The following is a 72089-nucleotide window of genomic DNA, read 5'->3' as shown; positions in this document are numbered from 1 at the left end:
GGCTTCTGTTAACTAAATAAATTGCTGTATTGACAGCTTCTGCCCAAAAACTCCTTAGAAGCTTTGAATTTATCAGCATACATCTGGTTTTATCCACCAAGGTCCTGTTCATCCTCTCAGCCAAGCCATTCTGCTGGGGGGTGAACCTCACTGTTTTGTGCCTCTTTATGCCATGTTTTTGGCAATATTCTTCAAATACTTTGCTACAAAATTCCAAGCCATTATCAGTCCTCAAGCATTTCAGCTTGAAGCCAGACTGATTTTCTACCAATGATTTCCAGACCTTGAATTTTTCCAAAGCTTGATCTTTGGTCTTGAGTATGTAGATCCATACCTTCCTTGAGTAATCATCAATAAGTGACATGAAATATCTGCCACCACTCAAGGAAGGGACCTGAGCAGGCCCCCAAAGGTCAGTATGTGCATAGTCCAAAACTTGTTTAGACATATGCTCCCCTTTGTTAAACTTGGACCTGTGTGATTTGCCAAAAATACATTTTTCACAAAACTCCAGTTGCTGGATTCTATCCCCACCAAGTAGCCCTTGTTTACTAAGCTCTTGCAGCCCCTTGATACTCATATGACCAAGCCTAAGGTGCCATAACTTGGTTCTATCTTCCTCAGAAAAAGCAGAAACTCCCTCTTGAACAGGCACTGATGAGCCTTGCAATACATATAGGCCATTCTCTTTAACCCCCTTCATTACTATCTCAGTCCCCTTTCTTATCTCTAAACCACCAGTTCTTGATTTAAAGAAGTACCCTAAGCTGTCTAGCATGCCTAAAGAGATTAAATTTCTCTTTAGCCTAGGAGCATGCCTCACCTCATGTAGAGATCTTATAGTTCCATCAAACATCTTGATCTTTACAGAACCAATACCAACAATATTACACACATTATTGTTTCCCATTAAGACTCTACCACCATCAACAGCTTCATATTTGTAAAATATGGTTTTTTCAGGACATAAATGAAAAGAGCACCCAGAGTCTATGACCCACTGACCTTTTGTATTGCTGTTTGAGGCCACAAGTAAATCAGCACTTTGATATCCATCAGAACCATCATCAGAGGCTACTGCTGCATCTCCTGACTTTTCTTGACTTTCTTTCTTCTTCTTCTCAAAGCAATCCCTTATGTAATGCCCCTCCTTTCTGCAGTAGAAGCACTTTCTTTTCTTTTTCTTCTTGTCTGCAGTTTCTTGGTTCTTTCCATGCCCTTTTCCTTGATTTTTGTTCTTCTGATCTTTCTTCTTTTCTGTTCTTGCCATCAGCCCCTCACCATTACTTGTTTCAAGCTCACAGTTCTTCTGAATCTCCTTTGAGCTGAGGGATGCTTTGACATCTTCAAGAGTCAAAGTGGTCCTCCCATAGAGCATTGTATCTACAAAGCCTTCATAAGACTTTGGTAGAGAGCTCAGCAGGAAGAATGCCTTGTCTTCATCACAGATTTTTACATTTTCCACCCCTTCAAGATCAAGAATGATCTTGTTAAAAGTGTCAATGTGATCTTGTATTGTAACCCCTTCTCTCATTGAGAATGTGTACAACCTTTTCTTCAAGAACAATCTATGAGCCAGGGATTTCTTCATACACAGGGTTTCAACCTTGTTCCAAATTCCTAAGGCTGTCTTCTCTTCAGAGATCTCTCTCAAGATTGAGTCACCAAGACTCAAAATCAGAGTGCTATGAGCTCGATTCTGTATTTGTCTCCTTTTGTCATCAATCCCAGAACCTGTAGAGGCCTCTGGATCTTCTTCGTCCAGGGCAGATTCAAGCCCTTGATGCACAAGGAGAGCTTTCATTTTCAGCTTCCAAAGCGAGAAATCACCACCAATGGTGAATTTTTCGATTTCATGCCTTGGAAGAGACATGGCTGAAATTCACCAGGCTCTGATACCACTTGTTAAGATTTTAAGTCTAAACCACAGCAAGACTCACGAATCTTGGTGAGTAGAAACACCAAGAACACAATCGAATCAAGAAAAACCAGAACAAAGAAGCTAAACCAGAGACAAAACAAAAGACACAGACCAGCAAACTTAGAAGGAAAATTTACTCATTATTATTGATCAAGAACTAACCCAATCACAGGTGATTTACAGAAGATTATGCACAAATCACAATGAAACAGATTCTATGCAAAATGATGAACAAATGAAGACGATATTAGCACAGTATGAGGCACCATTCGTCAGCCTCTGTTTTATATCAGTGTGCTGGGCTTCGTTATAACAGATTATAACGAATTCATGCCACGTCAGCGGAAGATATCAAATAGACCCCATCAACTGAAGTCAATCTGCACAACAGCTCTCTACTTTTTTAGTTTCTTCATTTAAGTCCATATACACATATCTTCACATACTCAAAGCCAAAGTGACAAATAACTAATTTTATTTGTATTATACAAAAATTGAGTGGGTTTAAAAAATGAATTTAAGAAAAAATAGATGCAACGAGGTAGCTGTCCACGTTGGGCCTTCGGTGGCTCCGCCACTGGAAACAACAATGATTAAGGAAGAGAGGTGGTTAAGGTCAAAAGAACTTTCGGAAGCAAGTTGGGTAATATGGTTGTGATAAATGTTTCTCAATTAATCAGTCCAAACATTACAATTTACAAATGCAATTTGACTTGAGAATAGTATGAACAGTACAGGATGCTAATTGCTGCCGTCGAAACAGGGGAATGAAAAAAATTGAAAAGCATATAGAAGTTAAAAGAAAACAAGAGCAAGATGTAAGAGATGACTTATCTTAGAGATTTGCATTTGATTAGTTGTTAAAAATATTAAAGAAAAATATGTTGTACCAACTACAAACACGTATAATTTCCAACTTTTCAATTTGAGATGAATATTGTTAAGAAGTTTAATTAATTTAGAGATTACTCTCCACAATTACGTATTTGAAGGACACTTAAACATCTACTAAAACTCATACGATAACTTCCATTGAGAAAGATCAATCCCCTTAAAAAATTCCTCGAACCATGGAACTGGTATCATTGACTAATTTCCGGGGATAAAACAGTTAAATAAACAGTATAATTTAATGTGCCTCTTCTAATTGCGTACCCGACATTTAACAAAAATCACCATGTATGCTATTCATAATATACGAGCTAATATTACGTGCAATGATGCACAAATTAATTTGTAAAAATAATAATAATAATTCTTTTATATCGCTAATTGATGTGGGAAAATTTAAACAAAATTACAGAAAAAAAGCAGTAAATCCTAATCTACTACGTATACTACTCTAAAACTTCATGCTACTGCTGTGATATTGCTTGCAGGATTCTCAATCCTTCTCCTCCGCCTTATGACAATGACCCAAGTTACTACTTCCAAAATAACGGCAATGGCTCCCAAGACAATAAGAACACAAGCATACACCAAGCGCCAAATCTTCAAAGGGTTCAAAATATTAAAACCCTCAAAGATGTTGAAGATGCTTAATATTATGATGGCGTATCCAACAGAATGGTGGTAAAAATTCCACCAAATTCTGTACTTGTGCTCCTTCTTTGGTCTCAGTTTCAACGCAAGAACCTGAATGAAGCCAAGAACGAGAAGTAGTATCCCAATAGTCCTGTGAGTGGAATGTTGAATGCCATGAGATTTGTTGCCAAGGTAAATTCCTGTCCCCGCTCCGGCAATACCAAGTAAGTAAGCCGAGGATTGGCATATGATGTGAGCAGAAAACCAAGCGGGATCAGCTGATTGGAAGACCTTCATGTACCTGGCAGTAATAGCACCCACTGGCATCAAGAAGCCCCAACTAGCCGCGTTTATGATTCCATGAACCTGCTTGAAATGAAGAGTACCCGAGGTTCCTCCTTTGGTAGTCGTAACTTTCCCGGAAAGAAGATCCAAAGTACCCATTGATTTGACATTGTCGCCTCCTAGAGAATGCATGCCGAGGTGATTGTCACTACGTACAGGACCTTCTTGCCACACGTGGCTCACTGTGGTCATGTTCTTTGGAAGCACTATCGTTGCGTATATTATCATCTCGTTATTGGAAAAGTCTGCTGAAATCTTGGGAACCTGAAAGCTCAAGTTTCCCTCTTGTAATTTGGTGCCATAACTCATCACCGGCGATGTGTATGCCTTCAAGATTCCGTTAGGGTTACGGTAGGCTACAAGAGATTGAGAGCCGACCATGCCTTTACCGGTAGGGTTTATTGCCCACGCAATCCATCTGGTTGGTTGCATGCCTACATGACGATAGGCCAAGTCGACAGAGCCGGTTGCTTCGTCATAGCTCCAGTGGACAAAAGAATTTAAAGCTTGCAAATCAACGCATGCACCGTATTTGTTGTTGTGGGTGGTGAAACGGTAATTGGTACATGTTTGAGTTGTTTGAGCGAATGAAGAAGATGAAGAAAGCAACAAAGTAAAAAGCGCAATCAGAAAGATTCTCTTCATGGATTTGTTTGGGGAGTTTAAAGACAGAAACTAATTTTTATTTTTATATAAGCAATCTGTCTCTTGCTACTGCTATGTATTTATAGAAGTAAACTAAATAGGAAATCTCAGTTCCTTGTGAACTCGAGTTTCCTGTTCGTAATAGGAATAACACCCATATAGCTTACGAAACCTCACTAGGAATCCTTCTGTGTACAGGGAACTAGAGTAGGAAATTTCATCAATATATATATGATTTTGCATGGGTTGTGGAGTAGGCGTGTTTCACGCGTCTATATTTCGCAGTGACGCAAACATGAAAAAAAAAAATTCGATAAATATATTCATCATAATCTTGAACGAAATTTGTGAGATTGTTGAATTTGTATTACAATTTTTTAATACGTGGCTGAATTGCATCGAGACGATTAAGACTAATGCAGTTTCTTTTTAATTTATTTATGTTTTTTCAGGACTGTCATACTATTTTTGGTTGTTGAGCCAATCCAGGTCTGCAATCCTTGGAGCGTACTTCTCATCCTTTTCATGGCATGCAGCAGACTTAAAATATCTTGACTATAAGCTGCATTAATATCATCATCAAACTAGATGAGCCTCCCCACCTTCTTGGCCGATTTGCAGGCCACTAGAGCATGAAATACATTTTCCATCCCCATTTTACACACTTGGCAATTAGGTTCCTGGATTATCTTTTTCTTCCACAAATTCTCAGCTGAGGGGAGGAGGTTTTTGGCTGCCCTCCAGGCAAAAATCCTGATCTTTTGAGGCAAAGCAAGAGACCAAATAATATTACATTCATTCTTTGAAGCCACTGAGCTTGAAGGCATGGCTGGAAACTTTATTTGGAGAGCTGTCTGGTACCCACTTTTAACCGAGAACTGGCCATTCTTTCCATAATGCCAAATAAGCTCATCCTCCCTTAGTCTTCTAGGTAGAGGAATCTTAGTAATTAAATCAGCATCCATCTTGTCGAAATGCTCGTGAATCATCTTCTCATCCCAGCAGTTTGCCTCATTGATTAATTCAAAAACCATAGTATCAGATGGCAAAGTTGGCTTAACCACTAGCTTGAAAGTTAAAGGCTTTGGAATCCAATTGGTCTTGTGAATCTGAATTTTCTTACCATTACCAACTCTCCACCTAGAGCCCGAGCAAATAATTTGTCTTCCCCACAGAATGCTTCTCCAAATATATGAAGGATTTGAGCCGAGCTTCACATCCAAAAATTTTTTGGACTGGAAATACTTGGCTTGCAGGACCCTTGCCACCAACGAGTTTGGACATTGCTGAATCCTCCAGCCTTGCTTCGCTAGAAGGACTTGGTTGAAGCTTGAAAAATCATGAAATCGCATTCCTCCATTACACTTGGCCTGACTCATCTTCTCCCACTTTGCCCAATGAATATTCCTCCTCTCCCTCTTGGAACCCCACCAGAACTTTGCCACCATTCTTTGAATATAGTCACAAACTCCCATTGGAATTTTAAATACGCTCATTGCATAGGCTGGGATGGCTTGCACAGCAGCTTTGATTAAGACTTATTTCCCTCCACAATAAAAGAATTTATGCTGCCAGCTTGAAATCTTGTTGAAAATCTTCAACTTGATGTCATTGAAGAAGCTACTTCTCTTTCTCCCGATCATAGACGGCAAGCCTAAATATTTTTCATGTCTCGACACAATATTGAACTGAAAGATATTCCCAATTGTAGCAGCTTGATCTTGCTGGACATTGCCACTAAGAAAAAGAGAAGATTGCTTGAAATTAAAGATTTTTCCGGAAGCTGTGGAGTGGCACTCAAGGATCATCTTCAGATTTCGACAGTCGGCCATGGAAGCTCTGCTGAAGACAAGGCTGTCATCAGCAAATAAAAGGTGTGAAATCTTCAAATCTTTTCCAAATGATAGCCTGTGGATAAGCCGTTGTTGCTCATCCTGCTGCAGCAAGGAAGAAAAAGCCTCTGCACATGTAATAAACAAATACGGAGATAGGGGGCAACCTTGTCTTAAGCTCCTTTGGGGTTTAATTAAGCCTTTCACTAAGCCATTTATTAAAACAGAGAAGGAGACTGAACTAATGCACCTCATGATCAAGCTAGTCCATTGATGCGAGAAGCCTATGTGTTTCAAAGTTTGCTCAAGGAAATTCCATTCCAATCTATCATAGGCTTTACTAACATCAAGCTTTAATGCAATTAAACCATTTCGCTTTCCTTTACAATGTCTTATCTTGTGCAAACATTCGTAGCCAACTATGATGTTTCCAGTGATCAACTTATTGAGGATGAAGGCACTTTGCGACGGAGAGATGATTTTGTGCAAAATTTGTTTAAATCTATTGGCTACTGACTTAGCTACAATTCTATAGATAACATTGCACAAACTAATAGGCCTGAAGTTTGTTACTTTCCTAGGCTTCCCGATTTTTGGTATCAAAGCAATGTAAGTGTGATTTAGAGGGGCTATGGTACCTTGTGAATTGAGGATATGCAGACAAGTGGTGAGCACTCCCTCCTTAACCGTATGCCAATGCTTTTGGTAAAACACTGCTGGCAAACCATCCAGTCCCGGAGCCTTCGTTGGACACATTTGACTCAAATCTTCCAAGACTTCCTCGGCTGTAAACGGTTCCTCCAAACTCTCATTCATGCTGGCAGAAACTCTCGGAGTTACTTCTTTCAAGGCTGCTGCAATTTGTTCTTGTCTCGGCTGGGTTGATGTAAAAAGGTTGGTGAAATAATTACAAAATTCATGCTCCACTTCTTTTGGCTTCTCAATCCATCTCCTGAATTTATCTTCAATCCCCCAAATTCTATTTTTTTTCCTTTTAGCCGAAGCCTTGCCATGAAAGAATTTTGTGTTTTTGTCCCATTCCTTGAGCCAATATGCTCTTGAACGCTGCTTCCAGTAGATTTCTTCATCCATGAGGATATTTTGGATTTGCTTCTCCACCTTCTAAATTTCCTCACCATTTTCATATTGCACTCTTCTTTGTTTTAACCCCCGCAGCTGATTCTTTAACTTCTCCAATTTTTTGTCCCACTTTTTAAACTCCATTTTGCTCCACACCATCAGTCTAACCATCGAATCTTTTGTTGCTTTCCGAAAGGATTGAACTAGATTTTCACTGTTCTAATTGCTATACAAGCTCTATTCCTCCTTGATTATCTCTTTGCACAAGCCATACGGGTTCCACATATCCTCGTAATGGATTATAGAAGGAATGTTTACCACTAAGGTTCATGCCCCCACTTCTCTCTTGAACAGCCATCAGCACGGGACAATGATCCGAAGTCCAGGTGTCAAGGTTGCTTGCTTCACAGTCCACAAATCTATCACTCCAAGCTTTATTGCAAACAAATCTATCCAACCTTTTTTCCACAAATCCCTGCCCATATCTTCCATTATTCCAAGTAAAAGCGTACCCCTGATACCCTAAATCCTTTAAGCCACAATCTCTCAAAACTTCTCTAAAATCATTGATTAAATTCACGTTCCTGTCGTTGCCACCACTTTTCTCATCCGGATGTAAAATTTTATTAAAATCTCCACAACACAACCAAGGGCTAGAAGATAAACCCGCCAGCCGCCTGAGGAGCATCAAAGTGTGTTTTTTCTGTCTTGTTTCTAGATGTCCGTACACTCCTGTAACTCACATTCGCTTTCCATTTGGCATTTGAGTTTCGGCATCAATATGGTGCTGGTTGTATGAATTGATTTGCACCCCAGTATCTGACTTCCAGAGCATTGCTATTCCTCCTCCTCTTCAATTACAGTTCACCGCAAAGCAATTCTTAAAACTCATTTTATTTGCAATCACATTCATTTGCATGGTTGATACCTTTGTTTCAGAAAAAAACACCAGCTGAGCACCATGCAATTGGAGGATTTTCCTTAAGGCTTGAAATGCTCGAGGATTCCCTAAACCCCGAACATTCCAGCTGAGAATATTCATAGCTTTCGACAGGGCTGACCACCAGCCTCCGCCGATATCTCCATATTGTTTGCTTCCATGACTACCGCTTCTTCCAGTACCAACGGTTCCCAACCCAGCTAGAGTCTTGCTGTTGGAGAGACATGCACCAGATTTTTAGTCTCGAGCTTATTGGGGCTAGACAACTTTGTTTTTTTCCTTGGGCTTTGCCCAAAGCTTTTCACCCTTGGCCTTTTTCGAGCTCGTAACTCAATTTTTCCCCCCCTTCACTTAGATCTCTAGTTAATTTCTTCCATTTCCTCTTGTTGGGCTGTAGTTGAGATACTTCCGGCCCATCGTCTATTTCAGCTTCCTCTTCATGACTTATTTGCATTTTTTCCCTCTCTTTTGTAATTCCATTTCCCGTTTGTGTGCCCATTTTCCTAGGGACTGTTACATTGCCAGTTTCCCCAGCTTGCTTGTTGCCGTCAGTTTGCTTTTTTTTTCTCTGACTGTATCACTTCTCGCATTAATTGTTGCTCAGCTACTCCTCATATCACATCCTTCTTGGCATGCTCCTTGGTTTGCCCCTATCAGATTATCTTGGTTTTGCCTTTGCTGTTGCGGGGAGCTGTGATTTTCTGAGCTTACTGATTTTTCATCCGATTTAACAACCCCATAGTTCCACCTTTCCTTGTTCCGATTCCTCTTTGTAAACCCCCCTACCGTAATTGCTTTCATCCAACTCCCATATGGTAGATCTTCTCTTTGTTGGTCTTTATACTTGCCACACTCCTTGTATTGATGTTCAATAATTCCCCAGCAATAACAAAAGTCTGGCAGGCGTTCATATACCACCAGCATTGGGATATCAGTTTCACTGGTAGTGTCGTTAAGGTGCACCAAATTTAAAACCTTACCAATAATATAAATAATTAGTACAGAGCGAGTAAGGATCGATCCCACAGAGACTATGCTAGTTATATTTATTATTAATTCTAAAGCAATATTTGAAATAAAATAATAGTAGTAATAATAAGAGTAATAATAATATAAATTAATCTAACTAAAGAAAATGCCAATTATAAATAAAAAGGGGGTTTATGAATTTTTAACTAAATAGTAAGAAGTAAAGAAATTAAAACTACGAACAAGAATTTAATAAAAAAACTCTAATTAAAGGAGAAAGAAATAATAATGATGAAAACTTTGGTTAAAGGATCATTTGCCACCACCAAACATGCACATAATATATCAATTCTATTATCAATTTATATTGAAACTATCAACCGTAGACAACAATAAGCTCTGTTAGTCTCAATCTTTCCTTAGTGTGTTGTTAGGCAAAACAAGCTCTTCACCTAATCTCTAACCATTAAATAATTTAAAACAAGCTCTTTAAATTTAAGATAATGGAAGCATTAAACAAAGAAAGATATTAGGTTGATTTAGGCAATAAACACACAAGCTCGGATTATTTAACCTAAGTTATGTTCTTCAATCAAAATCACTGATTCCAACCTGCTACTAATGATTAAAATATCAAGACAATTACGGATCAAGAATTTTAATCTAGTAATAAAATTTATTCAAGTCCTATCTAATTGGCCACTCAAATAAAACAAGAATAAACCATGAACATTAATTATAGAAGAACATAAACAATCTCAATTAAATAAATTGAATGATAGAATTTAAATTTAATTGCATAGCATGTTTAGGGTTTTGAATTCACCCTCAACTAAATAAAAATCTAGCATAACATAATTGATTTGGGAATAAGAGAATTGACAAAACCAATCATGGAGATTAATTCAAGTGGCTGCCTTTTTCTTCAATTGAATTCTAGCTGCTGATTTTTTCTTCTTCTTGCGGCTATTGATTTTCCTCTTGCTGCCGAATTGCATCTGCCCTCCTCCGTTTCCATCCAGCAGCTCCCCTTTTATAATGCTAGTTGACCGAATTCTTCTCCAACAAGAATAAAGAAATCCTTTTTCAATTCTAATTGAAATCCTTTTCCAATTTAATGCCACCAAAAGCCATTAATTCTAACTTTTGAAAGTCAATTGCGGGCCCGATTAAATTGCTTTCCACTTTTGCAATGCCATGCACGTGCACTCCAATTGCCAATTGGAAAAATTAAATCTTTTAATTATTCAACATTTCTCAATTGGATTAATTGCTTTGATTTCTTCCACTCGGTTCTATCAATTCTTGACTGTATTTTTGTCTTCCAATTTAATCTTTATTCCCTCTGAATTTGAATTTCTTCATGCCTTTTTTATCCACAATCTCCAATTAATTCTCTATTCAATAAAATAATACAATTAATTAAAAATAAGAAATAAAAATAACTAGTAAATATATAATAAAAGGGTAAAATATGTATATTAATTAATTCCCTATTCAATTAAAATTTAACTAAAATAACTAGAATATTTAAGATCAAAACAAGAAAAAGACAGAGAAATTAATCAAAAATATATGAAAAATATACACTTATCAAATTCCCCCACACTTACTCTTTGCTCGTCCTCGAGCAAACCTAGAACAAAAATAAAAAGAAAACCTAAACTGGTCCACTTTCGTAGGAAATCACGATTGCATTTAGCGTATGCAACAAGCTTTTAAACCCCTAGGCGGCCCTAGTGGACGAGTTATAGTCTCGTGAGGGCTTCAGCGATGATACCCACAAACATCATTACAATTTTTTTTTTAGAACAAAGAACAAAAGAATTTAGAATAAAAATAGCCTCAAAGATTGTATAAGTCATATAGTTCAAAGAAAATTTCAAATATTATCAAAGTTCTAACTTTAATTCAATAGTCAATCCTATCTCTCTTTTGATTCTCATAGTGTGTGTGTGAATCAATTAAATTAAAATTCATTCCCAAAATCTTCAATGTCAACAGCCTTTGCCTCGAACAAAGAAAAGAGTAGGTCAAACTAATCTTATCATCTTGATCTCCAATTTTTTTTTTCTTCTTTTACAGGCATTTGTGTGCATTTTCTTTGAAGTTCTTTTTTTATTTTTAATTTTTTTTAATTTTTTTTTTAGTTAGGAGCTTTCACTCTACCCCTTAAGGTAGCCTTCTTCTCATGGTAGATTATCCTCTACATATTGGTGGTACATAGGCCCAAATTACTCAAGGATAGCTTCACTCTTAAGGGTTATAGGTAGCTATTTTTGACTATGGTGCCTGTGTATACTACATTGTATTGTGGAGATAAGAATCAAGACAAATAATCATTTACTCAATCTAAAATTCTCAACTCAGACTGCGTCAATCTCAAATTCTAAGTCAAAATTATGAAAGAATTGATATTAGTGCTCATGGTTTAAAGAATCTCAATTAAGAGGAAATCAACACAAGAATCAAGTATAAACTAAGGTAATATTCAACCCTTTCTAAGAACCATATTCATTGTCAATCAAATTCTTATCACTGGCTAATATTCAAAACAATGTTTTTTTTTAAAAGAAAAAGACGAAGCAACAAAAACTAAGTTCGAAATCCACCCCCCACACTTAATTCTTACATTGTCCTCAATGTAAGCCTAAGCTAACAAAAGACAGAATCAAACATGGGGAAATGAGATGAGACACACAAACAAAAACAAACAAAATTCAACACAACGTAGGTAAAGTAAATGAGAATGAGAGGGAGAAAGATCAAATCTGTTATGGCGTGCTCTCAAAATCTTTTCTCCAGCCATTGGGTTTCCTCCCAATAAGCGCTTGGTTTATTGTCCTCAGCCTGACATGGTTCTCAAGTTTCACTTATCAACGTAGGCAGGTTCATAAAGTGGAGCCTCCTCTACATAGAGTGTTTGAAAATTTTCATAGTAAGGCTTCAACCTATGACCATTAACTTTGAACTCTTTACCTGTCTTTAAGCTCCTGATCTCAACTGCACCATGATGAAAAACATTAATAACAACAAAAGGCCCAACCCATCGAGAACCTAACTTACCTGGAAACAACTTAAGGTGAGAATGGAATAGCAAAACTTTCTGTCCAACTTTAAAATTCTTTCTCAAGATTTGCTTATCATGAAAAACCTTAGTCTTTTCCTTATAGATTCATGAACTCTCATAGGCATCATTTCGAATTTCCTCTAATTCTTGCGATTGGAGCTTTCTGTGTTGGCCGGTGGTGTCCAGTTCCATGTTACATTGTTTCACAGCCCACCATGCTTTATGTTCAAGTTCCACTGGAAGAAGATGACAAGGCTTACCATATACCAACCTGTAGGGTGACATACCGATAGGAGTTTTGTATGCGGTCCTATATGCCCAAAGTGCATCATCAAGTGAAACAACTTAAAAGTAATATTTAACTCCCAAGTATAAGAGTGTCTTGTTGTATTATAATTCGGTGAGTCCGAGGTCGATCCACAGAGAAAAGATTTAATCTGTTTATTTTATTTTATCTAAAAATTGAAATTAAAACTTGAATATAAACAACTTAATTTAAATAAAACTATGGAATTGAACTAGTTAGGGTTATGGATCCACTCTTAGAAGTAAATAAAACTTAATAAATTCTTTTTGCCAATTTTTTTTAGATTTATTACCCAAAAGATTAATTATACAAATTATTATTATTTTCCCTTTAATTTTATGATGGATTAAGTATTTATTGTGCCAAAATTTAATTTGTCTACAATAAGTCAAAATACCATTTCACCATGCCTTATAATAAGATCTTAAGAATTTATTGTGCCAAATTCATTTGTTTGTCTACAATAAATCAAAATTTCAAAATATAAAACATGTATAAAATTAAATAGAAAATAATTTAATTTATAAAATTAAAAATAGAATTTGATTAAATCATATTTATTTCCTAAGAGTTTCACCTTCCCCTAACTAATATTATTTAGTTAAGCATAATTAAAATAAAAAGAAGTAGTAAAATTGAATTACTTATAATTAAAAGTAATAAAAACAACTAAAATTGGAAATAAAACTAATTTTATTTATAAAAATAATTATACAAAATATTAAAAACACACCTGGAAATCAAGATTACAAGGAGATGGAGAGAATTTGAGAAGAAGAGAGTTGTAGAGAGATGATTAAAACATAAAAATGAGGCTCTATTTATAGAAAAATAAATTCATAATCCAGTGCTTTGCGGTCCATCATAGGCTTCATGCATATGCTCCTCACAACCTTTAGATCAAGATCCAATGGCTGGTCAAACTTTGAAAGTCAACATCACACGTGGCATCGTTTGACTCGTCCGATTTGCCCAAAGAACGGTTGAGATTTGGCGGGTTAATGGGTGGATCGGGTCGACCCAAATACAAAGATTCGGATCCTCCAACTTGCTTTACCAACCATTGCCACGTGGCACAATAATGGCCATTGAATCATGAACAGTTGAGATTTAGTCAAGATTGCCAGCTATCCCATGCACTCATATCTATTGTAAGCTCATTTCATCATCCAATCAGTGCTCAGTCAACAGGAAAAGTCAATTTTTTTTTACACAAGCCCAATTTTAAGCCGATCTTGATTGATCTTAAGCTTTTCGGACCTCCGGAATTCAAATTTGACCTCCGTTTATTTGTTTGGAGCCTCGAAGTACGTGAAATTAATATTTTTCCTAATAAACACATAAAAATACACAAAATTAAATATATTGAAAACATAATTAATAATTCATAATATATTACATAAACACAAATATAAATTATAACATAAGCATAAAATAACATATTATCGCTTGATAATTAAATAATTTTTAATACTAATCACACCCCCCAACCAGCTTATTGCTAGCCCTCTAGCAATTAAAGTGTTATATTAAATTAAGATTTATAAAATTCACATGCAAGTTAATAGTTGTTCATCTATCCTCTAAATTACCAAATAAATGAACTCTCCCAAATTCCTTTATCACATTGATGTTCACTCATTATCCAGAATATCATCAAACCTTCTTTTGTGCTCAAGTAATTAACACAATACTTATGGGGCTTCATTAAAAGAAAAACCAACATTTTCGTTCCAAAATTCATTAGAAATTATATCTTTAGGCAATAGATTATTCACACATATATATATTTTTAAATATTACATTTCTAACCCGTGTAGTGAACTTTAGGTCAGTGACTCCCAGACCAGTTGGTCTTAGGGCACTAGGTGTTGAAGCACCCCTACAGACTTAATTACTCGGGTTTCTAATAAACAAACAATATATCTATTACCCTTGTAGCGAGCTTTAGGCTAGTGACTCCCAGACCAGTTGACCTTAGGGCACTAGGTGTTGAAACACCCCTACGGACTTAATTACTCAGGTTTCTAGATATAACAAAATTAAAAACATTTTTTTCTTCTTTTTTTGTTTTTTGTTTTTGGAAATATACACTTTCTACTACCTTAGATACTATTCCTAATAAATAAAAAGAACTAAATGCTATAAAATTTTAACTTACAACCCACTAGTATGTGTCATAATGTGTGTGTGAAGAATGATTCAATAATACCTGTTAAATGAGTAAACAATTAAATAACTTAATAACCAAGTGGAGAGTTCACAAATTTGTGTAATTCAAAGAAAAGGGAACAAAAACAACTTACTATGAATCTCAAAATCAAAATATAATACAACAAGACTATTAGGATGCGTCTCAAAAGTCGTGACTCTTTACACGGCCATCCTAGACAAAAAAACAAAAATATTTTTTTTTAACAAAGAAAAGAAAAGAGAAAAGAGAAAAGAGAAAAACAACACACATATTTAAAAATATACGTCAATTATCCCCACCCCACAACCTAATCTAAACATTATCTTAACATTTTATAATTTTACAAATATGCAAAAAAATAATAATAATAATAATAAAAGAGAATAATAAAAGAAGAAGAAGAAGAGATCTCACCTGAACTTGATGCAGAAGCTCAAAAGCAGATAACAAAGATGAAGAAAAAGTCAAAATTTTTTTTAACAACACCCTTAAGATTAAGAAGATGTATTTCTAGAGGTACTACATTCTCTATATCCTGCCATCTTCAACTCAAATTTGTCCTAAGTTAGTCTTTACAGAAAAAAAAAATTTTGTTTGTTTGTTTGTTTTTTTTTTTTGTAAACACATCACCAGGACTAAGACATTCCACAATTATCAACTATTCCCTCCCCCCAACCTGAAAAAGACATTGTCCTCAATGTTTTAAAAGGAAAGAGAAAGAGTTTAGAAGACAGCACATGAACACTACAACAGAAAATATTTACAGACGGAGAGTTAAATCTAAATCGCACTTCTTATTACTGCTACTGTTACCACTACCATAATTAGTCGACCAATTCAGTACAAAAGTCTTTGGATCTGGCTCTGGTGTATAAGTTTGTAAAAGATCAAGTAACTCATTAGCAGTAGAAGCAGAGATAAAGAGTTTTTTTACAGAATGTGGAACAAAATGATTCTTTATTGCATGCTTAATAAAAGTTAGCAAGCCGTCATAAAAATTATTAACATTTAACAAACCGATGGGTTTTTGATGAATGTTTAAGTGGGCCCAAGATGCAAATGTAATTAGTGCCTCAAAAGTTGCAAGATCTCCTGGCAAGAAAATAAAAGCATCAGCATGATTCATCATTTCAGATATTCTCTCTTGCATACTTGATACCACTAATTCTTCTCCAATTGGTGGGCCAGACATGCACACTAGCGGTTTCATGGCTTTTGGAATAATGCCTAGTACTTGGCTTCCTCTAGTAAAAACGGCTTCTGAGACAAGTCTTGATAACCCTCGTTCACCTCCTCCATATACAAGATGCAGTTTTCTCTCTGCTATGACATGACCAAGATCTACAGCTGCCTGAACGAACTCTTTGTACTTTCCATAGTGAAACCCAGAAAGCATACAAATATTTATGAATTGTTTACTCGAAGATGCTGCCATTGGACTAATTTTTCAAAAACAAGTTGTGAGTGTTTGAAAAATGACCTCATATTTAAAGATATTGGTAACATAAATAATGAGAAACAGCTGTAAATGGGTTGGCATATTTGTCAAATGACGAGTAAAGCTCGTGGCTCAATAATTCAAAAACAAACAGTAAAAAGAAAATAATGATAGAAAAAGCAAACAGCAAAAGAAACCAAATATTTATTAAATACAAATCACATCGCTAAATGCAATAATGCAAATGATAAAATAACAGTAAAGTAAAATAACAGTGAAGTGAAAGGATATTTACTGGTAGTTGTGATTGTGGCTCACATCTTCCTCTGGTTTTACGTCCAGTAACAGCTTGAACGCCCTCTATGGGTCGAGGATCGGTTTCCCATCCAGTTTTCTTATAAACTGGCAAACAGGGTCTTTTTGAGTCAGATTCCCAAGACTAAACTGTGCACTTTGTTTTTAGAATAGTATCCACAAATTATAAATCTCACGTTGCACAAATCCGCTTCGATGCGTCTCAAGAGATCGTAAGATATCATCCAACGATTCTTTACTCATGCCATCTTTAACAAATTTAATTTTATCTTCACGAGTATCAGAAACCATTCCTAAAGATTTACAATCTGGTCGTTTGCAACCAAGTCTTACACAATTATGACATTTTGAGCCAAGTCGTTTAGCTCTCCTTTTTTTAGCAAACGTACTTTTACCAAAACCAGGCATGTAAGAAACAAATGGACCAGAAAACTCACCAACTAATCGGACCTTTGCTTCAATTAACCAACGAATGTCAGAAGGAATGCCATTGATCATTAACAAACGCAGTCGTTCACAACGAGCTTTGTAAATTTTCCTAAGGGCATTCTGAGGGAGGCAGGGAAAATGCTTATGGAGTTTATGTTGTATTTCTTCCATGTTTGATTTTGGGGTTTCAGTTATTGTGGGAAACTGAAGATACCGACTTAAGAAGTCATGGAGTACCATTATCCGCCATTTATACGGGAAAATAAATCAAAACACACCAAAATCAAATCTGCAAAATCAAATCAAGTGTGAAAGCGAGCAAAAAGAAGCACACAATATAAAAGGAAAATGAACTTACATTCGTCCTCTCATTGAGTTAACCTCAAGCTCCATTTGAAATTCATATATGCCACTCTCTACTGTTCTGAGTTGTCCCTCTAGATCCTCAACATAGGACACGAATTTTGGTGGTTGCAGATCCCAAAGTGGATGTGATTTACAGCTTGTATCAAGCCTCTTAAGTGAAATTTTACACGCATAAATCTTTTAAGATGTGCAAACAAGAATTTTCTCATTGAGGTGCTCATGATTTAAAATGAAAATTGATGAAAGAATGTACAACTGTCAAACAAACACGCTTACACAAGAAAAAAAATGTTAAAAAAAACTATGTACAGTGCATCAATCTAGAGAAAAAGAAAAAAAATCAAACAATGAAACGGTAAAATAATAGTAAAACAAAAAAATAAAAATAAAATAAAATAAATCATTAAAGACTTAATCAAGAACAGGTGGGTCACCCAAATTAATTTCGGTGTCCTCGTCACATAGGTGATGTTCCTCGTCACATATGTGATGTTCCAGGTATGATTTTAATCTTTGACCATTAACTTTAAATGTGACACCATTCTTTGGATTCTCAATTTCTATGACCCCATGTGAATATACATTTTTTACAACAAATGGGCCACTCCATTTTGACTTTAACTTCCCTGGAAATAAATGAAGACGATAATTATAAAGCAACACTTTTTGACCAATCTCAAATGTTTTTCGAAAAAATCTTTTATCATGAAATGCTTTTGTTCTTGCCTTAATAATTCTTGAATTTTCATATGCATCATTCCTTAATTCCTCAAGTTCATTCAATTGCAATTTTCGCACATTACCAGCATCATCCAAATTTGAATTAAAAGCTTTAATAGCCCAAAGTGATTTATGTTCAAGTTCAACAGGTAAATGACAAGGTTTACCAAAAACTAACCGATAGGGTGACATTCCTAATGATGTTTTAAATGCAGTACGGTAAGCCCAAAGTGCATCATTAAGTCTAAGAGACCAATCTTTTCGGTTTGGGTTAACCGTTTTTTCCAAAATTTGTTTTATCTCCCTATTTGCTAATTCAACTTGACCATTTGTTTGAGGATGATAAGGGGTAGCAATTTTATATGTAATTCCATATTTCTTCATTAAAGACTCAAATGACTTATTACAAAAATGCTTACCTCCATCACTGATAATAGCTCGAGGGATTCCAAATCGACTTAAAATGTTTTCTCTTAAAAATTTAATCACAGTTTTACTATCATTATTTCGACAAGAAATTACTTCAATCCATTTTGAGACATAATCAACTGCAACTAATACATACACAAATCCAAAAGATGATGGAAATGGACCCATGAAATTAATTCCCCAACAGTCAAATATTTCAATTTCAAGTATGGGATTTAAGGGCATCATGTTTCTTTTTGTAATTGATCCCAATTTTTGACATTTTTCGCAACTTTTGCAGAATTCATATGTGTCTTTAAACATTGTAGGCCAATAAAATCCACACTGTAAAATTTTAGCAGTAGTTTTTCTTGAAGAAAAGTGACCACCACATGCTTCAGAATGACAAAAATTAATGACACTACTTACCTCATTATCAGGAATACATCGCCGAAAAATTTGATCTGGACAATATTTGAACAAATAAGGGTCATCCCAATAAAATTTCTTTACTTCAACAAAAAATTTCTTCTTCTCTTGAGCATTCCATTGCAAAGGCATTTTACCTGTAACAAGAAAATTAACAATATTAGCATACCATGGCATTGAAGTAACAGAAAATAAAAATTCATCAGGGAAAGAATCATTTATGGGTGTTATATCATTGCAGAATTCGGATGTGAGTCTTGATAGATGATCAGCAACAACATTTTCAGCACCCTTTTTATCTTTGATGGTAAGGTTAAATTCTTGTAGTAACAAAATCCAACGAATTAGTCTCGGTTTGGCATCATGTTTACTCATCAAATATCTCATAGCAGTGTGGTCAGTAAACACAACAGATTTAGAGCCAAGCAAATATGAACGAAATTTGTTTAATGCAAATACCACAGCAAGTAATTCTTTTTCAGTTGTAGAATAATTCATTTGAGCACTATCCAAAGTCTTACTCGCATAATAAATCACAAAAGGCTTACCATCCATTCTTTGTCCTAAAACAGCACCAACAGCAAAATCACTTGCATCACACATTAATTCAAATGGCAAAGACCAATCGGGAGATTGCATAATAGGTGCAGATGTTAAAAGATAAATTATTTTTTCAAAAGATTTTTGGCAATCATCATTCCATTCAAATGGTGCATCTTTTAATAAGAGGTTACAAAGTGGTTTAGATATGGCACTAAAGTTTTTTTATAAACCTCCTACAAAATCCTGCATGTCCTAAAAAGAATCGCACATCTCTAACTGTTTCTGGTTTTGGCAATTTAGATATGACTTCGATTTTTGCTTTCTTAACTTCAATTTCTTTAATAGAAACAACATGACCCAAAACAATTCCAGAAGTAACCATGTAGTGACATTTTTCCCAATTCAACACGAGTTCTTTTTCAACACATCTTTTTAAAACTTTCTCCAAATTATCAAGGCAATCATCAAAAGAATTCCCAAACACAGTCAAATCATCCATAAAGACCTTTAAACAATGTTCAACCATATCACAAAAAATGCTTAACATACATTTTTGAAATGTTGCAGGAGCATTACAAAGCCTGAATGACATTCTTTTAAATACAAATATTCCAAATGGACATGTAAATGTGGTCTTTTCTTAGTCCTCAAGTGCTATAAGAATTTGATAATAGCCCGAATATCCATATAAAAAACAGTAGTAGGGATGTCCTGCTACTCTTTCTAAGATTTGGTCAAGGAATGGTAATGGAAAATGATATTTTCTAGTGGCTTCATTTAATTTTCTATAATCAATGCACATGCGCCAACTAGATGTAATTCGTGTTGGAATTAATTCACCTTTTTCATTTTTAACAACAGTGATTCCAGACTTTTTAGGCACTACTTGTGTAGGACTTACCCACTTACTATCAGAAATAGGGTAGATAATTCCCACATCAAGCAATTAAAGGACGTCTGTTTTGACTATCTCTTTCATGTGTGGGTTTAATCTTCTTTGAGGTTGTTGACATGTTTTAGCATTTTCTTCCAAATTAATTCTATGTGTGCATATTAAGGGATTAATGCCTTTAATATCATTTAAAGTTTATCCAATTGAATTTTTATACTTTTTAAGAATAGTTAGTAATTTACCTTCTTGGTCGCTTGTTAAAGTAGACGAAATCACAACATGATAAGTTTGTTCTTCTCCAAGAAAAGCATATTTCAATCCTTCAGGCAAAGGTTTTTGTTGTTCTGTCTTTTCAATACTTCCAAGCTCCTCAAATTTTGGCTCGTCATCATAATTTTGTGAAGTCTGCACAAAATCAAGCAACGAATTTATAATAAAAATATCAAGTTTAAGTTGCTTATTTGACTCAATTGAATTAACTAAACAAACATTAGAAAGTTCAGAAAAATCCCCTTTTTGAATATTTTCTTTGATACAAGATTCAAACAATTCCTTTTGTTCATCAGTATCATCTTCATTCTCATTTTCTTCATTAGGTTGCCTGCACATGTTGAAAACATTCAATTCCAAAGTCATATTCCCAAAGGATAAATTCATTAAACCATTTCTACAATTAATCAAAGTATTAGCAGTTGCTAAAAATGGTCGACCTAAAATTACAGGAATTGGTTTGTAATTATTCACAACAGGTTCAGTTTTCAAGACAATAAAATCCACAAGGTAAATAAATTTATCAACTTGTACTAAAACATCTTCCACTATTCCTTTTGGTACTTTAACTGATCTATCGGCAAGCAAAAGTTTAGTTGAAGTTGATTTTAACTCACCAAGATTAAGTTGAAGATAAACTGAATATGGAAGCAAAATAACACTAGCACCAAGATCTAGTAAAGCATGCTCAATTATGTGGTTACCAATAATACAAGAAATGGTAAGACAACCAGGATCTTTATATTTCAACTTATTATTAGTAGACAGAATTGTACTTACCTGTTCGGCCATGAAAGCACTCTTTCTTACCTTCAATTTCCTCTTAACAGTGCACAAGTCCTTTAAAAATTTGGCATATGAAGGAACCTGCTTGATTGCATCTAATAGAGGAATGTTAACTTTCACTTGCTTAAAGATTTCATAAATTTCAGAAGAGTGGTTTGATTTCCTTGGTTTATTCAATGCATGCGGAAATGGTGGTTCAGGTGGAACACCAATTATTTCTTCACTAGGTGTAAGTTCATTTAGTCCTTCCTTACCCTTTGAATTTTCATCATTTTCATAAGGTCCAGGCATAGGTCTATCAACAACCTTACCACTACGAAGAGTTATAACTGACTTGACTTGGTCTGTGGGTGGATTTTGTTGAATTTTAAGATTTAGTTGTGGTTGGGCTGAAAATTTTCCTTTTTCTTGAATGGTGAGTGCAGAAGCAATTTTAGCAAGAGTATCTTTCAAATCAGAAAAAGTTTGTGCATTTTGATTGTTAATAACATCTTGCTTTCTGATGAATGAATGCATTGTGTCTTCCAGATTTTTCTTAAAAATTTTGTGGAGGTGGTGCTTGTGAAGTTTTTGCATTATTATTATTCCTCCAACTGAAATTCGGATGATTTCTCCAACCAGGATTATAAGTCTGTGAATATGGGTTTGGTTTATTGAAAGTGTTACTGACATTAGCTTGATCATTTGGACATTTTTTAAGTGCAGGCAAAGTGGGACACTCTTGAGTGAAATGATCATTCGAATTACATATGTTACATGCAATTTCTTGAACATATTTTACTTGATCACTCTTTTTATGCTCCAAAGCTTCAACTTTCCTAACTAGGGATGCAAATTTTGCTTGTAAATCATGATCTTCCCTAAGGTTATGGATTCCTCCACTAGATGGAGATGATTGTTGCTTATTTGTCAATTCAAAAGTTCTAATAGTATCCCAATGTTGTGCATTTTCAGCTAATTGGTCAAGGTAATCTAGTGCATCTTCAGGATTTTTATCCTTAAATTCATTATTACACATCATTTCAACAACCTGTCTACTTTGGGGTATTAAGCCCTCGTAGAAGTAAGTGACCAATCGCCAAGTTTTAAAACCATGATGTGGGCATATATTAAGCAACTCTTTAAACCTATCCCAACATTGGTATAATGTTTCTCCATTTTTTTGAGTGAAAGAAGTGATTTGCCTTTTAAAAGAATTTGTTCTATGAGGTGGAAAGAATTTTTTCAAAAACTGTTCTTGCATGTTATTCCAAGTTTTTACTGATCCTGATCTAAGGTTTTGTAGCCAAGTTTTAGCTTTATCTTTTAATGAAAAAGGAAAAAGCTTTAATCTAATTATGTTCATGCTACAATTTTGGTCCGTGTATGTATTACAAACTTCCTCAAAATCTCTTAGATGCAAGTACGGATTCTCATATTCTAAACCATGAAATGTTGGTAAAAGTTGGATAATACCTAGTTTAAAGTTGAATCGAGATGATTCTGGAGGAAATACTATACACGACGGTGCTCCGGTTCTGGTTGGATTCATGTAGTCTCTCAGAGTCCTTGGTTGATTTTGATCATGCTCATGTTGAGATTGGTTGTCTCCCTGATCAATTTGAGGATTAAGTTCGCCCAAAACGTTTTCGCCTTGATTCTCATCCATGATTGGTGGTGGAGACTGAGATCTACGAATTAACCTGCCACTTGAAGATCGAGACCAACGTCTCATGCAATGGTTATGTTATAAAGATAATATTTACACAAATTGATAACAAAATAAAATAAAATAAAATAAATAAGCAAATAATATAAGTGTACAAAAGAAAATTAAATAACAATTTTGGTGGTTGAACCCACCAATTAACAATAAATTAAGTATAAAATAAATGCAAAAGAAAGAAAAAGAAACAGAACAAAATAGTGGTTGAACCCACCAACAAAGTAAAATAAATGCAAAATAAAAAAATGGTGGTTGAACCCACCAATTAAAAAAAATAAAGCAAAAAAAATAAAAATTAAATAACTGAAAATAAAAATTAAGAGTCAGTAGTTAGTTTAATGGTTAAACCCACCAATAAAGCAAAAATAAATAAATAAATAAATACGAAATAAAATAAATGCAGAAAATTAAATAACTGAAATTAAAAAAAGTTAGGAGTTAGCAGTTAGTAAGTTAAGAGTTAGTAATTAGAGTTAGTAGTTAAAGTTAGTTTGGTCCAAATTAAGTCCAAAATAAGTCCAAATATATCCAAAGTATGTTCAAGTCTTGATTATTTCGAGGAATTTCATTTGGGGATTCTATTGCAAATTATTTTTAATTTTATGGTCAAACTATAATTTTTAAAAGTTTAGAATTGAGCAATTTGGGTTGAAAGTGAAATAACTGAAAGATGTTGGGGTTAGAATGTAATTACCAGAAGATTGGGCTAGAAACGGGAATTGTTGGGGTGAAACGAGAATTATGATAGATATGGGGACAAAAACGAATTTAAGAAAAGAAAAAGGGGGCAAACGAAATTTTACATATAAGAGAAAAAATAAAAAACAGGAAAACAAACCAAATAAAAAAAAAAACTTTTCTCCGGCAACGGCGCTAAAAACTTGACATAACTTAAAAGTAATATTTAACTTCCAAGTATAAGAGTGTCTTGTTATATTATAATTCGGTGAGTCCGAGGTCGATCCACAGAGAAAAAATTTAATTTGTTTATTTTATTTTATCTAAAAATTGAAATTAAAACTTGAATATAAACAACTTAATTTAAATAAAACTATGGAATTGAACTAGTTAGGGTTATGGATCCACTCTTAAAAGTAAATAAAACTTAATAAATTCTTTTTGCCAATTTTTTTTAGATTTATTACCCAAAAGATTAATTATACAAATTATTATTATTTTCCCTTTAATTTTATGATGGATTAAGTATTTATTGTGCCAAAATTTAATTTGTCTACAATAAGTCAAAATACCATTTCACCATGCCTTATAATAAGATCTTAAAAATTTATTGTGCCAAATTTATTTGTTTGTCTACAATAAATCAAAATTTCAAAATATAAAACATGTATAAAATTAAATAGAAAATAATTTAATTTATAAAATTAAAAATAGAATTTGATTAAATCATATTTATTTCCTAAGAGTTTCACCTTCCCCTAACTAATATTATTTAGTTAAGCATAATTAAAATAAAAAGAAGTAGTAAAATTGAATTACTTATAATTAAAAGTAATAAAAACAACTAAAATTAGAAATAAAACTAATTTTATTTATAAAAATAATTATACAAAATATTAAAAACACACCTAGAAATCAAGATTACAAGGAGATGGAGAGAATTTGAGAAGAAGAGAGTTGTAGAGAGATGATTAAAACATAAAAATGAGGCTCTATTTATAGAAAAATAAATTCATAATCCAGTGCTTTGCGGTCCATCATAGGCTTTATGCATGTACTCCTCACAACCTTTAGATCAAGATTCAATGGCTGGTCAAACTTCAAAAGTCAACATCACACGTGGCATCGTTTGACTCGTTCGATTTGCCCAAAGAATGGTTGAGATTTGGCGGGTTAATGGGTGGATCGGGTCGACCCGAATACAAAGATTCGGATCCTCCAACTTGCTTTACCAACCATTGCCACGTGGCACAATAATGGCCATTAAATCATGAACGGTTGAGATTTAGTCTAGATTGCCAGCTATCCCATGCACTCATATCTATTGTAAGCTCATTTCATCATCCAATTAGTGCTCGGTCAACAGGAAAAGTCAACTTTTTTTTACAGCCCAATTTTAAGCCGATCTTGACTGATCTTAAGATTTTCGGACCTCCAGAATCCAAATTTGACCTCCGTTTATTTGTTTGGAATTAATATTTTTCCTAATAAACACAAAAATACACAAAATTAAATATATTGAAAACATAATTAATAATTCATAATATATTACATAAACACAAATATAAATTATAACATAAGCATAAAATAACATATTATCGCTTGATAATTAAATAATTTTTAATACTAATCATCAAGCCGTAAGCTCCAGTCCTTTCTATTCGGATTAACTGTCTTTTCAAGGATTGATTTCACTTCCCTATTAGACACCTCAACTTGCCCACTAGTTTGGGGATGGTAAGATGTAGATACCTTGTAAGTGATGTTGTATTTTCGAAAGAGGGCTTCTATTGACCTGTTACAAAATTGAGTGCCTCTGTCGCTGATAATTGCCTTTGGTGTTCCAAACCTTGTAAAGATGTTACTCTTTATAAAATCTACCACAACCTTAGAATCGTTAGTTCGGGTGGCTTTTGCTTCCACCCATTTTGAAACATAATCAACCGTAAGAACAATATAGAGATTACCAAACGATAAAGGAAATGGTCCCATGAAGTCGATGCCCTAAACATCAAAAATCTCAACTATAAGAATGGGAGATTGTGGCATCTGATTTCTAGGTCCCAAATTACCTGTTCTCTGACAACGATCACAAGATTTGCAAAACAAATATGCGTCCTTAAATAGTGATGGCCAATAAAAACTGCTCGCAAGTACCTTAAGGGTTGTTCTTTTTGTCCAAAATGTCCTCCACAAGCCAAAGTATGACAAAAGATGAGAATAGAAGTAAATTCAGTTTCGGGTACGCACTTTCTAATAACTTGATCATAACAATGCTTCCACAAGTATGGCTCATCCCACACATAGTACTTGGCATCACTCTTGATCTTGGCCTTTTGTGCATGGGTTATCTCTTTCGGTACTGTCCTGGTAACCAAGTAATTGACAATATCTGCATACCAAGGAGTAACTATACCTACATGTAATAACTGTTCATCTGGAAAGTTCTCATGCAATGGAAGTGCATCTTCGTTATAGGTAAGTCGACTCAAATGATCTGCCACCAAATTCTCAGAACCTCTCTTATCTAGAATCTCTATGTCAAATTTTTGCAATAGAAGTATCCATCGTATAAGGCGCGGTTTGGCATCCTTTTTGGTGAGTAAGTACCTAATAACTGCATGGTCAGAGTAAACGATTACCATAGATCCAATTAAATAAGAACGAAATTTCTCTAAAGCAAAGATAACTGCTAAAAGTTCTTTCTCTGTGGTGGAGTAGTTAAGTTGTGCATCATTTAATGTACGAGAGGCATAATAGATGACATGAGGAAGCTTGCCCACACACTGGCCCAACACGGCTCCAACAGCATAGTCACTAGCATCGCACATAATCTCAAATGGTAAATCCCAGTTTGGTGGTTGAATCACAGGGGCCGATGTCAAAACCTCTTTTAACTTCTTAAAAGCTCTTTGGCACTCTTCATTGAAGTCAAACATTGCATTCTTTTGAAGTAAGTTACAGAGAGGTAAAGCTATCTTGGAGAAGTCCTTGATAAACCTGCGATAGAAACCTGCATGACCAAGAAAAGAACGAACCTCCCTCACACTAGTGGGAGGTGGTAAGGAGCGAATAAGATCTATCTTAGATTTATCAACTTCAATCCCCTTTTCAGAAATAACATGGCCTAGTACAATACCTTGATTAACCATAAAATGACATTTTCCCAATTAAGCACAAGGTTAGTGTCAATGCATCGTTTAAGAACAAGTGTAAGGTTATCCAAACATCTATCGAAAGAATCACCATAAACTGTAAAATCATCCATAAATAACTCAATGATGTTCTCCACATAATCAGAAAAAATACTCATCATACACCTTTGGAAAGTGGCAGGAGCGTTACAAAGACCAAACGGCATGCGTCGGTAAGCAAATGTTGCAAAGGGGCATGTGAATGTCGTTTTCTCTTGGTCTTCCGGAGCGATAACGATCTGATTATAACCTGAGCAACCATCAAGAAAACAATAATGAGAGTAACCACTTAACCTTTCAAGCATTTGATCAATGAATGGCAGAGGAAAATGATCCTTGCGAGTGACTGCATTCAGTTTACGATAGTCAATGCAAACTCTCCACCCAGTTTGAACTCTTGTTGGCACAAGCTCGCTTTCTTCATTCTTGACCACTGTGATGCCTGATTTTTTTGGAACTACCTGCACAAGACTCACCCATTTACTATCAGAAATTGGATAAATAATCCCCATATTAAGGAGTTTCAGTATCTTCTTTTTTACGACTTCCATCATTGGTGGATTAAGGCGGCGTTGTGCATCTCTCATTGGTTTAGACCCTTCCTCTAGCAAAATGCGATGCATGCACATGGAAGGACTAATTCCCTTAATGTCGGCAATGATCCAGCCAATCACCGTCTTGTGATCTCGATGCACCCTAATTAACTTTTCTTGTTGAACTAGGGTGAGGGTTTTAGCAATTATGACTGGAAGTGTTTCCTTCTCACCCAAGTAAATATATTGCAGGTGTTCTGGGAGTGGTTTAAGTTCTAAGGTAGATGCCTGCACAATTGAAGGTAAACGTTTTTCGTTTAATAAAGGCAATTCAAGGTAAGAAACATTATACCCATTGGTGCGTAATGTGACTGCTCCATCTAAGATCGCCATAGCTTCCTCTACCTCATCATCCAACTTTATCAAATTTGCATGTTCCTTAGAATCATCTTTCGTAAGATTTTCGCTTATGACAATTTTAAAACTGTCATTACCGAATAATTCAAAGAAATCCTGCACCAAAGTATTAATATCATCTATGACAAAGACAGAATGTACATCACTAGGATACCTTATTGCCTAAAAGATATTGAAGCGGATCACTTCACCATCGAATTCCATTGTGAGGGTTCCATCGTGAACATCAATCTTGGTTCGGGCTGTCTTAAGAAATGGCCGCCCCAACAGAATAAGAGTGGAATTGGGCAACAACTCATCCTCCATTTCAAGGATATAAAAATCAGCTGGAAAGACCAATTCATTTACCTGCACAAGAACATCTTCCATAACCTCCTTCAGGTAAGTATTAGATCTGTCAGCCAATTGAATAATTATACCAGTTTCTTCCATTGGACCTAAATTCAAGGAGTTATAAATCGAATATGGCATAACATTAATTGAGGCCCCTAAATCTAGCATACATATTTCGAATATGGTATTACCAATAGTGCAGGGGATGGTGAAAGTACCTGGATCCTTGCACTTAGGCGAAAGTTTTCTTTGAAGTACAGCAGAAACATTCTCTCTAACACTTACCTTTTCGTTACCGCTCAACTTTCGCTTGTTGCTGCATAATTCCTTCAAAAACTTTGCATAACGCGACACTTGTTTAATAGCATCAAGTAGAGGAATATTTACCTCTACTTTACAAAAGGTCTCAAGGATCTCTTTTTCTTGCTCCTCTTTCTTGGATTGTTTAAATCTGCTAGGAAATGGTGGAGGAATAGAGAGAGTCTTAATTCGAGGTGAGAGGATACTTACCTGGCCAGATGGATCGACTGGCAATGCCGAGTGGGAATCATCTTTCCTTGTTAAAGGAAGAGCCTCAGGGGAGGAATTGGTCACAGAGGGCGATGATGTTGTGGATACTTTTGATGGCTTAGCTAAAAATGGTTCCAATTGTTTTCCGCTCCTAAGAGACATAGCATTAGCATTCTCCTTTGGATTAATTTCTGGTTGAGAAGGTAACTTTTCTGAAGTTCTACCCTCTATCCTACTCATAGATATGGCCAGTTGGCCAATTTAATTCTCTAAATGTTGGAGCTGTGTCTGGGTAGTCTATTGGAATTGCATAGAGTTAGTAGCGAGAGCTTTTACAAGATCTTCTAAAGACGTACCTTGATTTTAAGGAGGTGGAGGTGGCCGAACTTGGTAAGGTTGTTGCACCCGGTGTTGGGGGTAGCCCGGTGGTCGAGACGGTGCCACATTAGAAATGCCATGTTGTTGGTTCCCATACCTAAAATTAGGGTAATCCTTCCACCCTTCATTGTAAAATTAGAATAGGGATCATACCTTTATCTTGGTTGGCCTAGAAACCCCTCAACTGTGTTGGCCTGCTCATGTGAACCCTCTTGGATGGCAGGGCACATGTCAGTCGCATGCCCGACCATAGAACATACGCCACATTGTCTCATTTGTTGCCCTAGAGCTAATTGTTGCACCAAAGTAAGATTTGCAACTTGTTGTTCTAGGGAAGTAGTACTTACCTCATTGACTCGCTTAGGTGGCGGTAGTAGATCATTCTTAGTGTTGAACTGTTGGGAATTAGCAGCCATGTTAGCAATGAGATTTCGGGCTGCTTCTGGTGTCTTATCCACGAGTGCTCCTCCACTAGCGGCATCAATCATACTCCTATCCATAGGTAGTAGACCCTCATAAAAGTATTGAATAAGAAGTTGATCACTTATCTGATGGTGAGGGCAACTAGCACATAGCTTTTTGAATCATTCCCAATAATCGTAGAGTGACTCTCCATTATACTGTCGGATTCCACAAATTTCTTTCTGAATCCTGTCAGCTTTTGATGCTGGGAAATATTTCTCCAAAAATAGCTGACGCATCTCATTCCATGTAGTGACAATACCAGAGGGGAGATAGTACAACCATTCCTTGGCTGAATCCGCCAAAGAGAATGGGAAGGCCATTAGCTTAACTTGCTCTTCAGAAACTCCGGTTGGTTTCATTGTGGAGCAGATCACATGGAACTCCTTCAAGTGCTTATTTGGATCCTCTCCTGCAAGACCATGAAAAGTAGGAAGAAGATTAATCATCCCAGATTTGAGTTCAAACTTTACCTAAGGGTTTGGATTCTCAATGCATAAGGGTTGCTGGTCCAAGTTAGGAGCTACCAACTCTTTAAGTCTTCGGTTGTTATTTTGAGCCATTGGTTCGGGTTCTAGGCTGCTTGGCTCTGTCTTCGGGAGTGGAATGTGGATGGCAAAATCGAGTTCTAAATATGATGAGGTTCCTCTAAGTTGTTCGAGTTTCAATCGAATGTCCTCTATGCTCATGAAAATCTAAATATAGAACAAAAAATAACTAATTAAAATAAAATAAATAAATAAAATGAGAAAAGAAATAAAAATAATAAAATAAAAAGAGTGATAATAAACAAACTAGACGCTAATCCCCGGCAACGGAGCCAAAAATTTGGTAGTGTCGTTAAGGTTTATCAAATTTAAAACATTACCACTAATATAAATAATTAGTACAGAGCGAGTAAGGATCGATCCCACAACTACTATGGTAGTTATATTTATTATTAACTCTAAAGCAAGATTTGAAATAAAATAATAGTAGTAATAATAAGAGTAATAATAATATAAATTAATCTAACTAAAGAAAATGCCAATTATAAATAAAAAGGGGGTTTATGAATTTTTAACTAAATAGTAAGAAGTAAAGAAATTAAAACTACGAGCAAGAATTTAATAAAAAAACTCTAATTAAAGGAGAAAGAAATAATAATGATGAAAACTTTGGTTAAAGGATCATTCGCCACCACCAAACATGCACATAATATATCAATTCTATTATCAATTTATATTGAAACTATCAACCGTAGACAACAATAAGCTCTGTTAGTCTCAATCTTTCCTTAGTGTGTTGTTAGGCAAAACAAGCTCTTCACCTAATCTCTAATCATTAAATAATTTAAAACAAGCTCTTTAAATTTAAGATAATGGAAGTATTAAACAAAGAAAGATATTAGGTTGATCTAGGCAATAAACACACAAGCTCGGATTATTTAACCTAAGTTATGTTCTTCAATCAAAATCATTGATTCCAACCTGCTACTAATGATTAAAATATCAAGACAATTATGGATCAAGAATTTTAATTTAGCAATAAAATTTATTCAAGTCCTATCTAATTGGCCACTCAAATAAAACAAGAATAAACCATGAACATTAATTATAGAAGAACATAAACAATCTCAATTAAATAAATTGAATTATAGAATTTAAATTTAATTGCATAGCATGTTTAGGGTTTTGAATTCACCCTCAACCAAATAAAAATCTAGCCTAACATAATTGAATTGGGAATAAGAGAATTGACAAAACCAATCATGGAGATTAATTCAAGCGGCTGCCTTTTTCTTCAATTTAATTCCAGCTGCTGATTTTTTTCTTCTTCTTGCGGTTGTTGATTTTCCTCTTGCTGCCGAATTGCATCTGCCCTCCTCCGTTTCCATCCAGCAGCTCCCCTTTTATAATGCTAGTTGACCGAATTCTTCTCCAACAAGAGTAAAGAAATCCTTTTTCAATTCTAATTGAAATCCTTTTCCAATTTAATGCCACCAAAAGCCATTAATTCCAACTTTTGAAAGTCAATTGTGGACCCGTTTAAATTGCTTTCCACTTTTGCAATGACATGCAAGTGCACTCCAATTGCCAATTGGAAAAATTAAATCTTTTAATTATTCAACATTTCTCAATTGGATTAATTGCTTTGATTTCTTCCACTCGGTTCTATCAATTCTTGACTGTATTTTTGTCTTCCAATTTAATATTTATTCCTTCTCAATTTGAATTTCTTCATGCCTTTTTTATCCACAATCTCCAATTAATTCTCTATTCAATAAAATAATACAATTAATTAAAAATAAGAAATAAAAATAACTAGTAAATATATAATAAAAGGGTAAAATATGTATATTAATTAATTCCCTATTCAATTAAAATTTAACTAAAATAACTAGAATATTTAAGATCAAAACAAGAAAAAGACAGAGAAATTAATAACAAAATATATGAGAAATATGAACTTATCATTCACCTTCCTGCTTTAGAAATAAAATCTTCTCTAGCGGCGGTGTTATGTTAATTGAGACTCTTATTCTGGCAAATTCCCCAATGCAATCTCCATTATCATCTATTTGAACCTCCTCTACTTACCCAATCTTCCCGCCCAAGTCCTGGAGAAATTCTTTATCCATACACGCCAGTGGGACATTATGAATCTGCACCCAAAAGAATGTATGGGTAAAGGCTTGTTTTGCGACTTCCGCAATCCCCCTTGGCTCAGCGAGAACAATCAAAGCCCTGTCGAAGTGCCACGGTCCCCCTTTTAGCACTCTTTTTTTGTCTGATTCTTCAGCAAATTTGAACATGAAGATGTTGTTCTCCACGCTTTCGATCTTGACTTCTTTGAAAGTCCTCCACACCTGCTGTAACGCAGCCTTAAGTCCATCTTTGTTTACTCCCTTTGTGAGAAGTACTTTGCCCACTAAGCATCATGCCATCATTTGTTCTTTCTTATTTTTCAAATTCATCTCCAGCGTTATTTTGGCTTTATCTTCCTCTCTGATAGTTATTGCTTTACACTTGGGGATTAGTTCTTCAGTATCCATGGTAGTTAATGCTTGGACAGGGAGTAAGTTATTTAGGCTCACTAACTTTAATTCGTGCCTCAACGCCCTACACTAACGTTGCTTTCGGGCTTTCTCAACTAGCTCACCAACCCCAAAAGCTGACTTTTTGGATTACATTCCACTCACAGGGAGTGACCACATGAATCCTTACGACCCCTCAATACTTTCATTCAAGCCTCTCTAGAAGAGAGAGAGCTTTTTGAAAGAAGAATTTTTTTTCATGAATTTCTAAGTGATGTGTTGAGTGTATTTCCTGAAACACCTTCTTACGTTGGTGTTTATCTACCTCAGTCTTGAACTTAGCATTGGCAGCCTCAAAGTGAGCTCGAACCTTCGACATAAATCTGACGAGCCTTTTCTACCACATTATCAGTTGCTTTTCCTCATCCTGCTCTCGTTTTGAAGCAACAAGTAATATAATTTTATTTGTTTGTCTCCTGCCGTCATTTTGAAGCAACGACTAATACATTATCCACTAAATTGTTTGTCTAATTGTAGGAATGTGATGGTTTCATGTAGGGGTGTTTACGGATCGGATTTTACGGATTAGACATCAATCCATATCCGATCCATAATTTTGCGGATTATAATTTTTCAATCCAATCAAATCCACGGATTGATTAAACTTAATCCAAATCCAATCCATACATCTGCAGATCGGATGTGGATTTGACTAAATCCATATCCAATCCATACGTCTGCGGATTGGATGCGGATTTAACTTAATCCATATCCAATCAACCATTTTGCGCATTAGTTTCCGAATTAAAAATTTTTAGTTCTCCCCAATCCATGAACTAATGAAATTTTTAAAAAAATCTAATATAAAAATAATTTTACTATCAATTAAATTTAAAATTGAATAAAATTTAAACAAATTAATTGTTTAAATAAAACTAAAATAATACATTCAATGTTTCAAAATATAGCACATCGAGATTAGTTGTTCAAATAAAGCTACAATAATACGTTTAAAGTTTCAAAATATAACACACTAAGATTAATTGTTCAAATAAAGTTACATAATACATTAATATAACACTGAAATTAATTGTTCAAATAAAGCCACAATTAATTGAAATGACGAAGTTTTTGAAACCAAACACAGTCTGATCCTTCACCAGGACTATTGCACTTGTCAAAAAGTGGTGATTACGGAGCCGTCAACGATGGGAACCAGGAGAAGTACGGGTGGCGATCTTGAAGGTTGTGATAGTGCAATTATTTGGCTAGAACCAGTGATTGTGAAGTGGCTCGATGGACTCGGGGAAGAAGATGGATTTCTCTTGTTGGAATCACGCGGCCGATGTCCTTCAAATCGGTGTCAAGAGTGTATTAAACCAATATTGGGTGTTGCTAGTGCGTGTGATGGCGGGGAAGCTTAGGGTTTTTTGTTTGCAAATTGTTGGTAACTTGGCGTTACATTACTTTGCTTTTAGGTGACTTTGCAAATTGTTGGTAACTTAGCATTATGTTACTTTGCTTTTGCTAGTGCGTGTGACTTTGCTTTTATTTTGTTTTACAATTTTTTTACAAGTTCTATTTGTATATTTGATTATTTTTTATTTAATATTATTATTAGGTAATGGTTAAGATATGTTATAGTGCTTATGTAACTATATAATGTCACATTTATAATATTCTTTAATTAAATTTATAATAATGTTTTAACTAAATAAATAAATATATATATTTTTTTTTTAAATTTTTTTTTGCGGATTCACGGATTTTTACGGATTTGCAGAAGTAAATCCATATCCAATCCATTGACTGCGGATTTTTAAATTTTCAATCCATATCCAATCCACAGATCGGATTTTCACTAATCAAACGGATTGAGCGGATCGGATTGGATTCTGAACACCCATAGTTTCATGCTATCCAATTTTGCTTTGAAGCAACAACTTCTACAGTAAGGTAACACAATTTAAAAGTGATTTCTAACTCTCAAGTATAAGAGTGTCTTATTATATTATAGTTCGGTGAGTCCGAGGTCGATCCACAGAGAAAATATTTAATTTGTCTATTTTATTTTATCTAAAAATTGAAAATAAAACTTGAATATAAACAACTTAATTTAAATGAAACTATGAAATTGAATTAGTTAGGGTTATGGATTCACTCATAGTAGTAAATAAAATTTAATAAATTCTTTTTACCTTTTTTTTAGATTTATTGCCCAAAAGATTAATTATATAAATTATTATTATTATTTTCTTATTAATTTTATTACGGTACAATCTCATTTAGTCACTATATTTTGATATTAGTCCCTTTTTAGTCTTTATATTTTGAAAAATACTTCAAAATACCTACGATGTAACCTCTGCTACCATTAAGTCTAGATTCTTAAAGGCAAAATTATAGTTTGCACTAATAAAATCTAAAATAAAAAATTATTACTATTACCTAGATTCCCTGAGAGTATAAATTTATGTGAACTCTGATATAATTCAAAAAACAAAATCTCTAATAATTTACTTTTAGTTTTTCTTTTTGGTGGCAAACCATAATTTTTCTGTTACCATCAAGTGTGTTATTAAATAAAGAAATCTTTAAGAGGATAATTTACAATTGCTGCTGGCTTTATTGAACCTTTCGGTTACAGAATTCAATAACAGCTTTGTAACCAAGAAAGATTAAATCTGAAATTTAGATTTTGCAAACATCTAATGCAGATTTAAGTATGTTTCTATGAGTATTCTGGTAAATTTTAGAGATGATCAAGGAGGTTGCTGCCGCTTTGCCCACTCTCCAACTTCAAAAAAAAAAAAAAAAAAAAAAAAGCTCCTGCAGCTTTCCTGATTTATTTGTTCACTAATGATTAGGATCCTATTTATATGTCATTCATCTATTAGATAGTTTAATTTTATCATCTATTAAATGAATACCACATTGATTGAGATTCATCTGTAGTATTACTACTTATTTGCTTCTCTTTAGCCTTGTAACTTTATTTTTTTTTTCTCCAATAAAATTTTCCTACTTCTTTGGGGTTTCACAGAAAATGAATAAATGAATCATTAACATACAACTTATTTTTTATGTAATATTAAGGAATATCAAATCACATAAATGTAATTAGAAAATCTCTTGTACATCACAAGAGATCCTATTATTAGTTGAACAAAAATTGTACTCACACAATGGACCAATAGTACATGTCCTTTTATTTATTTAAATAAAACACATGTGAATAACATTTTTCTTATAAAGTTTGTATTTCCTTTTGACAAAATGACAGCGTCATTTTATATAGAAAAAAAAAAATACAAACTTTTTGAAGGATAACATTTCTCAATTATAATCAAGTGAAATTTAGCCACTTAACCAGTCTTGTTAGGATTTCTTCCATATTGAGGAACTATAAGAAGATTAAGATTCTCTTCATCCATATCAACAACAAGAATACTTGTAAATGCACGTGGATAGCCCTCCTTGATAACAAATGTCTCCAACCATTCTGTCTTTCCTGAAAATTTGATAATGGAAAACTTATTCATAAATGACATATTATTAATGTAAGAATAGAAATGGAACTCACATGGACTTATTCTAAATTAAAGTACCTGCAAAAGCAGCTTCCATGTTCTTCACTATTTCAGAAAAGAACTCTCCCTGTGTGTGTAGTTAGAAGCAAGTAGCTAGTAGTTGAGTGAGCTTTTGCTTCTGGCACGACATGGTATATGTACATTCAAGTAGGCCGCACTGTCGCGCGAATGTTAACATTGAAGTTACTACATCGATTCGGGCAAGATCACGTTCCCATTAATTGATAATAAAAGTACACAAAATAATTGAGACAAACTGATAGTCAATTTGATAGTTATGAATTATTAGCTAAATTATTATCTTTTTAACTTGCTTAGCTTTTAGGTGATGGGAAGTGATCAACATGGGAAGATGGTCGGCCACAAATTTCTAGATCAAATCATAATTAATTTCTAGATAAATCATTTGTTTGGATTGAATCTAATGTTCAGCTGACATGTGCTCAACCTTTCAATATTTTCTACCAAATGGGCATATATAGTAACATACAATTTAAGATTAGGAGTGGGAATCTAGATTAGAATTCATTTCTTCAATTCAATTTTATGTGAATTAAATGGGTTTGCTTTTGAAAAAATTGATTCGTTTAATAAATGATTGAATTCGATGCAATTCGTTAATTCAACTAATCGAGTCTGGGTTTAAGGATATTAATTTATTTATTCATTAGTATTCATTTAATAAATGGGTCAAAAATGAATTAAATACGATCCATTTATTTAAAATTTATTTATTATTCGTTTAATTAAATTACTTAGTTATCCTTAAATATATATGAAAAAAATTTAAAGTTTGAAGGCTAATATAGTAATTATAAATGGTAATAAGACAAAGTATATGAATTAAAATTAATTTATTATTCTTTATAGGATAAACAAATATTGATGAATCAGATTTGATTCGATCAATTTATTAATTCTATTAAACAAATTAAATGAATTGAACTGAATATTCGTTTAATAAGCGAACGAATCAGCAGAGTTTTAACCCAATTCTTTTACGATTTGATTTGAATTTGAATCATTTATTCATTTTTTCGCCCTTAGCTAAGATTTAATTAGTTTTATATTCTTATTCAGTAACTACTAATTGTATTTTTAAAAAAAAATTTAGTAAAAAATCAACTCAATGCTAAATCTAAATTATTTTTGGATTAATTATATAGAATGAAGATGGGTGGTTGGGGCGTAGTTAGTGCATGCACCGTAAATAATGATCAACGGCTGAAGTTTCCTCAGACTTGATCAATGGCTGAAATATCATTAAAAGATTATGGATTTCGATCGCTATCACAAATATTGTGAGTCCGATTAGGGCTTAGATATCGTTCCTACTAATTAGCAATAAAAATACACAATAACTGTAAATAAACTAATAGTTAATTTCATAGTTATATATTTTTAGCAGTATTTCAATTGTACGATTTACGTGGGAGCATACAAGATCCGATTCAATGACGTGGGACAAATGTATTCAACAATAGCAAAGATAAAATGTGCCAATTGTTATGATATCGGTGGCTCTCCACCGCTTGCATGCATGATCTCATCTTAATCGATTCATCAGCCCACTAGCTCATATTTAGCTGAGATATTTGGAGGATCAATACTGTAAGGGGCGAGCCCCATTCACGTTAGCTGAGATGTTTTAAAATTTAACTTAAGGGCCAAGGGTCAAATCAGGGCTTTTTAGTGATGTCATAATCTTAACTTGAATGTAATTAGGCCCTAATGTTGGAGAATTTAAAGAATAAAACACAAATTTATTGGAGAAAGCTCAAGAGCACTACAAGAACAATTCACACACTCCTCACAAATCACTCTTAGAAGCTATGTTCTGCTTCTTATTCTTTTTTCTTCTTACACTTGATGAATACAACACAAATGACATAGGTATTTGTAGTGAATGAAACACAAACATAATCGTAACAATACACATCACCTAACATGTTCCGCCAAACTTTCATCATAGCACCACTTCACCTAACATGCTCTAAAGGAATCCTTCAATGGCATCCAAATTGTAAAGCTTATCTCCATTCAATTAGATGCTTCATGAACATAACATGGTAGGACCATGTTGATGGAGAATGAAGAAGGGCCATGTGCAACTTAACACTTCATTCCACTTAAATGAATTACTTGTCTAAAACAAGTTTATTATTTTCAACACCTAACTCCTTGAGTCTTAGTCCACCCTTAACTTTTAAATTTAGGTTAAAACCCTAAAATTTAGAGTCGGATCAATCGGACCACGGCTGCCTTGGGACTTTTTTTTTTTTTTTATCCCTACTTAGATTCAAATATAAACGAGAATTATGTGTGTATCTTTTGGTTAATTTAGTAGTTGCCGCTAAGCTTTTCGCCAATAATGGATGCAAAGACTCCTTTGCTTGGATAGTAACAGGTGGATCAGCGCTATTCCTAATTAATTGGGCTGATAAGTTGAGGATTGCTTGGTGAAGGTCATTGAAGGCAGCCTCCAAGAATTTGTGAATGTCGATGGCTAATTAGCAATGGAACTTTGAAGTATCTTTTATATGTGATTTTGTGTTGTTGCTTTCCTATTTTATTTATTATTGTGGATTTGTCATTTGTAGTAGATTTCAAGTCTATATAAATTTGTTTTATGTTGGACTTTATTATATTAACTTATTCGACTTTATAATGTTCTTTATTATTTGTAAATTTATGGACTTAAGACTCTTGTTGTGGCAATAGTATTTTATTATTATGTTATGTAAAATTACTTGTCATACAAAATCAAATTAAACTATAGACCTGAATCAAACACAACTGAATTAAATTAATTTGATTCAGTTTAGTTCAATTCTGTTCTAGTAGTTAGTATTTGATTTACAAAATTTCAGTTTGAGTTCGATTCCGACTTCCGTAAGGGCCATTAAAAAAAATAAAGAAACATCCACATCTACTGTACTTATATTATCTCTCAAAGTGAGCCAAATACCAACAATAAAACAAATTAAATAAATTGCCTACTATCACATTAGTAATCACTTATATTTACTAACATAAAATCTATTTTTACTTTTTGATTTTTAATTTTTCTCCTCCAAAATAAAAACCAATTGATTAAGAGATTTATGAATCATATAGTTTTAATTGCCTAAACTGAACTGTCATAACACAATTCATGTCTGTTTAATTCAGTAAGGATATAGTAAGTCTCATCCCTAAGCAAGAAGATAGCATCAAACGAAAAGAAAGAAAAGAAAAAGATTAACTCCCTAAACGAAAGCAAGAAGCACAAATCAACTAAACCAATAATTGGGATAAAGTAATTTTTGCGCAGAAATAGGTGCGCTTTGCCATCACGTTAAATTAAAACCCTAGAAACCGGGATTTACAGTATAATCAATCAGCCACCTTGTTATTTTCTCTTCAAGTGTGAGTGCAACATATTAAAATTCATCGTAAGAGCTTAACCTTTCAGTCCACAAATGATTTCTGAGACATCCAAAAACCCTTAAGTAGGAAACTAACAACCGCTGTTGAATCACACTTTAAGCCAAAGATTATGCCATCCTCAATCAAAAGCCGATTCTATAGCAATAAAAGCAGATAAATTAAAAGCTCGGCTAAATATGATTCATTTTGTCTTCAGGGTTAAAGGAGATTCGTTACTTTATTTTTTTTAAAAAAAAACATGTTCTTGCGGGCAAATAAAGTTTGATCTTGATGTTTTATCACGTTCCTATTCCTATTATTTTAAAGAAAAAAAGTACACAAAATAATTGAAGATAAACTAATAATTAAATGAATACTTACAAATTATTAGCTAAAGTATTGGGCCCAAGTCTCACTGATTTGACTAATAATTAATTGAATACTTATAAATTATAAGCTGAAGTGTTAGGCCCATGGCTCATTGATTTAACTAAATATTGTAGGTAAGGATCGTCAAATAATATTAATAAGGAGTCTGTTATAGTACAGGTGCTGTATAGTGCAATTCTCTCATAAACGGGATCATGAATCTCATTTAGGCTCACGGTAGATATTGTTCATGTGAGAGGGCTGCATCTTACCACAACTGAAAGGTAGCCCTCGCCTATTAATAATTCCTCGGATAGTATTCAACCATTTAATGACGATGTGACAGTCACATATATGTTTCATGTGAAAAACGTGGCTTGAATTGTCGAAATATGGTTCGTCTTTTGCAACATTTGTTCTCCAGCATCTCTTGCTACTAGCTGCTACTGTGGCTAGTGGCTTACATCTCATGGCTAAAATTATTTGTAAAAGATTTCAAACATTTAAAAGGAAAAGAAAATGCTTAAATTCACATTGATGAAATTTTGATTGAAAAGCCATTTGCATTAATTGTCACGAGGGATAAACAATTGTTCTTTGTTTATAATTTTAATTATTATATTTGGGGGTAAACTATTGTACATATAATGAGGGTGTGTTTGCCACATTGTATTATATTATGTTATATTACATTATTTTAATATTAGTGTATTGTATTATATTGTATTGTATTAGCACTGTATTATAATAATGTTGTACAATATTTGGTGCTACACTGTACTATATTAATGTTTTGTGATTAATTTAAATTATATATTATATTTTATTAATATATTTAAATTGTATCAATATCTTATATTTTTATTTATATTATTATTAATTTTTAAATTAATATTATTCAAATTTATTCATATTTAAATATTTATTATTAGTTATAATAAATTATAAATTCATTAAGAAATTATAATGTAAAATAAAAAATAAAAAAATTATAATTTTATATTAAATTAAAAAAGTTTTATTTATTTATTATTATTATTATAAAGCAAAAGCAAAAGAAAAAAACAAAAAAAGCAAGCTAATGCAGCAACAGCCCCTTTAACCCGTTCCCATGCTCTTCCAAACATAGCACTAGCATTAATTTAATGTGAACAATATTTTAATACCTCATAATGCAATGTACCAAACATACCCGTAATACATAGTAAATCATGCATTCTCGTTTATAACTATTCAATTGTTTCACATACTATAATTTTTAAGTTTTGGATGACAATGCAAGAGTTATTTTATTTTATATATGATGTAATATAATATGACCCTCATTTCCAATGTGTAATTTTTGTTCGATCATAAACTTGTTTTTTCTCTAAGTCCCAAAAACACAAAGCGTAGCTCATCTCATAGAATTTTCTAAGTTAAGTGACCTTAGGTGGTAGGTATGATTGGTGTGGTTGGTGAAATAGGTGAAATGGAATGAATTAGGTTGATAATTAGTGTGATGATTGAGAATAAAGGAGTGGTTGTGATTAAATTTGTTTAGTTTATGTGTGTAGTTATAATTAAGTCATGGATACTATAAATACCCTTGTCATTTGTGTTGTATGCATCAAGTCTATAAAAAAGAAAGCACAAGAAGCAAAACAAAGCTTCTAAGAGTGATTTGTAAGAGTGTGAATTGTTCTTGTAATGTCCTTGAGCTTTCTTTAATAAACATTTATGTTTTATTCTTTAAATTCTTCAATAAAGTGGTATCAGAGAGATAGTAATTGGTGCTTTACATAGTAGTGTAGCATATCAAATCAAAGAGCTTGACAAGAGGAATGCAATGTTGCAATTACCATCAGAAGCTTGTTGTCCTAAAACTCAGTTGACTCATCAACTTGAACCAATCCAAACCAAACCATTGACCGAGATGAACTGAACCTAGTTGGATCCAAGTCAATTCAACTAGACCAAATTGAGCCGTTGATCGTTGACCATCACTTGTTGACTGACATTAACCATTGATAAAAAATTGACCATTGACCGAAAGTTGATCCAAGTTCCTCCCAAGGTTTTTCGATGTTCCGGATTCATCAATGCATTTACAATCTCCAAATTCTCACTGAATTTGTAAATTAAGGCAAATAGTGATATGATGTCGTTCCAAGTTCCACAATTAAAGGGAAACAAATTTGACAAATGAAGTATCAAAATGAAGGCTCTATCAAGTGCACAGATGTGTGGGAAGTCGTGGAAAATGGCTTTTTTGTGCTAGAAAATAAAGCAACTTTATGTGCAACACAAAAGGAGAGTTTAAAAGATTTAAAAAAAAAAGAATAAAGTGAAATGTCTCATCTTTCAATCATTAAATAAAGATGCTTTTGAAAATATTGTTGGAGCAACCTTCTCAAAGGAAGCACGGGAGAAGCTAGAAACCACTTGCAAAGGAGCTGGACAAGTTAAGAAGGTTCGTCTTCAAACGTTACGGGAAGAATTTGAGTCCTTACACATGACGGTATCCGAGTTAATTTTTGACTAGTTTACTCGGGTTGTGATTGTTTCCAATGAATTAGAAGAAAATGGTAAGGAGATAAAGAGGTAAGGATCATTGAAAAGATACTTTGTTTGATGGATTTGAAGTTTCATCATATTGTTGTGACAATTGTAGAAACAAAAGATTTGGAGGCTATGACGATCAAGTAACTTCAAGGTAGGTTGCAAGCCTACAAAGAAAAACAAAAAAAGCATGGGATCGAAGAACAACTCCTCAAGATGGATGCCGATCCAAAGAAAAAGGGAAAAAGCTCCAAGAATAACAGAATAAGGATGGCAAAAATATCTGGATCTGTAAAGATCCAGAAGATCTTAATCCAAAAAAATCATGATCCGCATATTAAAAAATGCGGATATGGATCCTTAAAATTAGGATCCATACGGATCTGGATCCGGATTCAGATGTAAATACATCCAGAAAACTAGATATTCGAATCGCATTATTTTTTAATTAAATTATTTACTAAATTAAAATTAAATTAAAAAATATATAAGTTAAATGAAAAAACATAATAGGTCTAATTAAAAAAATAGAAGTTAAATTAAATTAAGAAATAAGCATATTGACAATTGCTATCATTTCATATGGGAGTGCATTGGAAAAAAAAAATTACAAGTATGACAAATCACATGATCAATTGTTGGCATCCTTACCAAGCCACTAAAATAAGAAGACTTCTTCAGATTGAGCTTTTCTAGGTGTTATAAAACAAGTTTAAAGGGTGTCCAATTCCAAAAAACACAAAGCTTAGCCCATTTCATAGAACTTTCTAAGTTAGGTGAGCTTAGGTAGTTAGTATGGCTGGTGTGGTTGGTGAAGTAGGTAAAGTGGAATGAGTTAAGTTGATGGCATACTACTTGGGCATTGAAGTCAAGCAACAAGAAGATGGCATTTTCATTTCACAAGAAAGCTATGCAAAGGAGATACTTAAGAAGTTCAAGGTGAATGATTGCAATTCAATAAGTACATGAGTGGAGTACAAAGTCAAGTTTTCCAAGTATGACAAATGAGAAAAAGTAAATCCAACTCTTTTCAAAAGTATTGTTGGAAGTCTATATTACTTAACATGTACGAGACCTGACATCCTTTATATTGTTGGATTTGTGAGTCGATACATAGAGAATCCAAAGACCACTCTTTTTAAGGCTGCAAAAAAAAAGCATTTGCTATATCAAAAGTCAATTGATTTTGGATTGTTATACCCATTCTTTAATGACTACAAGCTTGTTGTAGATAACTACAGTGATTGGGGTGGAGATATAGATGATCGAAAGAGCACCATAGGATTTATGTCCTTTTTGGATGACACTACTTTTGCATAGATGTCGAAAAAGAAACCCACTGTTACACTGTCTACCTCTGAAGCTAAGTATGTGGCTACTGCATCAAGCATTTGTCATGTAATCTGGCTAAGGAATTTATTGAAGGAGTTGGGTTTGTCACAAGAACCTATAGAGATTTTATTGACAAAAATCAGCAATTGCCTTAGTTAAAAATCATATCTTCCATGATCAAAATAAGCATATTGACATTTGCTACCATTTCATATGGAAGTGTATTAACAAAAAAGAAATACAAGCAAAGTATGACAAATCACATGATCAAATTGCTGGCATCCTTACCAAGCCACTAAAGCAAGAAAAGTTCTTCACGTTGAGAACTTTACTAGGTTTTATAAATTAAGTTTAAGGAGGGTGTTAGATCATAAACGTTTTTTTATCCAAGTCCAAAAAACACAAAGCTTAGCATATCTCATAGAACTTTCTAAGTTATGTGAGCTTAAGTAGCTGGTCTAGTTGGTGTGGTTGCTGAAGTAGGTGAAGTACAATGAGTTAGGTTGATAATTAGTGTGACGGTTGAGAATAAAAGAGTGGCTCTGATTAAATTTATTTAGTTTATGTGTGTGGTTATAATTAAATTTTGGGTACTATAAATACCATTGTCATTTGTGTTGTATGCATCAAGCATAAAATAAGAGAGCATAAGAAGCAAAACAAAGCTTTTGAAAGTGATTTGTGAGGGTATGAATTGTTCTTATAATGTTCCAGAGCTTCTTTAATAAAAATGTGTGTTTTATCCTTCAAATTCTCCAACAATTTTGACAATCTTCACTCTATGCATGTGTGAGACTGCTTAGTCTAACCATGACAAGAAAAATGGTCTTTACTGATACTTATCTTGTGACACTTAATTAAAAAGTATCAGTAATTACATGCATTTGGGGCATTTTCTGTGTTTAACAGATAAGTATCACAAATTTTCAATACTATAGTTTCTGTAAATTAAGTATCACAAATATGTGACATTAAGGTATCAGTAATTAAAAAAATAAAATTTTAATTTTGTATCCACTAGGAGTCGAACCACAGACTTCTGAACTTTAGTTTTTTAATTTTAAACGTTAAGTCACCAAACCACAAGTTTCATTTTAACTTAACAAACAATAATTATTAAAAATTAAATTAAATTATCTAGAAACTATGTCGTTTTAATGAGGTGTACATGGAAACCTAAAATCTAAAAATTTTGACGAGCAAAAAATCTATCCCCACCGCCACTTTCTTCTTTGAACCGAAGCTCTCTTCTCTCTCCCCCCCCCCCTCTCTCTCTACCTCTCTCTCTAACAACGGTCTACCTCACAAGCTGCTGCTGTAAACCTTCAAAAGCCGCCATCCTTGAGCTAAAATACCCCTGGAAAAAAGCCCAGAAAGTGTTGTGAAGAACTTGGCCAAAGTTAGGGTTCAAAAGTCAGATTCAAAAAATTAGGGCTTTTTTGTTAGGGGTATTTTATTGTTTTTAATGTTGAGTTCAGAGAGGCCATCGACATTATGGGGGTTTAAGACAAGGGGATTGGGCCCTGCAGAGCCAAGAAGGCAAGTTAGAGGCGATTCCTTGATGAGAATGCTGATGCTTCTGAAAGGGATTTTCTTGGAGGAGACCTTGCTGTTTCAGCCTTTGCAGATCTTTCTTTTGATCTTCCATTGAGGTGGTTTAGAGAAAAAGCAATTCATGGACATCTTTTTGCATGTGCTGGGAATGTTGCCAAGTTGACAAAGAATGAATACCGAAATTTCTCTTTGCCAAAGTTTTTGGAGTCAACCCGAAGTTCTATTGGAGCTGGGATTGTTTTTCCCACAAACCTATTCCGCCTGGAGGTGAGTTATCTGTTTTGTTAAGTTTATGAAATTTAAGCAACATATGATGCTTTGATCTGGGTGGTTGTATGATTGAGGAAAGATATGTGATGCATTATCAATCAAGGATCTGAAGGTATCTTGGCCTTAGTAAATGGTCATTTAGAGTTCTCAAGGACCAGTTTTTTCTTTGAAAAATAATTATGATTGAACACTATCTTAGAATGATTAAAAGTTAATTCATTTCAGAATAAAAAGGATGTCCTATACTTCCGTAATCAAGAACTGTTAAGGGAAATATTTGATTTTTACTTTGTGGGTCATTATCCATAAGTGATATTTGCAAACATGTAACTCTATAATTGGGAAAGTTCCAATTCGATTAATAGATCATTCTATTTGCATGAGTGCAACCACAAGGAATTTCCCTTTCCCTTTTTCTATAAGAGTAGTTATTTTACTATTTATTTTAACAAGATTAAGATCTTATATCCTTAAGTTGACAAGCTTTATTGTGTTTTTAGGTGAACTATTGCCGTATACTGAAAAAGTTCAGTCATGACCATGGGAAAAACGGCATCCAGATTAGCTTATCTGCCCCGTTATAGGATTTAAGCTCTTTTGGATTGATATCTAATGTCTGGCAACCTCTTGAGTTTGGCACAAAGCCTATCAATTTTAGGTATTTTGAGTTTTTCTGTTGTTTTGGTTGTTTGATAATTTCACCTTTTTGTGGCTGGGCTTGGATACACAGCAATTGGTTTCTTCTTTAAAATGTACTTTTATATTTAGACAGGAAGTCCAGAAAGCATGATAGTTTATGATGCATGAAGGTAGAAGCAATAATGTGGTATCTCATATATTGGATAAATGTATTGGCCCCTTTTTTCAGGGTGTTTGACAAAGCTTTTAAATGGTCTAATTTCCAAAAGGAAATCATACTTCATTGTGAGTTGGTATTATGACTGAATGCTCAAAATAACATGTTTTATTTATTTATATTTTCTTCAAATGTTCACTACAGTTTCTTAGTAAGTGTTCAGTTAATAGTTTATCCCTATTCCCTTTAAATGTGAGAGTTAATGGAAAATAATTAAATGCCCAAAAGATCCACCTTTTTGCTCTTGATGCACCCACAAGACCTACATTTTTTTTTCCTAAGACACCCACAAGACCTACCTTACAAAAGCTGATAGATCATAAGGCCATGGAGTATGAAAATTGGCTTAATATGCTCATTTTTTTTTCAGGTACGGGGTTGGGCAAAATTGGCTTAATATACTTCATCATGCACAAAGTTCGTATATCTGGTTGGTGTTTTGTGAAGTTGGTGCAGATTTTACAATGCTAATAAAAGGGAAAGATATAATTAAAAATGCAGCATTCAGCCCCCCAACATTAATCAATGTTTTAATACTCACTATTTCCACTGTCCAACTGTATTGCAATTGTGAAATGATACTTCTTTCTATGCCATTGAATTATAAATGACAGTTAACATGTCTTATTTGTGGGGCACACAACGTGCTTGAAAAGGATGCTGAAACTACCTCTGAAATTAAAATGCTTTTTTTTTAACTCTTTATTCCATTCACTTCATGCATACAGTTTTATGTGATTGTTACATATCAATTAATTAAGTTGTAAATTAATGAATAGCTATCACCTCCACAATTCGATCTGAATATTTATACTTTTTTCACTTTTCAGATAAATCCTATAAAATCGTTACCTAAAGAAATAACTCTGGTAATGTGCAGTATTTTGTTGTTAGAATTGTTCCACCTGTGGTAGTCCCGGATTAGTTTTATCTGTGAAGGAGAATCTTTTGACCATAGTGACGCTGGTATTAAAAGCTCTTGGTTCATGTGAAATTGTCCGCATAGCTAGTGCGTTATACCTTTCTTTATCCTCATCATGTAGTTATAGAGTAACACTACACATATAAATTATCTATAGTCGTTGTCGCCAGCTAATTAAATGAAACCAATATCAATTATAGAATCCATAGAGGCTTATATACAAAGAACTTGTGACTTGGAAAAGGTTTTGTTTTATCTTTATTTATAATTTTTTTTATATGACACCCTGATTTCGATTTCCTTTAGGGTTGACATTTTTGGTTGAAGTTGGGCTTTATGAAAGCAAAGAAGAAGCAGCGAAGAGAGAAGAGGTTCTTGGTCAGTTTGAATTTGTGGTTTGCATTGCATTAAGTGAATAGACTTAAAAGTATATATGTATTTGAATTATGCGATGCAGTGTACTGCATGAGCTATTTTTATTATCCTGGTAAAACTCAGTTGAATGATTTATGTATATTTAGTAAAGATACAAATATCCACAAGCTTACTAGGTTCGGTTTCCCTATTCTAAAAAACTTGAAATCCAACTGCCACTGTTTCCAGTTGAAGATATGTGGGACATGATGATTTTAAACATAGAAATTAGCCAAAAACACAAATATGACAAAAGTTTATTTCTATTAACCATTGTTTCTCTAATGGTTGGAAATTGACATGCAATTTTTAATTTTTCCTTTTTCCATGTATTTATATGCAGATTTGATTAATATGTTTGAAGTGTTTCTTCATCAACTTCACTTGTATCCTAACCCACCCATTATTGAAGGGAGAATGAAGGAGCTGTTGGTGTGATAACTCAATTGCACTACTTATGTTGAAAGAGTGAAGACAATCATCCTTCTCATTTTAGTTGTTATAAATGTTAAATTTAGTTACAACTAGTAGGAATGTGATTGGATGGTAGAAAATTTTATGTATTTAATTTAGATTATTCAGCTATAAGGGTGGATTATCTCATATCTTGTTTCTTGAAGTACTTGGAATTTGTAATATGTAATAATAATATTTAAATATGAAATGAAAGATTTTATAATATAAATCGAGTTTCTTTTTGGTTATTTTGTGATGCCTTTTAATTTTATTAATAACTCAATAGGCAATAAGCCAATTCAAATTTTAATTTTTCTAAATAAATTAAACAGTGATACTATGGTAACAATAATCTTACACACTAATATGATATCAATAATTACTAACACTATAGTGTCATAAAATTGCTAATACTATAGTAATAATAATCACTGACACCACATACAAGTGTCACTATTTTTTTTACTGTCAGATTACTGACACAATTAACAAGTATTACTGAAAGTAATTACTGACACTATTCTAATGTCAGTAAAAACAATTTTTCTAGTAGTATTTGTTCAAATATAAATCTATTTCTGTTGCCTAAATCATCCAATAAAGTAACATTATTTTTAAGTTTGTTGAATTTGAAATATTAAATCAAACATTGATATCATCGTAACAATAATCATAGATTTTGACTACCAAATCAATGACACAATTAGCAAGTATCATTATTATAAGTACTTGTAACACTATTTTTCATGTCGCTGAAGACTATTTTTCTTTAAGTGTATAATTTGTTATTATTTCCTTGTCAAAATCGCAAAAGAAAAAATATATATAAGCATTAACGACAAGTTGCACCACTTGGAGGGGATAATTAGCAAAATGGCCAACTCAATTGGCACATCCAAAGGAGCAGTGAGTCAATATGCACTCCATGGAGAAACGAGACGCAAGCCTCCTTCTTAATTAAGATACAGTGCGTATTGGTAATGAAAATGTAATTTTGTACATCTGTTTTTGTGTTTTACTCAAAGCCAAAGTGACAAATCACTAATTTTATTTGTATTATACAAAAAATGAGTAGGTTTAAAAAATGAATTTAAAAAAAAAAAATAGATGCAGAGACGTAGCTGTCCACGTTGGGCCTTCGGTGGCTCCGCCACTGGAAACAACAATGATCAAGGAAGAGCGGTGGTTAAGGTCAAAAGAAATTTCGGAAGCAAGTTGGGCAATATGGTTGTGATAAATGTTTCTCAATTAATCAGTCCAAACATTACAATTTACAAATGCAATTTGACTTGAGAATAGTATGAACAGTACAGGATGCTAATTGCTGCCGTCGAAACAGGGGAATGAAAAAAATTGAAAAGCATATAGAAGTTAAAAGAAAACAAGAGCAAGATGTAAGAGATGACTTATCTTAGAGATTTGCATTTGATTAGTTGTTAAAAATATTAAAGAAAAATATGTTGTACCAACTACAAACACGTATAATTTCCAACTTTTCAATTTGAGATGAATATTGTTAAGAAGTTTAATTAATTTAGAGATTACTCTCCACAATTACGTATTTTAAGGACACTTAAACATCTACTAAAACTCATACGAGAGGTTCTATTGAGAAAGATCTATCCCCTTAAAAAATTCCTCGTACCATGGAACTGGTATCAGTAATTAACTTTCGGGGATAAAACAATTAAACAAACAGTATAATCTAATGTGCCTCTTCTAATTGATTACCCGACATTTAAAAAAAATCAACATGTATGCTAGTCGTAATATACGAGCTAATGTTACATGCAATTATGTACAAATTAATTTGTACCAAAAAAAATTAATAATGCTTTTATTTCGCTAATTGATGTGGGAAAATTTAAACAAAATTGCAGAAAAAATCAGTAAATCTTAATCTATATACTACAACGCTAAAACTTCATGCTGCTGCTCTGACATTGGTTTCAGGATTCTCCATCTTTCTCCGCTGCCTTATAACAATGACACAAGTTACTACTTCCAAAATAGCGGCAATGGCTCCCAATGCAACAAGAGTACAAGCATAAACCAAGCGCCAAATCTTCAAAGGGTTCAAAATATTAAAACCCTCAAAGATGTTGAAGATGCTTAATATTATGATGGCGTATCCGACAGAATGGTGGTAAAAATTCCACCAAATTCTGTACTTGTGCTCCTTCTTTGGTCTCAGTTTCAACGCAAAAACCTGAATGAAGCCAAGAACGAGAAGTAGTATCCCAATAGTCCTGTGAGTGGAATGTTGACTGCCATGAGATTTGTTGCCAAGATAAATTCCTGTCCCCGCTCCAGCAATACCAAGTAAGTAAGCCGAGGATTGGCATATGATGTGAGCATAAAACCAAGCGGGATCAGCTGATTGGAAGACCTTCATGTACCTGGCAGTAATAGCACCCACTGGCATCAAGAAGCCCCAACTAACCGCGTTTATGATTCCATGAACCTGCTTGAAGTGAAGAGTACCCGAGGTTCCTCCTTTGGTAGTCATAACTTTCCCGGAAAGAAGGTCCAAAGTACCCATTGATTTGATATTGTCGCCTCCTAGAGGATGCATGCCGAGGTGATTGTCACCACGTACAGGACCTTCTTGCCACGCGTGGCTCACTGTGGTCATGTTCTTTGGAAGCACTATCGTTGCATATATTATCATCTCGTTATTGGAAAAGTCTGCTGAAATCTTGGGAACCTTAAAGCTCAAGTTTCCCTCTTGTAAATTGGTGCCATAACTCATCACCGGCGATGTGTATGCCTTCAAGATTCCGTTAGGGTTACGGTAAGCTACAAGAGATTGAGAGCCGACCATGCCTTTACCGGTAGGGTTTATAGCCCACGCAACCCATCTGGTTGGTTTCATGCCTACATGACGATAGGCTAAGTCGACAGAGCCGGTTGCTTCGTCATAGCTCCAGTGGAGAAAAGAATTTAAAGCTTGCAAATCAACGCATGCACCGTATTTGTTGTTGTGGGTGGTGAACCGGTAATTGGTACATGTTTGAGTTGTTTGAGCGAATGAAGAAGATGGAGAAAGCAACAAAGTAAAAAGCGCAATCAGAAAGATTCTCTTCATGGATTTGTTTTGGCAGGATTAAAGGCAGAAACAAATTTTTAATTTTATATAAGCAAATAATCTCTTGGTACTGTTATGTATTTATATTAGTAAATTAAATACGAAATCACAGTTCGTTACGAACTTGAGTTTCCTGTTCCTAATAGGAATAACATCAATAAATATTAGGAAACCTCACTACAAATCCTTGTGTGTATAGGGATCTAGAATAGGAAATTAGTTTGTTTGGACCGGCGGAATTACTTTCTATAATCACTGATAGGAAATTGAATTCCCTTCCCGCGTAGGTAATTCATTTCCTCACTACGAAAGAATAGAAAATTATCAATGTCTATTATTCAAACATTTCTTTTGTCCGCTCTTTTCTACTTTATTACTAGTTTATTTTTAACAATATTATCAGTATGGATATTCGCATTTTTTAAGATGTAGATTCAGTATTTACAGTGCCATAAAATCCTTTCTGACATTGGAAATGTACTTTACAATGTTGTAAAGTAGTTTATGTCATTGTACAATGTTGTAAACTTTGCATCCACATGAAATAGGGTTATTTATCGTCAGCCCCCACAAGTTTTGACTATGTGCACTGTGCACCCACATCTTTCGACCATGTGCATCCCGCCCCCATTTTCGTCCATCTACCGTTAACTTAACATAAAAGAAGGGTAAAATGATAATTTTGTATTAAATTAAAATAATATATAAAAAAATTTGGGAAAGAAGACTTTTATCCTTCGTTTTTTTTTTCTATCTTCTATTTCCCTTTTCTTTTTTTATTCTCTTCCTTTGCTTCTTCCCGTCTTTATTCCTTCGTTCTTCTTCTTCTTCTTTTTTCTTCTTATTCTCCTTTTCCTTCTTCTTGTCTTTCACTAGTGCTGCCTATCGAAGTGATCAGCCACCAACTTGAATCGACAACAAAAAAATGGCATGCGCTGCGTGATCTGCCATCACTTCCACTGCTGCACGAAACCGCTGACGCCACCACTTGAAGCTGTCGCCGTCTCCGTCGCCTCTATAATTTGATTTAGGGTTTGAAATCTTTAGTTTTATGATTTTTTATTTTGGATTCTTTTTTGTTAAATTTTCTTAGTTTGGGTCTTTTGTAATAGAATTTTACAGTGAAATTTGCAGCAGCTGTTTGGTATAATTTGATTTGGTTTCTTTATAATTGGAATTTTTTGTAATCTGATGATGATTCTGTGTTTGATTTTCTTCTTTCCCTTTGGAATCCTGCTTTGTCTCTCATTTTGAAGTTTACCGATTTACAATTTCGTTATGATAATGAAAAAAAATTGATTCAATTTAATTTAAAAAATATATAAAAATAGATATTGTTATAAGAAATCTTTATTTCTTGATGTAAATTTCATAAGTTATAAGGGATATTTTAGTACTTATACATCAATTCAATTCAAAACAGAGGTAGTATGGTCTTTTAGGTTAACAACAGTCTGAACAGTTAGAATTAACCGATTTTTTAACAGAAATGGGGGTGTGGTACACATGGTCGAAAGATGTGGGTGCACAGTGCACATAGTCGAAACTTGTGGGGGCTGACGATAAATAACCCCATGAAATATCATCTATGCATGAATCAATTTTATATATTTTATTTTCCAACGATATTTTATAATGGTATGCTGACGTCCGCATTCTAAAGTTTTTCCGACGAAGTTAGAAAACAAAAATTGTGAAAAAATTGTTTATAGCATTTAAAATCTACCAATTGACTTTTATTAGTATTTATTATATGAATTTATGATATTTAATGAGGTGTATATTAGAAGACTCTCTGTGTGTGAGTGAAGTTGGAACCTAAGGAGTTTTAACAATTAAACTAAATTAGCTGATAAATACGAATATGTATTAGAGGATGATAAATACGAATATGTTAAATTAGCTGTTTATACTCAATGAAAAGGTAATGAACAAAAGAAAAGTTAAAAAAAGCAAAAACATGGTTGGGAATAAAAGAAAGACTCTTCTACTATGATTCGATAAGTAAAAATAAATATTCATATTCTTTTTTATTCTTAGACAATATTATTACATTCTTTTTCTTGTTAAAACCTAGCTTTAAATCAAAGATAATGTCGTTGTAATATAATTTTTAGTTTATAAAAAAATGAAATGCTTAAATTTTATCATATACATGATTTTAATAATCACATAAATCTCAGCTCAAAATTAAGATTAATAGATTTATAAAATTTGTGTTCATGTTTAGAAAATAATTTTACTAAAGGTTTCTAAATGAAATTTGTAATTTTATGTTATTGATAAATTTATATTTTACAATTTCCTAAATGAAACCTAACAAAGTTTCCTATTTTGATGAAATTTCCTGGCTCTGTATGTGGAATCGGTTTCTGTGTACTTATTCCTATTAATAAATAGCAATCGCAAAGAATTGCTCGTATCAAATGAAAAATTAGTTTCTGTTTTTAATCCCCAAAACAAATCTATGAGGTGAATTTGAAACCAGCTATCCAACTCTAAGGGTGAATCTAGTTAGTTCCATCTAACATGAATAAATAAAATTATCATTAAGGATTTTGTTGAAATTCGTTAGAGTCTCCCATATTTTAAGTTTCCAACCTACAAAAGTAAGCACTTCTCGAATAATTAGATATTCGACCAACTTCATTAGTAAATATCTCTTCAAACATTTATAATAAAGTTAGTACTCCCAAAACAGCCGGATATTTAACCAACTTCATTAATCAATATCTCCTCAAACATCTATAATATCACACATCACTGTGATTAATATACTTAAATAATCTCATCCACATAGCTCCCAAAATTTCTAATAGAATTAAAAAGTATATTGTAGTTAATGCCAACATATATTAACCATTTGTAATAATATTATCATAATTATACAACAAAAGAATAAGGTAGTCGAAATACTCTAATAGTATGATCTATGACTGCTAGCACTATCATGTAGCCAAAAATCATATTACAAGAACATATAGACATGATTCTAAAAACTATCATTGAACAAGTACCTTGGGCAATTACCTTGTCATACTTGGACCTCATACTAACATTCTGTACTAAACGAAAGTGTACTATTGTGCCCCAAGCAATAATAAATAGATCAACGAAGTGCCATTTTATGTATCTTGTCATACAACATGATGAAATAGCCCCTAAAAGGCGAAAGCGCCAAAGCACACATTCCAAAGCACTTTATGTACTCAGATGTTGCATAACTTTGTGCTTTTCACTTCCAAATAAGTGTTCGGATGAACAATCAACTCCTAAGTCCAGGTAGAGATGATTATGCAAACGCTCCAAAAGATGAGGAGGATCATTTTATGACTCTTCGATTTTACGTGAGTTTGACTCTTGGTTTCTTTGTTAGATTCTAAAGAGTCTGCAGAACTTTAATGCTGAATAGTTCATCGAGATTTCAAGATTTAATTACATTGAGGTAACTCAAATATTTTATTTGAAATTGAAGACAATTAGACCAAGAATGATATGGACCCCGCTAAGAACTGACGCGACCCTAATCAATTTAATCTCCAAGATCGAATCTAAACTTGGAAATAAATGGAACCGCGACCCCAATGCTCAATGAAAGCTCGAACCTTGGTATGTGACGACGCTACAATTAGTTATGGATGATCTGATTGATAAGTTAAGAGTTTGAATGCCACCAAAATCCGATAAGTTCAAAGAGTTTGTTTAAGAACCAAAGAAAATTAACTCTCTCACCAATTACATCAAAACTGATCTTCTCTGTTTATTGATGCGAGTACATTATATAGGGTTGGTTACAAGAATTTTTGGAAATAAATCCTAAACTGAAATCAAATCAAAATCCTAATTTAAAGTAAATAAGGAAATAATTTAAATCAAATTAGAATCCTAATATAAGTGAATATGAAAAAATTTAAATCAAATCAGAATCCTAATTTAAGCAAATAGGAAAGAATCTAAATCAAATTAGAATCCTAATCAGCTTAAATTCCTTATATCGATTAAAATGGAAACTCGGCAATTAAATGATAAATAACTGATTTGTTTCTCGACTAGCAACCTCAAAAAATGAGAAAGTATCCAAAAAAGGAAAATAATATATTTTCCCGTGATAATGTGCAAGTCAACTTCCTATTTCATGGAAGTGTTTATTTGAAAACTTCAAGAGCTTGAATCATGCATTTATCATGTACGATTCTTTCAACGCGCCTCTATAAATTTGATTGAGCCCAAGTTGCTTGAATTAACCCATTAAGCACTTCATTGAATTTCTTTGCTTGGGCTCTTGTGACTGGTCCGACGAGAACTTGAATAGGATCTAAATATACCTCATCCCATGTGCTAGTAATAGTTTTGCCCTTAATCCCATCATTCCCCTCCTCTTGAAGAGGATTTGTCCTCAAATTATCACCTGCATCAAAAGGACTCAAATTAGAAACATTAAAAGTAGTACTTGCATTGTACTCATTGGGCAAATCTAGCTTATATGCATTATCATTGATCCATTCCAAAACTTGGAAAGGACCATCCTTTCAAGACAATAATTTAGATTTCCTCCATTCCAGAAATCATTCCTTATGCATGTGTAACCATACCTAATCACCAGATTCAAAACTGATCTTCTCTGTTTATTGGGTGCGAGTACATTATATAGGGTTGGTTATAAATTTTTTTAGAAATAAATCTAAATTGAAATCAAATCGGAATTCTAATCTAAAGCAAATAAGGAAAAAATCTAAATCAAATCATAATCATAATCTAAGCAAATAAGAAAGAATCTAAATCAAATCAAAATCCTAATCGCCTTAAATGCCTTATATTAATTAGAATGGAAACTCGACAATTAAAAGAGAAATAATTGATTTGTCTTTCCACTAGCCTCCTCAAGAATCGGGAAAGTATCCGAAAAAGGCAAATATTATATTTTCCCGCCATAATGTGTAAGCAACTTTCTATTTTATGGAAGTGATTATTTGAAAACCTTAAGAGCCTGAATCATGTAGTTATCGTGTGCGATTCCTCCAACGGGCTTCCATGAATTTAATTGAGCCCAAGTTGCTTGAATAAACCTATTAAGCATTTCTTTGAAATTTTTTGCTCAAGTTCTTATGACTGGTCCGACGGAAACTTGAATAGGATCTGAATATAACCCATCCCATGTGCTTGTGACAGTTTTGTCCTCAATCTCATCAAAGAAGTTTTAATTTGAAATTGTGATGCCCTTGCTAATCCATAATGGCATCATCACGGCTAAAATCAACGAATCAATGTTTGTTTATTTCAAGTTAGAAAGCTCTTCATAAATTCATACGGAAGCACATACAATTCATTAGCCATAAGCAATGTAAAATTTTACTTTTCAATCATCCAATTTTATTTAATATGAAAAATCACTAAAGGATTTCCTCCTCATTAGCATGTTCATATATGTATTTTCCAACAGCTGCAAAATGAAATATGACAATCGTGTATATTATATCTTCACGTTCTTAGTTTTGATAATGCAGATTCAAAGTGTAAGTTTATAGATAATAATTTAGTGGCAAAAAGGGAAATTTTCAAGTTTACGTTGGTCCTGAGAGATAATCAGACCACGCTTCATGAAATCATAGGTGTGGGTTAGCTTGTTATTGGCCCTGTAGTGGAGATATGTGACAACTGAAGCATGAGAGTAATTGTTGTTAGGCTCATAACACGGTCCCCGGCTTGTATAATCCTACAGTCAATGTGTACTTTGTCGCAGCAGAACGGCATGCATGCATTTGGCCGTTCATCTCCAGTTGAAGGTTTCTGGACGCACCATGTTATTTATTAGATAGAAATGAAAACACGAAGCCTTGCCGTCTACCTTCAGCGTCTGTCCTTGTTCACCTGAAAAAGGTATAAAGATTTGATGCACTTTATAGAAAAGAAAACTCGAAAAGTTAATATTTGCTGACAGGAAACTGAACCTGTCATGCTCCTGGTTTTGGATTATATGAGGCCTTATAGGCTCACTCACTCTGACAAGCACGAATTGGCTAACCTGTCCATCATAAATTTTTCAACACGTTCAAGAAATTTAACAGAGAATCAACGGACTTGATTCCATGACATAGAGTCAGATTCTTAAAATGTCAAAATTCTGTATAAATTGGGCAGCACTGCCAAGAGTGTGAAAGAACCATCCCTGTTCGCCTTCATTAGCTGGTGGTATTGCCTCTCTGCAGAGAATTACAAATGTTACAAGTTATTCAAGACCTCTAAAAATTTCAAGCTCAAAATTTGGCATCAACTATCATTGCATAAATTTTGCATATATAACTGGAATTTTGTGTTGTTATAAATTAACCTGGAATTTTGTGTTGTTATTAAGCGGAGAAGGCCAGCATATGATGAGAAGCAAAAGAACAAAAGCTGAGAGCTGTTTTGCCGTTGCTAATTTGTTATGCTTGACTAACAAGAGAACTAACCCAGCTTAGCAGTTGAGAGTTTCTATGTTACTGCTATTCAAATGAAGAAAATTTGATTTCAATGAAAGAGACCGCAAAACTTGCAATGCATTTCATACCAAAAATTGAACCCACTACAAGTGTATTTCTCGTTTTTCTTTCCAAGTGAAGAATTTCAGGAGTGAATAGACTAATATGAATGGAATTAATTTTATTTCTGGGAACTATTTTTTCATCCAAAAGATGAAAATTATTCTGCATTTCCTTTTCATGCAGTAATTGTCTAATTTGAGATTATTGTTACCTGTATCAAGTATGAGCAAGAACAAATATAAAATATAAATTTACTATAAGAAAAAAAAATTTTAAATGACAAAAAGTATAAGAAAAATATCTTATTAATTATTAATTCTTTATTTACATAAAAAAAATTTCTAGTACTTAAACTTCTTAATTTTTATTTACATTGATATTATTTATTAATTTATAATAAATATGAATAAAATGTATTTAAAAATAAGGGCAATACTATAAAACTATGATGTTAGGAGGATTATTGATTATTATGAAAATAATAAGAGGTGAAGTGATATATAATGACCTCTAAAGTGTTGTATTGAGTATTGACTCTGAAAAACTAGAAATAAACCATTAAATTTCCTTCCTGGTACCACATTAATTCGTAAGCACTATATAACCTAATAATTACCCCTTATTCATTTTTTATTTAAAACTAATTTTCTTGTCACTCAAAAATTGAAATCTTTAAAATTTTATAATATATTTTTTATATGAATGGAGCCTCATTGCGGAGGAATATTGTCAATAATGAAAATGAAAGTACAATAAATCTGGGGACAAAGTGAGCCTTGCCTTAAACCGTCAATAGAGACATAAAAGACAAGTAAAATTGTTGATCAATCAGATTATTATAATGATGGAATATATAGCAAAAATCTCCGAAAAGTACGCTCCAAGGATTGCAGACCTGGATTGGCTCAACAACCAAAAATAGTATGACAGTCCTGAAAAAACATGAATAAATTAAAAAGAAACTGCATTAGTCTTAATCGTCTCGATGCAATTCAGCCACGTATTAAAAAATTGTAATACAAATTCAACAATCTCACAAATTTCGTTCAAGATTATGATGAATATATTTATCGATTTTTTTTTTTCATGTTTGTGTCGCTGCGAAATATAGACGCGTGAAACACGCCTACTCCACAACCCATGCAAAATCATATATATATTGATGAAATTTCCTATTCTAGTTCCCTGTACACAGAAGGATTCCTAGTGAGGTTTCGTAATCTATATGGGTGTTATTCCTATTACGAACAGGAAACTCAAGTTCACAAGGAACTGAGATTTCCTATTTAGTTTACTTCTATAAATACATAGCAGTAGCAAGAGACAGATTGCTTATATAAAAATAAAAATTAGTTTCTGTCTTTAAACTCCCCAAACAAATCCATGAAGAGAATCTTTCTGATTGCGCTTTTTACTTTGTTGCTTTCTTCATCTTCTTCATTCGCTCAAACAACTCAAACATGTACCAATTACCGTTTCACCACCCACAACAACAAATACGGTGCATGCGTTGATTTGCAAGCTTTAAATTCTTTTCTCCACTGGAGCTACGACGAAGCAACCGGCTCTGTCGACTTGGCCTATCGTCATGTAGGCATGCAACCAACCAGATGGATTGCGTGGGCAATAAACCCTACCGGTAAAGGCATGGTCGGCTCTCAATCTCTTGTAGCCTACCGTAACCCTAACGGAATCTTGAAGGCATACACATCGCCGGTGATGAGTTATGGCACCGAATTACAAGAGGGAAACTTGAGCTTTCAGGTTCCCAAGATTTCAGCAGACTTTTCCAATAACGTGATGATAATATACGCAACGATAGTGCTTCCAAAGAACATGACCACAGTGAGCCACGTGTGGCAAGAAGGTCCTGTACGTAGTGACAATCACCTCGGCATGCATTCTCTAGGAGGCGACAATGTCAAATCAATGGGTACTTTGGATCTTCTTTCCGGGAAAGTTACGACTACCAAAGGAGGAACCTCGGGTACTCTTCATTTCAAGCAGGTTCATGGAATCATAAACGCGGCTAGTTGGGGCTTCTTGATGCCAGTGGGTGCTATTACTGCCAGGTACATGAAGGTCTTCCAATCAGCTGATCCCGCTTGGTTTTATGCTCACATCATATGCCAATCCTCGGCTTACTTACTTGGTATTGCCGGAGCGGGGACAGGAATTTACCTTGGCAACAAATCTCATGGCATTCAACATTCCACTCACAGGACTATTGGGATACTACTTCTCGTTCTTGGCTTCATTCAGGTTCTTGCGTTGAAACTGAGACCAAAGAAGGAGCACAAGTACAGAATTTGGTGGAATTTTTACCACCATTCTGTTGGATACGCCATCATAATATTAAGCATCTTCAACATCTTTGAGGGTTTTAATATTTTGAACCCTTTGAAGATTTGGCGCTTGGTGTATGCTTGTGTTCTTATTGTCTTGGGAGCCATTGCCGTTATTTTGGAAGTAGTAACTTGGGTCATTGTCATAAGGCGGCGGAGAAGGATTGAGAATCCTGCAAGCAATATCACAGCAGTAGCATGAAGTTTTAGAGTAGTATACGTAGTAGATTAGGATTTACTGCTTTTTTTCTGTAATTTTGTTTAAATTTTCCCACATCAATTAGCGATATAAAAGAATTATTATATTTTTTACAAATTAATTTGTGCATCATTGCACGTAACATTATCTCGTTTTACGCCTAGTATATATATGTGATTCATTTGTTAAATGTTTGGTACTCAATTAGAAAAGGCACATTAATTAGATGATACAATTTGTTTTCTTGTTAATATTGAGGTTGGGCCTTTAGCTTAAAAGTTAGAATACTTTATTAAAGTGATTGGTAAACAATAATTATTATAACTTACAAGTTAATTTAATTTTACACTTGGATTATTAAAAATCTATTATATCTTTACTAATTTTATCAAAAATATTATTTAAATATTTTATTTATTACATACTATTAACTTTTATATTTTAATTTTTTTCTCCTAAGCTCCATCTAAGATATATATGATGTGGAGCTCGGAAGCGGATTTTAGCTATTCCAAATCAGTTGAAAATATTAGATTTGATTTATTTAATATTGATGGATTGATGTACTAAATGGAACTTTCCATGAACAACTATAAACTAGTAAAAACACAATGTTTATTTATGGATCTCATTTCATTAGACGAATATATAAATTTTGCAAGTTTTCTGAGGTGTCGGAAATATACAATGTTTTGGAGTCTCCATTTGTTGTTTCTCTTTCCTTTGTGGATAGAGAGATGACAGCTGTGTGAAACTGAAAGGAGGTTTATTTCAAGTTGGTGCTCACATACGCATCTGTTTGTGTACCTAGCCATATTCATTGTCTGTTAAATTGCAAAGAAATTAAAAGCAAATGGGCTTGCTAGCTAGAATTAATTAGATAATAAAAGCAATCTTATCTTGACACTTTCCATTCTTGAATTTATAATGCATATATTTTGCCAGAATAAACCTGAAATATATTGGTAATTCTCCGGTTTAAAAGCATTTAATCATGTGTCGTCATTGTTTTTTTTTTTTCCTTTTTTCCTCCAAATCATCCATTTCTTCAGAACAAGCCTCGCAGAATCTGAACACGTCCTAAATTTTTAATCACACTTCTTTGGGTACATAGACATTGACAAAAGGTGCTTTGAACTCAGTACTTTGTTTTTTATTATTGAAAGAAAATGAGAATGGATTGTGTAATTGAAGTATTAGGCATTTAAATTTAAAAGTAATTGAAAATTGTGACCTCCTGATCTCACATGTTGATTACACCATTTACATATAAAGTATGTTTTATTTATTGACTTTGTTGGGAAAGGGACTACCACAAACAGCTATAAATTAAGCATAAACAAAAAAGTTTTCCCTCTTTCTTTGATTAAAATAGGATGTGCACCACAAATAAATATGCAAAAAAATAAACCAATAAACTCAAAGTAAAAATCAACTACAAGAGACACCGATTTTTACGTGGAAAACCTAAATCGGGAAAAATCACGGGACCGTAATCCGATATAAACTTCCACTATCTAAATGGGATTACAGCACAAAGACTTCTCTAGATAACACTAGAGGATAACAACATCAAAATTCTCAACAATCTTGGCTTACAATAATAGATCTAAAATCTATTTCTTCAATAAGTGGGTATCTCAAACAACAACTATAGAGAGAATAAAATACAGATCAACACCAGTAGAAATGTAGAGGACGATGTCAAGAACTTACCCTCCAAATTTGGGATGAATCGGAGCTAAAATCACCTTGCGATCGTTGAATCAAAGATTGAAACCCCAAAGAAATCTTTCTCTCTAGTAGCGCCTCCTCAATTCGCGAAATGCCTACAGCTCTCGCAATTCTTCACTTATTTCCTTTATATACTTTCTACTTAATTTCATCCATGTCCAAAATTTTACAATAATTACACATCAAGTAAATTATTTTGGACTTTAGGCATTTTGGTCCATCGAAATGAGATGGACCCTACAAATCTCCCCCTTCATCTCATCTAAGGGACACCACCAGACCTGCTCTCTGCTTACAACTTTCCAGCTTCTCCTTAGGTAATGATTTTGTCATCATATTTGATGCATTCTTTGATGTGTGAATTTCCTCAAGCTGCAATTGTTTTTACTCAAGCACGTCTCATATCCAATGATATCTCACATCAATATGCTTTGACTTCGAATGATATGTTGAATTCTTCGCCAAGTGAATGACACTTTGACTGTCACAATACACAACGTAGCTGTCTTGTTTAACACCCAACTCTTATAGGAAATTCTTCATCCACAAGGTTTCTTTGCAACTCTCGGTGATTGCAATATACTCTACTTCTGTGGTAGACAAAGAAGCACACTGCTGAAGTCTAGACTGCCATGAAACTACTCCCCCTGCAAAGATGAGCAAATATCCTGATAGGGATTTTCTGGAATCAACATCTCATGCCATATCTATATCCGTGTACACTTGTAACACAGGTTTATCACCACCAAAACATAAACATACCTTGGAAGTGCCTCTGAGATATCTGAGAATCAACTTTACTGTTGTCCAATGTTTTTTGCTTGGATTGGAGAGAAACGGGCTGACTACACCAACTGCATGTACAATATCTGGTCTTGTACAAACCATAGCGTACATCAAACTACCAACTGCTGAAGCATAAGGAACTCCTCTCATCTCTTGTTTCTCTTTCTCACTTGTAGAACAATGCTCGGAACTAAGTTTGAAATGGCTTGCAAGTGGAGAACAAACATATTTTGTCTTATTCATATTAAATCTTTCAAGAACCTTTTCAACATATGCTTCTTGAGATAACCATAACTTCCCAGTTTTTCTGTCACGAGAAATCTTCATGCCAAGAATCTGTTTGCTGATCCCAAGTCCTTCATTGCAAAAGACTTGCTAAGCTCTCTCTTCAGATTGTCAATCTTACTAACATCCTTGCCAATAATCAACATGTCATCCACATAAAGCAAAAGAATAATAAAATCATTATCACCAAACTTTTTCACAAAAACACAATGATCAAACATAATCTTACTGAAACCATGATTCTCCATAAAAGAATCAAATTTCTTATACCACTATCTTGGTGCCTGTTTCAACCCATACAAATTTTTCTTCAATTTGCACACAATTTCTTCTTTGCCTTTGACACTGAATCCTTCAGGTTGCTCCATGTATATTTCCTCATCTAAGTCACCATACAAGAAAGTTGTCTTTACGTCAAGTTGTTCAATCTCCAAATCCAAGCTAGCTGCTAATCCCAGAACTACTCGGATAGAACACATCTTCACTACAGGAGAAAATCAGCACCTTTCTTCTGACTGAAACCCTTCACAACCAATCTAGCCTTGTACCGCTGTTGTGAGTTATTTTCAGTTTTCAACCTGTAAACTCATTTGTTCTTCAGTGCTCGCATTCACTTAGGCAGCTTCACTAAGTCATAAATGTGGTTCTCATTCAGGTTCTCATATCTTCTTGCATGCTTTAACCCACTCATTTTATGTGATGAGACATAACTTCTCAAACATTCTGGCTCTCCTCCGTCTGTAAGCATCACATACTCATGTGGAGGATATCTGGTGGAAGGTCGTCGTTCTCTAGTGGATCTTCTCAATTCTGGCTCAACTGGTGGTGCTGGTGGTTTTGAAAGTGCTAGCTCAACTGGTTCTGCTGGACCATCATCATTATCCTCTCCAGCTCCCCATGATCATTATGAATAACAGGTGGAGAAACTGAAGTTGGAATAATAGGAATCTTTGGAGATGTTTGAGACTCATCGTTTTTCTCTTCATCACCAAATATCTAATCTTCAAGAAATACATCTCTACTTCTGATTAGTTTTCTTGCTACTGGATCCCATAATCTATACCCAAATTTTTCATGCCTATAGCCTAAGAAAATACATTCCTTGGCTTTATCATCAAGTTTCGATCTCTCATCTTTAGGGATGTGAACATATGCTCAGCACCCAAACATTCTCAAGTGTTTATAAAAAACATCTTTCCCAATCCAAACTCTCTCAGGTACATCACTGTCTAATGGAGCTAAATGAGACAGGTTAATCAAGTCAACTGCAGTACATATAGCCTCTGCCCAGAATGATTTAAGAAGCTTGGCATCAGAAAGCATACACATGATCTTTTCTTCAATTGTCCTATTCATCCTTTCTGCAACACCATTCTACTGAGGGGTTTTTGGTACGGTCTTCTCAAGTCTGATTCCATGGGATCTGTAATACTGCTTAAATGGTCCTCTGTACTCACCATAATTACCTGCCCTGACACATTTTAATTTTCTTCATGTCCCTCTCTCAACTTAAGCATGGAAGAACTTAAACATATCAAGCACCTGGTCTTTAGATTTCAAAGCAAAAGCTCACACTTTTCTAGAACAATCATCAATAAAAGTCACAAAGTAAAGTGCACCTCCTATTGATCTACTTTGCATTATGCAAACATCAGTGAGAATCAAATCAAGGATTTGCGACTTTCTAGATGGAGAATAACTTTTAAAAGCTACTCTATGTGTCTTTCCAGCTAAACAATGAATACAAGTCTTGAGGCACGTACCTGCAAAACTTGGTAGAAATCCTTTTCTGGCAAGAGTTTCTAACTCTTTCTCACCGATGTGACCAAGTCTTTTATGCCATGTTTCAATGTCAGGATCTTTTACAGCTACATTCACATCTTCTTTCTTGGTATTGGCTTCTATTACGTAGAGAGTGTTCATTTTCTTTCCTTTAGCCAACACTAAAGAGCTTTTGGTGAGCTTCCATTTTCCTTAACCAAATTGGTTAGTATAACCATCATCATTAAGTTTTCCTGTGGAGATCAAATTAAGGCAAATATCTAGTACATGTCTGACATATTTAAGGAGTAACTTACAACCAACACTGGTTTCCAAGCAAATATCTCCAATGCCTACAATCTTGGATGCCCCTTAATTTCCCATTCGTACATGGCCATAATCACCATTAATATAGGATGTAAAGTAATCACGATGTGCAGTAATATGAACGAAAGCACCTGAATCAATCACACAATCACTGGTATGGCAAGTGAGATTTATAGAGCTATCATCATAAACAATACCCATATCACCATCAACTACGACTGCAATATTCTCTTTGTCATTTTTATAACTATCGCCTTTTTCTTTCGCCTGTTCTCTTTTCCACAATCTACACTCCCTTTTAACGTGACCCATTTTCTGACAGTGAAAGCACTTCATGTTTCTCCTTTGGGATTTAGATCTTCCTCTAGTGTTATCATTATTCTGCTGATGGAAATTTCTACTTTGACTCCTCCCTCGTCTTTCTTGGTTCTCTGAAATAAGTGCAGTTGACTCTGAGGGAACTACTTCAGCATTCTTTCTTCGAGATTCTTCATTCCGCAGTCTATCTGTAACCATATCCGAGGTTAATTTACCATTTAGTGCTAAATTATTCACTGACACCACTAATGTCTCTCAACTGTCAAGTAAAGAACTAAGCAAAAACAGTGCTTGTAACTCATCATATAAAATGATCTTCATAGTAGTCAACTGATCAACTAAGCCTTGAAACTCACTAGTGTGTTCAGTTGTACTGCGGCCTTCCTTATATTTCAAATTAACAAGCCTTTTCATCAGATTAACTTTATTTTGTGTTGTCGGCTGCTCATAAATTGTCTCTAATTTTCTCCAAAGAACATCATCTTTGGATTCCTTCGCGAGATGGTGGTACACACTCTGATCAATCCATGACCTAATAGTACCCATGGCCTTCTGGTTCAATTGAGCCCATTTATTATCATCTATATCAGCAGGTTTAACTTCGTCACCTTCAATAGGTTCATGTAAGTCTTTCATGTAGACCAAATCTTCCATTCTAGATTTCCAAATACCATAATTCCACGACTTCAATTTGATCATGAACACCGAAGACTCATCCATCTCAATCACACAAGTAATAAAACACACAACCTCGCTCTGATACCACTCTGTTGGGAAAGGGACTACCACAAACAGCTATAAATTAAGCGGAAACAAAAACTTTTTCCCTCTTTGTGTGATTAAAATAGGATGTGCACCACAAATAAATATGCAGAAAAATAAACTAATAAACCCAAAGCAAAAACCAACCATAAGAGACACCGATTTTTACATGAAAAATCCAAATCGGGAAAAATCACGAGACCGTAGTCTGATATAAACTTTCACTATCTTAATGGGATTACAGCACAAATTCTTCTCCAGATAACACTTGTTAGTAAAGCTGATTAAATGAGAAGAAACAGAGCAGTCGTATTCATATTGTTATCATGTGCTTGACAGTAGCTAATCAGCTCACTTAAGCTGACGTGGATTAGTTAGTTATTAGTATTAGCTCTCACGTGTCTATAACAACTTGGCTAACGAATTGTAACAAGCACAACTATGCTTGAATATATAAGTGGGTGTAAGCTGCATTCACAACGTATGATTGAGTATATTCTGAAATTTTCTATAATGAAAATCTCTTTCTCTTTCTCTTATTTTCTTTAGCTTTCTCGACTGCCAAACACTATTACTTTAGTTTTCTATCATGGTATCAGAGCAAACAATGGCAAATATTACACAATCCACTGCTTCTTTTAGCTTCATTACACCAGTTAAGCTGGATCAAAACAATTTCATTTTGTGGAGGACTCAAATCTTGACATCGATCAAAGGGAATGGTCTTGAAGGTTTCGTTAATGGTGATCGAAAGTGTCCGGAGAAGTTTCTTTCATCCTTCAACACTGAAGAAGCTTCAGGATTAGATGTTAGTGAGTCCAGATCTGTAAATCCAGAGTTCATTGCTTGGATGAAAACAGATCAACTCCTCTTGAGTTGGATGATGTCCTCTATTCAGCAAAGTCTACTGTCTACGGTAATTGACTGTACAACTTCAAAACAACTGTGGGAAGCACTTAGCAGTATGTTCGTTTCTCAATCACAAGCTAGAATTCAAACTCTTAGAATGCAAATTCAAACTGTTAAGAAAGGATCTATGAGTATGGCTGATTATTTTGCTAAGATAAAACGTGTAGCAGATACCTTAGCCTTAGCAAGGAAACCAATTGAGCTTAATGATTTTGTTATGCATGTGCTGAATGGTCTTGACTCCTCAGATTATGAATCTTTGATAACTGCAGTTCTAGCAAGGGAAGGAACTATTACTCTAGATGATTTGTATTCTCTGCTTCTTAATCATGAAAATAGAATTGAACAAAAGAAAGGGAAACTTGTTAGTGAAGTCATGCATCATATGTCTGCAAATGTTGCTCAGAAAGGTCAATATTCTGGCCAAAATAATAATGGTTATCAAAAAAACACTGGAGGTAGTTTTGGAAATGATAACAGTGGTTTTCAGAACAACAATATTCCTCAGTTTGCTGGTGCTAGAAACTCTTCAGATATTTTGTGTCAAATCTGCTTCATTCCTGGACATGGAGCAAACAAATGCAGAAACAATTTTAATCCTTCATTTGTTCCTCAAAAGAATTTTGGCAGAGGAAATTTCAGAGGTCAATATGGCAGAGGCAGGTCATTCAATGGTTTTGGCAGAGGTTTAATGTTTCCTGGACAAAATTTTGTGAATCCTTATATGCCAAGAGGAGGAGCAGCTTTTCAAGCCAATATGGCTTACTCAGATCCTGGTTTCATATCAGGCTACACACCTTTTAATCCCTATAACACTTTTACTCCTGGTTTCACTTATGGTGTTTCTCCATATTTTCCTGGGAATGTCACTAATGGACTGCCTAATACTTCAGCACCACCAGCTCAAGCTCAAGCTACTTGTGCTGTAAATCCTGAGATCATTGAAGATCCTTCCTGGTATATTGACAGTGGAGCAACTAATCATATCACGAATGATCTAGGTAAGCTTGCTAATCCTAAAGCTTATGTTGGAACTGAACAACTATTTGTTGGTAATGGTAATGCATTGCTTATTGAACATGTTGGATCAGTTAAGCTTGCTACAAACACTCTTCTGTTATTAACCCTTAATCATGTATTACATGTGCCTAAAATCACCAAAAACTTACTCAGTGTTTCAAAATTACTTGCGGATAATAATGTTACAATTGAATTTGTTGGCCTTTCTTGTCTCATTAAGGCCAGGAGCACAGGGATCGTATTGCTTGAAGGTGTTGCTAAAGGAGGTCTCTATAAAGTTCAAAGTCCTACTTCAAATTCTCAGTCTGTTGCTGTCAATTCAGTCTATCTTGGTCACAATAAACTTCAGTCTTTGTTTGCTTGTCTTCCATATTCAGCCTGTGAAATGTCTAGCTCAAAATTTTCACAGGAAAATAAAGAGTCTTATATGTCTGTTGTTAATACAAAAGCTGTTGATGTAAATCTTCTTCATAGAAGATTGGGGCACCCTGCCATTCATGTTTTGAAAACAGTCTTGAACTCTTGTAATAATTTTGTTGGTGTTAATAAAATTCAAAATTTAGACTTCTGTGATGCTTGCCAATTTGGTAAGAATCATATGCTTCATTTTAACTCTGTTCAGTCTAGATCTACAGAACCTTTGCAATTGATTTTTGCAGACCTTTGGGGACCCTCTCATGTTAATTCAACCCAAGGTTTTGCTTACTATCTATCCATTTTAGATGATTTTAGTAGGTTTACTTGGATATTTCCCCTTAATTCTAAGTCTGATGCACTCCCATTGTTTATCAAATTTAAAACTTTTATTGAACAACACCTACACAAGAGAATCAAAGTCATTCAAACCAATTGGGGTGGGGAATTTAGATCATTTTCTTCCTTCCTCAATAATTCAGGGATACAATTTAGGCATCATTGTCCATATATTCATCACCAAAATGGGATGATTGAAAGGAAACACAAACATATTGTTGATATTGGACTTACCTTACTTGCCCAAGCACATCTCCCTCTCAAATTCTGGTGGAATGCATTCCACACTACTGTTTTTCTGATAAATAGACTTCCCACACCAGTTCTAAACAACATCTCACCCTATCAAAAGCTCTTCAATCAGAAACCAGATTATTCTAGTCTTAGAATTTTTGGTTGTGCCTGTTTTCCATATCTAAGACCTTATAATAGACACAAGTTTGAGTTCAGGTCTGGCAAATGTATTTTCATTGGGTACAGCTCCAGTCATAAGGGTTACCAGTGTCTTCAATCATCTGGAAGAGTCTACATTTCTAATCATGTGATCTTTGATGAGAAGTATTTTCCTTATGTTTCTGGTATTGATTTCTCTTCCGTACCAGTGTCTTCTCAAACAGTCTCTGAGTGTTCTTCTTCTGTTATTCGAATTCCAGCTCCTTTAGCAACAACTTCAGCATTTGATTCAGCAGCTCCAGTATCAACTACTTCTCAACCTCAGGTATCATCTCCCTCTTTTTCTTTGCCCTCAACTTCAAATAATTTACCTAATCAAAATGATACATCCCTTTCTCAACAGCACTCTTTCTCTTCCTTAAATGATAACCCACCACATATTCTCCCTGCACCACCTCCTATGGGTCATCCTATGCTAACTAGATCTAAGCTTGGTATCTTCAAACCCAAGTCTTATCTCACTGCCCTTTTAGCTCAACCTTCTGAACCTTATTCTGTCACTCAAGCTTTATCTGATCCATTATGGTTCAAGGCTATGCAAGAAGAGTTCCGAGCTTTGCAAGCTAATCATACATGGGAATTGGTGTTACCTACTGCTCCTGTTAAGGTTGTTGGCAATAAATGGATCTTTAGGATAAAATATAATCCTAATGGCTCTATTTTAAAGTACAAAGCAAAGCTGGTGGCTAAAGGTTTTCATCAGATTCATGGTGTTGATTATACTGAAACCTTTAGTCCAGTGGTTAAAGCTTCTACTGTCAGGGTTGTTTTAAGCATTGCAGTTATGAATAATTGGGTGCTTCGACAAGTAGATGTGAACAATGCGTTTTTAAATGGCATTCTAGATGAAGAAGTTTATATGGCACAACCTGAGGGGTTTATCAATTCTCATAAACCACAACACATTTGCAAGTTAAAGAGAGCATTATATGGCTTGAAGCAGGCTCCACGAGCTTGGTTTGCTAGGTTCAAAACAACCATGCTTTCTCAGTGGCAATTTCAGGATTCAATCTTTACTTGCTGAAATTCAAATCAAGCTGAGCACAACCCCAGTTATGTGGTGTGACAACCAAGGTGCAATTGCTTTAGCCTACAATCCAGTGTATCATGCAAAAACAAAGCATGTAGAGCTGGATATTCATTTTATCAGAGACATAGTTGCTTCAAAAGAAATCACAGTGTGTTATGTGCCCAGTGAAGATCAAACAGCAGATGTGTTGACCAAGGCTCTTACTTTTGCTCAATTTCATTACTTGCGCAGTAAGTTAAATGTTCATCCTAGATGCTCCAGTTTCAGAAGGGAAGTCAGTGACATTGATGAAGTAAGACAAGAAGAGGAAAAGAAGTGATGAGACTCTAGTTCAGGAGGGGATGTTAGCAAAGCTAGTCAAATGAGGTGAAATGAGAAAGATCAGAGTAGACATGACAAAAAGAGAAATCCAGTTCAAGAGGGGATGTTAGTAAAGCTGATTAAATGAGAAGAAGCAGAGCAGTCGTATTCATATTGTTATCATGTGCTTGACAGTAGCTAATCAGCTCACTTAAGTTGACGTGGATTAGTTAGTTATTAGTATTAGCTCTCACGTGTCTATAATAACTTGGCTAACGAATTGTAACAAGCACACCTATGCTTGAATATATAAGTGGGTGTAAGCTGCATTCACAACGTATGATTGAGTATATTCTGAAATTTTCTATAATGAAAATCTCTTTCTCTTTCTCTTATTTTCTTTAGCTTTCTCGACTGCCAAACACTATTACTTTAGTTTTCTATCAACACTAGAGGATAACAACATCAAAATTCTCAACAATGTTGGCTTACAATAATAGATCTAAAATTTATTTCTCCAATAAGTGGGTATCTCAAACAACAGCTATAGAGATAATAAAATATAGATCAACACCAGTGGAAATGTAGAGGGCGATGTCAAGTACTTATCCTCCAAATTTGGGATGAATCGGAGCTAAAATCACCTTCCGATCGTTGAATCAAAGATTGAAACCCCAAAGAAATCTTTCTCTCTCGTAATGCCTCCTCAATTCGTGAAATGCCTACAGCTCTCGCGATTCTTCACTTATTTCCTTTATATATTTTTTGGTTAATTTCATCCAAATGTAAAATTTTACAATAATTACACACCAAGTAAATTATTTTGGACTTTTTGGGCATTTTAGTCCACCGAAGTGAGATAGACCCTACAGACTTATAGTGAATTTATGACATTATGATCGATAAAACATAAGAAAACTATGAAATATGAACCATCATAGTATCCACTACTTTTTACGATTAATGTTGAGATGATATCTTATTTATTAACATAATTGATGATTTATGATAAAATTTGCTGAAGTCTATGGGAGATTAATGACTCTATACATGGTCGGTTTCAGATTTTTTTTTCTTTTTTTAACACTGGGGTCGTGGTAAATTGTGTTACCTTATTATACAAATTGGACGGCTCTA

General features: G+C 34.1%; 3 protein-coding genes, 1 non-coding gene and 1 pseudogene across 4 annotated transcripts; 2 read left to right on the top strand and 3 right to left on the bottom strand.

The window, feature by feature from the left end:
- Window positions 1–3271: 3271 nt before the first annotated feature.
- LOC18032017 (cytochrome b561 and DOMON domain-containing protein At5g47530) lies at window positions 3272–4435 on the bottom strand. Its single transcript, XM_006421139.1, has one exon. It carries the CDS (start codon window positions 4433–4435, stop codon window positions 3272–3274), a length of 1164 nt encoding a protein of 387 aa, XP_006421202.1.
- Window positions 4436–16625: 12190 nt separating this feature from the next.
- Window positions 16626–23071, bottom strand: LOC112099823 (annotated as a pseudogene).
- Window positions 22512–22620, top strand: LOC112101651. The gene has a single exon (XR_002907668.1). It is a non-coding gene; the product is annotated as a small nucleolar RNA R71 (small nucleolar RNA).
- Window positions 23072–50285: 27214 nt separating the features above from the next.
- On the bottom strand, window positions 50286–51449 carry LOC18032612 (cytochrome b561 and DOMON domain-containing protein At5g47530). Its single transcript, XM_006421138.1, has one exon. The coding sequence runs from the start codon at window positions 51447–51449 to the stop codon at window positions 50286–50288; it is 1164 nt and encodes a 387-aa protein (XP_006421201.1).
- Window positions 51450–59353: 7904 nt separating this feature from the next.
- Window positions 59354–60517, top strand: LOC18031962 (cytochrome b561 and DOMON domain-containing protein At5g47530). The gene has a single exon (XM_006421137.1). It carries the CDS (start codon window positions 59354–59356, stop codon window positions 60515–60517), a length of 1164 nt encoding a protein of 387 aa, XP_006421200.1.
- The last annotated feature ends 11572 nt before the right edge of the window (window positions 60518–72089 follow it).

This window comes from Citrus clementina, unplaced genomic scaffold, assembly GCF_000493195.1.
Source record: "Citrus clementina cultivar Clemenules unplaced genomic scaffold, Citrus_clementina_v1.0 scaffold_9, whole genome shotgun sequence".
Lineage (NCBI taxonomy): Eukaryota > Viridiplantae > Streptophyta > Magnoliopsida > Sapindales > Rutaceae > Citrus > Citrus x clementina.
The sequence above is the reverse complement of the archived record's forward strand: the minus strand, read 5'-3'. Positions and strand labels throughout refer to the sequence as shown.

Bases quoted from the DNA above. Each gene is read 5' to 3' on its own strand.
- LOC18032017 (XM_006421139.1), bottom strand. From the start codon at position 4,435: ATGAAGAGAATCTTTCTGATTGCGCTTTTTACTTTGTTGCTTTCTTCA.
- LOC18032612 (XM_006421138.1), bottom strand. From the start codon at position 51,449: ATGAAGAGAATCTTTCTGATTGCGCTTTTTACTTTGTTGCTTTCTCCA.
- LOC18031962 (XM_006421137.1), top strand. From the start codon at position 59,354: ATGAAGAGAATCTTTCTGATTGCGCTTTTTACTTTGTTGCTTTCTTCA.